The sequence below is a fragment of the Nesoenas mayeri genome (assembly GCF_963082525.1).
Source record: "Nesoenas mayeri genome assembly, chromosome: Z".
Taxonomy (NCBI): Eukaryota; Metazoa; Chordata; class Aves; order Columbiformes; family Columbidae; genus Nesoenas; species Nesoenas mayeri.
Genome location: NC_137542.1, coordinates 23,445,001 through 23,517,089, shown reverse-complemented (window position 1 = coordinate 23,517,089; position 72,089 = coordinate 23,445,001). Strand labels below are relative to the sequence as shown.

The window sequence follows — 72,089 nt, the reverse complement described above, 5'->3', positions numbered from 1 at the left end:
AAAAAACCATTGTGTAATTTGTAAGAAGCTAAAGCTCTCTTTCTAGACCCTGAACTGTGTTTCAAAAAGAGTCAGTTATTTCAATCACTGTTTAAGTTAATGTAACAGTTAGTATGTAACAGTCTCAACAGAGCATTACATTTCTATCCAAGGAGGTAAAGTGCCTAGCCCAGCATATCCCAGCAAAACTAAACATACATCACTGTAATTCTCTTTATCTTGGAATAATTACTCAGTTTTCCACAACTGGTCTAAGTCTTATCTTGACCCACTGCCCCATCCTAACAGATGGGATAAGGGATGAGTATAACTCTAAATGTGACAAACGCCCTGTCCCAACAGATGAGATCAGGTGTGAGTTAACTCTGGGTATTTCTGCACAGTTCTGCAAAGTGAATGACAAACACTCACTCCAGAGGTCAAATTCAATTATGAATTTACTAAAAGCACTTGTTGGAATAAAAATTACAGCTATTAGTGACTTTGCAAAAGTATGTTATAATATCACAAAATTTACCGATACATTGACAGCAAAAGCCCTTCTAAAAAACAGTGGATCAGCAATGATTAGTAACTATAATGCAAAACTTCACAAGACATTGGCAGCAGAACTTACAGTGATATTACTTTTATATGTTCAAGAAAAATGAAAAGAGAGAAGGAAAACTAAGGTATCAGAGAGAGAGAGAGAGTAAGGTATCACCACTCTACAGGTGTTTGGTCCAGCGATGTCCTATGGAGGGAGGGTGGTCATGTTGAAGACTTCGGTCACGCTGCGCAGCATATACATGCCACAATTGATGCCACACACAGGGTCATTTTATAACCCTGTTCATTTACATGTGGGTGGTTAATCTCCTCTCTCTGTTCACTCTTCGTGCTGATTAGGAAGACTCTTCTGGAAATGGGTCTGGGGTCTTCAAACCAGGGGAAAGTTCACCATACTGACCAGAAGTGAGTTGTTTTGCCTGTCAGGGGTAGCTGTTGGTTTGTGGTTTCTTCTGATAACTGGTTGTCCAACGGATGGTTCACCTCTCTCATTCCAGTTAAGCCATGAGGCCTTCACAGCAACGCTGTTAATTACCTTTATTTTACAAGATGGCTGCCTCCGTGGCTATCTAGCTCTTACGCCAATCACAAAAAAGATAAGACAAAGTGTCTGCCTCCACAGCCATCTATCTTTTCCTCCCAAAGTAACAAAACCTAGATGTTTAAGGCATGACATGGTCCTTCGTTCTGCTAAGGATGGGGGCGAATGCTTCAAGGTTGTCACACCCGTGTCAATATCCAGGGCAAGCATGTCTAACTGTTGCAAACTAATAACCAAAAAAAGTCTAGGAGGAGGGAAGGGTGTTGGCTGTTCTTCCACCAGCCCTCTTCAGGGGCTCCAATTCTCTCTCACGTGACAGGTGCAAAAAGTAGAAGAGACTTCTAGTGAAATCATACAAATTCAAAGTGTTTGCAACCCACTTATAGCAAAAGATTTATCATTAACAATGTTTGTTATTGACATTTCTCCCTAAAAGTGCTAAAGGAAGAAACTGTCAGTGTTTTTTGTTTTCTTCTAATGCACAAATCCTGGCTGGATTAAATCTCACTGAAATCAGTGGAGTAAGTATCACCCTTTATGTAAGATAGCTTGAGGAAATCCCTGAGATTTTTAGTGGAAATTATGTGTTGAAGCCACCTCAGATTCTGAGAAGCAGCCCACATGCCCACCAAAAGCAACCAAAGTGTTTCTCAGGAACAGCAAGCTCTGCTGAGTATTACTTTGGGCAGCAGTATACATGTGTGTGCATAGCAGTGAGCACAAGAGCTCAGGATTTGAAGCTGAAAGCTGCCTGTGTCTTGACCTGAGTTAAGGGATCCACAGAGATACCTGGGGCAGCACACAAGGGAGAACAGCGTATAGTGAAAACAGCATACAGGAAAAATCAGGCTACCTGCTGCCACCAGGGCAGAGGTGAGTGGTGTGGAGCAGTAGCCATTGCCAGTGAAAGTTGTTTTCTGGTCACAGGAGGAACAAGCAAGCTTACCTCTGCAGGGCTTGGCCTCTGTTCACCCTGTTTCTTAGCTTTATTACCTCTGTCTTCTGTTATTCAGTGGCAAAATCAGCCTGTTTCTCACTCCTTATCCTCATACAGCAAAAGACAATTTTCCTCACCTGCGTTCACAGCTCTGAATATAACTCATTTCAGCTGCAGCCTTAGTAAACACAGCAGTATCTCAGAAACATCTTTGTAAAAGGGCTTTTGGAAGTGCTTATTTAGAAGACTTTTGGCACTATTAAGAAAAAAAAAAAAAATTACTCTGTTGTTCAAGGAAGCAGGAAGTATTACACTATAGTAAGCCAACTAAATTGAATGTAAGATTATTGTGCTAGTTTCTTCTCCAAACTAGATTAACCTGAAGACCAATTTGTGTTGTTTTGTTTGCTAGTTTCTCATGTCAAATAGATTAGAAATGCAATAAAAATCTGCCACTTCTCTTAAAAAACTCATTGTATCTCATTGAGTGTCTTCTTAAACTACAAGACCTCTCACAAGAAATTACCAATATCAGCATGTAAAAGTCACTTTCACATGTCCATTTTATTTTTGGACACTCTTCATGGCCTGACTAAGCTGACAGCAAAATCAAGGTAAGGTCTTTCAGTTGGTTGCTGTAAATCCATTATTTTTTTAAACTTGCTTCACAGCATCCTAAAGCATTCTTATGCAAAGAAGGGAAGATAAAGACTGATGACATGCACATAGCAGACTAAAATTAAATTAATTCTGTGCTTTCCCACTGTGTCTTTCTCTCCTCCCACCACTGATCTGGGGAGCTTGTAGGAAAGATACTCTGCTATGCATTTGCAGAGTGCTAACACAGTGCAAAGGTCTTTTAATGATAAACTATGTAATGACAAACTTTGCAATCCAGCTTTGAGAATGAGTGTGAGCACCATTGTTGCCAAGTTCCCTTGTCACCTGACACCCTGATGCAGATAAGTGTCTTCGAAAGGGAATTCAGAGGGCACACATGGTCTTAACCTTGGTGTACATTATGCCAGCATCATGAATCAATATTCTCAATAGTGATCCTCTTAGCACATGTCCAGTTTGTGCTTTGATTTAGAGTGTTGGAGCAGAATATTGTCGTGGAAGTACAGTGCTCTCAGTTAACAAACACAAATTTTCTCTGCCTTTCACTTTCCTGAAGCTGTTTTCTCTTTTTCTATAGACCATCTCCATTGAGCAAGGCATTTGGCTGATATCTTTCGGTAGTTCTGGTACCTCAGCTGGCATCTATTTTCTACTCCTATGCCCCGTTAACATGCAGTACAGGTGCCGAAGACTGATGGGACAGACTGAGAGATTCATCTTGGAGCACTAGAGTACAATGGAACAGGTGAAACAAAGCAGTAATGGCTACCTCAAAATACATGTTTAAAGTTTATAATATTTTTAAATTAGGTATATTCTTCTGAAAATATCAAATGCACTTCCTAGTCCTTCAAGCACAGAGCGACAGATTGCAAGCTGCTGGAAGCTTGTGGCAGAGCAAGCTTATAAACTCAACCTATAAAACTTTTGAAAGTGGTTACAATCTCCAGGTTCCTTGCAGAAGTCAGTTGCCAGACACTCGTAAAGTATTTCCAGACACCTTGTCAGTTCTATCACCACCTCCCAGAAAGCAACCAGGACCCCAAAACACACTGGGCATTGCTCCCGGCTTTTGCGCCTCTTACATGGCAGAGAACCCATTCCTGCAGGACGAGGGGTTTGGCGATGGGGGCGGCTGATGGTTTTAAGGCAGGGAAGCACCCCGCACACCTCTCGGCCGTGTCCTCGCTGCTAGCGGGCATCTCCTGCCCGCCGTCGTCGGGGGAAGGGGGCGGCCCGGCCTGCCGCCCTCCCTCTGCCGAAACCACTCCCTGAAGAGAAAGTCACCAGGGGGTGGGGAAATGGTGACAGCTCCAGGAAGCCGCCGGCGGTACCGGGAGACACAGAGGGGGGACAGCCCGCTGGGTGGCAGCTCCCAGCCGCCTCCGTCACCACGAAGCGAGCCCCGCCGACGGCCGCCAGCCCACTCGCCGCCGCCATGGGCTCCCCGCAGCGCCTGCCGCTCGCCCACGTCTTCAGGGGGACCTTCGTGCACTCCAGCCCCGCCGCGCCCATGGAGATCCTCCACCGACACCTCCTTGGGGTGGACGAGAGCGGGACGGTGAGAACGGGAGGCGAGCGAAGGGGCGTTGCGGGGGTGGCCAGCCCAGGCGGCCAGGGGAGGCTTGGGGAGATGTTAGTGCCACCGTTCCGGTGCGATGGTCTCCACCTGTTGCGCTCACCCCCGGTGTCCCGCTGGCTCGGGGTGAAAATGACGCCTTTGGGTCCCGAGTGCCAGTCCGGGGGTGGTGAGGGACAGAGTCGCCTCCGCTGGTCTGTAGAGAGAAAGTGGAAAATTTTCTCACTCGAAGTACTCGGTGTCTGTCGGCAAAAGAGCCGCGAGGGAGGGATTTCGTGCTTGCAGGAGCTGGAGATAACTGGCATGACACGTTATCTCCTTGGGACGGGTCTTCAGGTAGCTTAACCCTGTTTTTGAAATGTGTTGAATATTTGCAAAACAGCAGCATGCTAGACCAGGGATTCTTTCAGATTATCTCAGGTTTATTTCAGTTTCACAATCAGTTTTTTCATTCTCTAACTATGAGAATTATTGTAAGCAGTTGCAGTGCATTTCCTGCACTCATGCACAGCCGTCTGAGTGAGGCTTTTTTTTCCTCTCAAGACAAGAAAAACCATGGCAATACCCATAAAGAGTTAAGAAGATGATGACGTTGGGCACATTAGTGGTACAAGCCGAGCTGAAAACAAGCATAGCATTTACTGATAATGCAGGATCGATTCTGGCAGGGAAGCTTATCATTCCCTTAACAATATCACAGGTGAAACTCAGTTTCACAGTGCCCGTTGTGTAGGTAGACTGCTAGTTTCATATAGACTCAATGACATATATAGGCACCCTATATACCACAGAAAAAGGTCATTTTCTTTCTTGAGGCTAAGTAACAGACTTCAGTGTGTCAGGCTTCAGTAGCATTTGAAATCTCTGCCAAGCACACTTTGAGCCCTTACAGTCTTTGTTTTCTCTGTTTGTAGGGCTCCATGAAGGCCTGTTTCAAGACAGCCCTCCTATAGCTCGTGAGAAGCCTGCTGCAAGGCGTAGCAAAGGCTATGAGAAGCTGTGTTTTTGATGCATGGGAGGGGAATAATAACTTACAAAACTATGTTTTGGCTGATGTCAACTAAAAACAATAGAGCTATATAAAAAAGGGGTTTGTTTGTGTAAATCAGGTGCAGGAGGCAGAGACTCATACTTCACTGTCAGCAAGTTTGCTGATGACACCAAGCTGGGAGAAGTGGCTGAGACCCCAGAAGTCTGTGCTGCCATCCAGCAGGACCTGGGCAGGCTGGAGAGTTGGGCAGGGAAAAAAATAATGAAATATAACAAAGGCAAGTGTAGAGTCTTGCATCTGGGCAAGAACAACCCCAGGTTCCAGTAGAAGTTGGGGAATGACCTATTAGAGAGCAGCGCAGGGGGAAGGGACTTGGAGGACCTGATGGGCAGCAGGGTGACTATGAGCCAGCACTGTGCCCTTGTGGCCAAGGAGGCCAATGGCATCCTGGGGTGTATTACAAGGGGGGTGGTTAGTAGGTCAAGAGAGGTTATCTTCCCCATCTACTCTGCCCCGGTAAGACCCCATCTGGAATATTGTGTCCAGTTCTGGGCCCCTCAGTTCAAGAAGGACAGGGAACTGGTGGAGAGAGTCCAGTGCAGGGCAACAAAGATGATTAAAGGAGTGGAGCATCTCCTTTATGAGGAAAGGCTGAGGGAGTTGGGTCACTTTAGTTTGGAGAAGAGGAGACTGAGGGGTGACCTTATTAATGTTTTTAAATATGTAAAGGGTGAGTGTCACGAAGATGGAGCCAGGCTCTTGTCGGTGACAACCAATGATAGGACAAGGGGCAATGGATACAAACTGGAACACAAGAGGTTCCACTTAAATATGAGAAGAAACTTCTTCAGAGTGAGGGTCACAGAGCACTGGAACAGGCTGCCCAGGGGCGTTGTGTAGTCTCCTGCTCTGGAGACATTCAAAACCCACCTGGACACATTCCTGTGTAACCTCATCTAGGTGTTCCTGCTCCAGTGGAGGGACTGGACTAGATGATCTTCCAATTCCTAACATTCTGTGATTCATCCCACCCTTTCTAATGACATTTTCCAGAAAAAAATCCCTACTCAGCATCCCTAGGAAATTAAGACCTTTACATTTTTTTCTTGAAAAATAGGTACTTTAGTAAAGTATACCTAGGGACTTGTGCTCTTAGTCACTCTCTTCACTTCTCCTAGTGAACAAGGATTCACTGGCTATTGTTTTCTTTGTGTAAATGTGTAAATTGGCACAATCCCATGCAGCTGTTAAAAAAAAAAAATCCAGTAAACACTTCTACCCAAAAATGAAATTCCCACTGACTACAGGAAAAAAGCCTTTGATTTTAGTGTGGTTTTTTTTTTTTAATATTAATAGAAATTCTTAGCATTTTACTATTACAGGGTCTGATACAGTGAGTTTTGGTACCCTTTATCCTAAGAACTTCCACTGGAATCACTGAAGACCTGACTTTTTGAGAAGGACATGGTGAAAATAGCTTCCTGTATTGTCCAAATTTACTCTTTATCACTCCCCAAAAAGCAAGTTTAGCTAAATAGTTATAATTCTTCTGTGTGATGTTGCTGACACCATGATGGGAAAATCTTGCATGTTCTGTGATGGAGTGAATAGATCGGCTTTTGTGAACAGCCAGGTCCTGTTCTCCGGTCCGAGTCCTGCCTGTCCTCCAAAGGATGGGAGCATGCAACCAGCTCCACAGAAACACGTGGGGATACTTGGCTGCTAAAGGCTTACAGACTAAGTGTTAGCTATCTCTGTTTTGCCTGTAGATGAAAAGGGAGCTTTAGCAACGAAAACACTGCTGTCACGTATGTAAACCCCAGTTATCGTTAAGGGAGAAAATAAGGACTCTGTTTAACTGAGTGGTTTGCAGAGCAGCGTGGGGCTGCTCTTGAGGAATGGCAAATAGAGTAGTATTACTCAGGGTAAAGAAAACAGGTGCAAAATATGAGTTATCATTGAAATGTTGGTGTAACTGACTTCAGTGAGCAGAATGTTAAATAAATAGAGCAAGTGTTCGTATTAGGCTAAAAGCTCCTGTTGAAGGCATGAAAAGCACAAGACTTGTGGAATAAGAGTTAACATTGGTAAGTACTGCCAAACTTGGGTATTTGGTTTAAGCCAGCTGGTATAAAAAGTGGCTTGTATTAGCTATACAAGGAAGAAGATACCGAGACAGTAATATCCATCTGGAGTTTGTTAATTAGCCTTTCTCAGCTGGTTGGGCTATTCGTTCAGGAGCTGAGTGTTGTAAGTGCTCGTGTCTCTCATCTACCCTCACATTCCAGTTTTGGGATCCAGGCAAGAAACAGACATCATGTCTTTAATTGCAAAACTCAGTTAAGCATTGTGGGAACAGGGAGGGAAGAGAAACAGGTAGGACGGAAAGACGGATGGACTTATGTTCATATATTAATTTCATAGCCAGAAACAAGGTAACATAGGAACTGTTGGATCAGAAAAAACAAAAACCAAAACCAACAAAACCAAACAACTGTGTTTCTTCAGCCAGTATCACTCACCTTCCCTCTCTTAACAGGAAAAATATTTTCACCATGGTGCTTGAGGGCTGTCAGAGCTTACTGCATCAGGGCTGATACATAGAGTACCAGCTATGCATTGATGGAGGAGCTTTGGGCATCTTTTGGAATAAAAAAGGCATCAGCTAGACACCAAGGTAGAGATGTCTCAGCTCCTCATCTTTGAATCCTTCAGTTCCATCACATGTGTGACACATCAGAACTAACTGAAGTGTTTGGGCACTGAGTTAGCAGCCATTGATCCTGCTCTTTGTGATATACCTTTCCCAAGCCCTGGTTATTGTCCCTTCTTTACAAGCTGAAGGTCTTAGTCTACCCAGTACACTTCCCTTGACTCTGTAGTGACTCTACAGTAGAGTTTTTTCTTGCATTTGCAGTGTTAAGATCTGGAACTAATTTAATGGGCAGGTGACCGGTGCACCAGGTTGGTAACCTTGAATGTGCAAGCAAATACTCAAGCAAATATCCAAGCCTGGGACCTCAAAGACCTTAAAGCATGCAGTGTTAGAAAAGTGGCCAAACTAATTTCATCCTAAAGCAAGTGGGAACATCTCTTGAGTCACCAAGGAATTCTGTTGAGACGTTTGTTTGAGAAGAGTATAGATATCTTACTCATTCATCCATAACCATGAGGTTCACCAAGGCTAAGTTCAGGGTCCTGCACTTGAGTCGCAACAACCCCAGGCAGCGCTACAGGCTCAGGGAACAGTGGCTGGAAAGTGCCTGGAAGAAAAGGACCTGGGGGTGTTCATTGACAGCCAGCTGAATATGAGCCAGCAGTGTGCCCAAATGGCCAAAAAGGCCAACAGCATCCTGGCTTGTATCAGGCCATCAGGAAAGAAGTGATTGTGCCACCATACTCAGCATTGGTGAGGCCTCATCTTGAATCCTGTGTTTGGTTTTGAGCCCTCACTACAAGAAAGACATTGAGGTGCTGGAGAGAGTTGAGAGGAGGTGACAAAGCTGGTGAGGGGCCTGGAGCACAAGTCTGATGAGGAGCGGCTGAGGGAATTGGGGCTGTTTATTCTGGAGAAAAAGAGGCTGAGGGGAGACCTTATCGCTGTCTATAACTACCTGAAAGGAGATTGCAGCATGGAGGGTGTTGGTCTCTTCTCCCAAGTAGCAAGTGACAGGACAAGAGGAAATGGCCTCAAGTTGCACCAAGGGAGATTTAGATTAGATACTAGGAAAAATTTCTTCCCAGAAAGGGTTGTGAAGCACTAGAACAGACTTCTCAGGGAAGTGGTTGAGTCACCATCCCTGAAGGTGTTTAAAAGACATATAGATGAGGTTCTTAGGGACTTGGTTTAGTGCTAGAGTTAGGTTATGGTTGTACCTGGTGATCTTAAGGGTCCCTTCCAACCAAAATGATTCTATGATTCTATGACAACAATTGACCAGGTGTCAGGTTTAGCATTGGTTTTGTTTGTCCAGCTCCCTTTAAACATATTTTCATCTTTCTTCCATGAATGGAATTTTGTTGATCTACACCCTAAGAGTATATAATAGCCACTTCTTTACCATGGCAACGCCTGTTTCCAGAATTTGCCATCTGGTGTTTCTTGTTTCTCTCTCTCTTTTTACTTTTTTTTTTTTTTTTTCCTCAGCAGCTCTAACATTACTCATTCTGCATCCATTTTGACTTCAGCATCTAAATGACACTTTTTTAATTGCTCATCAGAAATTTCAGTAGGTCTGTATTCTAAGCCCGCTGCAGATATATAGGTAATTAAGCTGGCTGAGGAGTCCAAATATTCCTCTTTAGAGGGAGAGAGATGGTGCTTTTTGTGAAGTATTAAGGGACATTATTCTTGCAATTTTTGCTAGTGTAGTATTTATCTATTTGTCGTGATTTTAATATCTTTTTTTTCCTGACTAAAATTTTAAAACATCTGCTTTTTAAACAATGTTAAATCATACAAGCCATAGGTGCCTTTAAAGGCTAGGCAGCCAAAATCTTCTTGTCTACAGTTTAGCAGTCTTTGCTTATTTTTCTCCATAGAAAAAATAGAAAAAGCAAGAGGTGATGCCATACACACAAAAAACCAGGCGTGCAAATGACTGCTAAACAGTGCTCTTTTGGTCCTCTTGATCTCCCTCCTAAGTTCTTTCCTATTGCCTTTTTACAGCTATTTGATCTTGTCTTTACATGTTTTTTTAATTGCTGCCTTAGAAACTGCTGTCATGAGGGTGATACAGGCCCTCAGCGTGGGAATCTTCACAGGAGGAGAAGGACACTGATAGCAACAAGATTACTCCCTTGAATTTAGAGGAATAAGCTTTTATACCAAAGGGGTTAGAAGACCGTGAGGTGGTTTCTGGCAGAAGCTGTGGTTAGTCAAGAGCTGCTCAAAGCCCAGGACAGACAGACTGGGGCGATGGCAGGGTCCCTCTGCTCTGTCAGGTGTCATGGAAACTTCCATCCTGGAGCTTGCAGCAGGCACTGCAGTTCCTAGACTCTCCCCATGCTCCTTGTTTCTTGAAGAGTTGTCATGCCTAGTATTGCCAGACCAGAGAATTAAAGAGTTGAGAATTCAGCTGCCAAGAGTCATGTTGTAGATTAAAATACCATGAAATTTAAAAATTAACAGAAATTGTGCTAAAATTTGGCTTGGCAGCAGAAACTCAGCAGCAATAGAGTCGATGTCATCTAGGATTCAAATGGAGAGTTAGGCTCCATATTGCAGGTTTTTTTCCCCAACAAACAAAGACCTTAGGCAAGCTTTTAGTCTTTTCTGGAAACTGAAAAGATGTTCTGCATTTTTTCTCTCAATTTCTTTCTTCTTCCCAGGCACTTAAAAAATACAAAGAAACCAAAACCCCAACAATTAATGACATGAGCAGAAAATCAGAAAATACTTAGCTCAGTGCCAGTCAGTCCTAGGCAAAGCAATTAATTTAACCCCTCCGGTTTTGCATACTGTAATTGCATTCCCATAAGGCCATTGCACACCTCCACAATGAATGACCTTACTGCTGGCATGGTGGCATGTTACAGAAATTGTAGTGAACACTAGAGCCTGTGAGGTTCTGCCTGTGTATTACTTGAGATGACTTGTTTTCTTAGAAGCAATGAGATGGGTGTGGTAATTCACAGAACTGTGACTAGGTATTTCAAAATCATGCTTGATAATCAGGAAGAACAAGTATTAATATTTCAATGCAAACCTCTCACCTTTGTCAAATTCTTTTAAGATATGACTTGTTTTGCCTTTATGTAAAACTGATGAGAGAGACAGATTTAAAGTACCTAACTATGATTTCTTTCTTTTAGATTGTGTTTTTGGAACAAACTGATCAGCAAGAGCAACTGGCTAAGAAGTGGGGATTCAAAACGTCTGACATAAGAGAACTGAGTAACAAGTATGTGTTTTGTTTAGGTTACTTTCAGCAAATACAGTTTATTCTCCAAGTGAAGTAATGTGAGTTTCAGTGAATGGATTTAAGCAGGGACCACATTAAATCCAGTCTCATGGGCAAAACTTCCTTTCAGCTCTGTGAGAGCTCTTAACCCAAGAGCTACCTGCATACTGGATTTGGAGGGTGCATGATCTGTGTGCTTTTTGCATTCCTTGGTTTGGGACTGCGGCAATGGCTGAATTGTGCTGGCTGATTTACACTGCACAGAACAATATGCTGTACTTGGCTTTCATACATGACCTCTTCTGTACCTGCAGAAGTAAATGACGTTCTTTCTTGAGATTGCATTTTATATTTTATATTTATATTTTGTCAGCAGTGGGCCTAACTAGCTCAAAACGCTGGAATAAGTAACGTAGGTAACACTAACACTGCAATTTAATTGCTTGGGCTTTGACATGCTCCCTAATAAAACTTATAAAATTAGAAGATTTAGACCTTCTAAACACAGAACCTTGGATTTCTAAAGGTACTACAGGTAGAGCATTTCTTTTGTTTTCAGCTAGTGAAATCCCCCACCTTCCTGGTGAAGTAGTTTTGGATTGCACCTACTATGCTTTGCATGCAGTAGCACAACTGTAAATGATTTGTGGCTTAGAATCTAGTGCTGCAGCATGGTTTTAGCACTCATTTGTTAAAAAGTCTGTGTGCTTTGTTGGAAGGCTAATCATATGAGTCATAAGAGTTTTTCTTCACTTGAAATAGCCTGGGGAAAATGGAAGGTTCTGGGAATATTGATCAGATTGAGAAAGATCTTTCAGTATTTCTAGCATGTAGGAAAACAGGACGAAGGGGAATAATGAAGAGGTGAAATCACTGTTCATTCAGTAGTGAGGGAGAATGGAAGAGGAGTGAGAGAAATTTTATACTGCATGGAGTTCCAGCACAAACTAAAATAATTATACAACTTCTCGGTGCTGTGGATATATTAATCCCTGTTATTGCATGAACACTGTATGACATCAAACAATATTACAGTTCCATCATAACAATGCCTTTCTTGTCAAGATATCAAGCAGGTTTTTTTTTTAACCAGTGTCTGTGTCTGCATTTATAGACACAATGACTGTTCTTACATTAGCCTTTCAAATTAATTGATTGCATATATACATACACACATATAAAATGTAGAGGAAAACTGGGATGTAGAAAGTTGCAGCTTTGTACATCTAATGGACTGACAGCTAGAGGCATTCCAAATATTTCCATGCTAGGAAGCAGTACTGTGCCCGAATCTTCTCATTTTCAGGTGGGTTCTACACTGAAGTAATTTTAGTTATTACAAAGTTGGTTTGGCTTTATTTGTTGGTATTTAGTCTGGGTAAATATCCAAGATAGTTGGATTTTTCAGGCTCCTATATTGTTCTTTTCTCAGTTAGCTATTTATGTCTGTGTAAAAGTTATCATTCAGCTGCTTCATATTGTAAAAGGAGTATGAGTAGAAGTATAGTAGGAGTTGACAGGCTGATGCTGAAAGAGGAAAGTTAATATGTGCTTGCTGTTTGCTCTGGTGGATTTTACTCAAACATATGGCTTAAAGCAAAACTACTTACTGTAGAAAAAAATGTGACATCTTAAACTATTATAATTTTCTTTTTTTTACCTAGTGAATTCTTCATGCCAGGAATGGTTGATACACACATTCATGCCCCTCAGTATTCATTTACTGGTACGAGAGTAGATCTACCTCTTTTGCAGTGGTTGACTACCTACACTTTCCCAACAGAAGCCAAATACAAAGACAGTGATTTTGCAGAAGAAGTGTACACCAGAGTTGTTGTAAGTACTGCAAATGTCATTTAACTACTTGATGACATTCATATTTGTGAAATACATGTATGTTTTCAGAAGGTCAGCAGAAGTAGTAAAGCATGTTTTAAACTAATGAAAACCAGATAAAACTAACGGTACAGCCACAGTTCTAATTGCCAGCTGAGATTGTCCCCTTCTAGTTCCAGCCTTGTTCTGTTGTTGCTGGTAAGACAATTCGATCTCATGGTTAACAACCCACTTGTTTATCATCTTTTTTAATATCCGAGTATGATGACCAACATTTAAGAGTACTCTCAGAGCTAGTATAGTCAGCAGGTACTGACAGCCTCAATGAAGAAATAATCAAGCATAATTAAAAACAAAAAAAAAAAAAGAAAAAACATCAGAAGATGTTTGCTTTATTGCACAAACAGTCTGTGTTATGAAAATATCTTCTGCAAAGACTGCATGAAAAAGAAAATGCTTCTCACAGACAACAAATCTGGGGTGTTTTGCAGTAATTAAGGAAGACATTTCTACAGCTGATGTTCTTGTAGCAGGAATATCTTTCACTGCAGGGTCTTTGCATGAAATGTGACAATGGTGTTGTGGCAGAGAGAGAGGCTGTGTTTGACCTAGACTGGTTCTGTAAAATATTAAGCCTTTAAAGTCAAATTCCACTTGATGAACAATAAGCAGCTAGGTCATCTTGCAGAGTAATTATTCTGTCCTATAACTGAAATGCATCCTTTAATATGTGGACTGAAATATCTTAAACAGATTAAATGATTTGACCAGCATAAGTTGCCTTGCATTTGTCTGATACTGTGACAACGTGTTATCAAAATAATAACATAGTGACTCTGAAATAAATAGTTCTGCTGTCCTTGTGACACAAATTAGAAAAAAAAATACTTTCTGCCATCTGTCATAACAAAAACATGTAGGAGCAGTTTGGTCATAAAATCTAGTGACAGGCACGCATAACTTCAGCTACATAAAACATAAAGATGATCTCACCCTCTAGCTGTGTGCCTCAACATACTGTCTCCATCAGTTTAGATTGGGTGACAACAGCACAGATATAGTTCTCCTTGTGCAAGGTGTTTAATAGCATCAACTGGAAAAGAACTGCCAGTGAGAGACAGAAGTTTGTTGTGGGAGCATCAACACAATTGTTAGGCTGTATGTATCAAACAGGACAAGGTCAGGAGAACATCTTCAGCCTCAAATGCTACAGAATACCCATTCCTCTTCAGTGTTTGGTGCAGCTGATAATCTTCAACTGTTAGAAACAGGACTAAATTTGCAGGGAACAGATATTGTTTCATATGCATCTTTAAACTTTTGGAATTGTAATGAAATCATAATGATTTTCTTCAAAAGGAAATTCTGTTTCCAATAAACACTTTCTGCACTTGGTAAAAGAAAGAAAGTAGGTGAAATTTGCCAGTTTTTACCTGGAACCTTGTCTGGTCTTTCAAATTTCAGGCAAGCCAGTTCTTCATGCTGATGTTTTGGGAACAAAATGTTTTTAGATTTCATTTATCAATGATGTTAGGAATCCAGAAATAGAGAATTTGGTGTTTTAAAAGCTAAGAAAGACAAAGCTAGTTTGTCTCAGTAATGACGTTGTTTTTGAGACTAATTTTAGGAACGCTTAAAGACATTTTCTTAATTATTGGCTTCAATTTGAATACAGTATGAAAAAAACAGAGCTTGGCTTCATGTTTGTCAAATAATTAGCTCTAGACATTTCCAAAAGTTGCATTGGATATCTTACCTTCTGTCTCATTAAAACAAAAAAATCTTGAACTACATTGTAGCCAAAATCCAAAAATGTACTTTAAACTTGTATGTTGCATGGTTAGTCAACATAGTATGCATTAGTACCAAGATCAAGTGAAGCTATAAATTTTGTCATAACTTGAAGTAACTTTAAATGGTTCTTCATTTGATGTTATGTCCTTCAAAAGTAATACGAACAGGTATGCACCACCCTCTCCTTTCGGATGGTATAATTAAATAAATAATTTAATTGCACTCTGAGCAGTTGTTCTCAGTTTCCTTTTACCTTAGAGTTTTTTACTTTCTATTCAGGGATAGCAAAGGTTTTTTATACATGAAAGCCTGGCTGTTTTTCCCAGCCACATCAGGTGGACAAATGAAACTCACTACTTTTTTGCAAAAGCCTTGCTTTGCTAGCATTAGATAAGCAGTGCTTCACTGTGAAAATTGGAGAACCTTTCAAAACTAGGAAATAACATAAATATATATGTATTTCTAAATATAATTCAAGTTAGACACAAGTCAGAATTTATTTCCAGTTTGAGTGAAGGAAATATAGACTGATTTCTGTGGCTTTATCCATTGTTAAAATCCTGTATGAATTTAGAAAAGGAAATTTTAAATTTTTAACACTCAGACTTAAAAAAGCTATTATGAAATTAAAAACCTATATTTTTCCTTCCCACTTTACTATACACTTTCACAATAACTAAATGTACTCGCAGTTTGAAATCAGACTGCCTGTTCTGCACTTTGGCAGCTTAGCTATTTTTTTTCCAGACAGTAAAAACTGGTTTCTTTTTACAGAGACGAACCCTAAAGAATGGCACGACTACAGCTTGCTACTTTGCAACAATTTACACAGATACTTCTCTTCTTCTGGCTGAAATTATAGGTAAGACTAACAGAGTCTTGAAGGATGTTGTGGAGACGGTGTTAGTTGAAGGAAACAGAGCCTGGAAGTGTTATGCTAGGTAGGGTTCTGTCTTTCTATTAATCTGGTTTTTGATTCGTTGTATCTGTTGTACTATGTCCCCAGAATCCACCCTAGTTATACTTGTTCCCTTACCCACCTCTTTCCTACAGTTATGTTCTGCTAGTCTCTTCATTCCCAAATCAGCTACTGGATGAGCCTGAATTAGGTCTGCTGAAGTTATCCTCCATCTGCAGGTCTCTGCTTTTTCCAGCTTTTTGCTGTTTGAGGATTAAAGGGCTGAATGACAAGAGGTGCGGTCGGTACATTAATTTCGTCATGTTCTGAAGTTTCAGTTGAGAACCAACATCAAAAATCTCCACACACTCCCTCCAAAATCCGAACAGTGGGGCTTGCGTCAGTATCTTATCCCTCCTTTCTGTTCACCATTACAAGAGCCTGCTGTTGGAAAGCGATGTGATTCTGGCAGGATTTCTCAAGGCTCAGCCAGCTCCTAAAGCACAGTAATTTAATGGGGATCTCAGTTTCCATTAAAAATTCCCTAGGCTTTCTGATTTTGTAGGAAAACCCAAAACTTTGAAGCCATTGTGTTTAACATCTCAGACAGTAAAAAAATGCAAAAGATGTCTTATGAGGAAACACATTTAAAAGCTTAGGATTTAATATTATCTACATTCCTTTTAAGACTTACACACGAGTTCTGAGTCCTAGCAACAATAAATCTCAATAAATATTTCTCTAGAAATAGCTCTGGTAATTTTCTCCATCCAACATGAGAAGCATTTTGGAACCTGATTACTTTCTCTTAAGGAGAGGCAGTTTGCTGAGATCGTTATACTTTTTCTCAGCTCAGGGTAATAATCTACTACAGTTACTGTACTTTGATACTTGTGTTTCTTGTGCTCTACCTCACAGCAGTCTTCTTCATGTGCTACCATGTGAATTCTGGTTATGGTTAAACTACAGTAATCTAGTCCTCAATTATAACTTTTATAAAGTTGGGTACTAATGTGGAAGAGAAGAACTCATATTCTAATGTTGGGTTTTGTTTGTTTGTTTGTTTTTTCTCTTTCCCTTTTAGCCTTGAAAGTCACATCAGTGGTTCCAAATTAAAGCTAAGAAAAGAGCATAAATTCCGGCCATCTGAAGTGAAGCTGGCTGGGGTGTAAATTGCTATTTTGATTTCAGTACAGGCTTTGATAGCAGTTTTTGATAACCATTGATTCTGAGTTTTATATTCTTATGCATCTCAACAGATAAATTTGGTCAACGAGCATTTGTTGGAAAAGTCTGCATGGATATGAATGACAGTGTGCCACAATACAAAGAGATTACTGCTGAGTCTGTCCACGAGACAGAAAGGTAAGGTGATTAAGTTGAGGGCGCAACCTTTAGAAAGAAGACTTTTTCATACATCTGAAAAGTGAATGTGAAACTAACTAAGAACTTACAGGTGTAAATTTATTAAGAATAGGTTTTTTTTCTTCCAACAATATTGTTTCCTACATTTATGGCAATTTCTGTGTACCCAGTTTCTGCACAGCCCAAGCATTTTCTCTCTAGCTCTGGCAAGGAAAGGAAGAAGCTGCAGCACTAGGGCTTGGAGAGGATATGTGTATGTTGTTGTCTGTTTTCTGCTTTCTCTTTTCCCTTCACAGCTCTGCCTGTGGAGGTGATGTGACCTGTCAGGGTGGTGTGACAATTGTTTCCTTCACCACTATTAACTTCTGAGCTAGTTCCTTCCCCCATTTAGGATAAAGCTTTATTCAAGTTGTAGGAGTCAGCTTTCATATACCCCATTTCAAACATACTGTGGTTCTCCTCTGCTACAGCATAGCACTGGTGAAGTCACTCCAACTTGCAGCTGAGTGAAGGAGAATCAATCACGGCAATGTACTTGATGGAGGGGACTCAAGGGGAGAGCATGTCAGGCTGCTGTCTTAGCTTTCCCTTGTCTTCTGCATCCATGCTCAGAAAGTGCTTAAGCAGACATACAGCTTTTCTCATGGGATTGTTTATTTACTTGTATAAATGTTTCAAATATCATGCCAAAAAATACCAAAGAGTAATATAAACATTTTATGGAACTTGCATGAAGTTGCTACCTTATTTTTGCAAATCATGCTAGAAGAATGCCAGTAAAAGTTAGAAATGATCAGGGACTCTAATGATGTTTATGTTTACATGTATTTTTAAAACATGTAGTGTAAGTTGTTTGTTCTCTACTACCATCTGTTTTCCTTCACATAAATCCCCAGTTTTCATAACACAGGGTGAGTTCTGCTGAATGGGCCTGAATGTGCCAGAACTTCCAGTTCCGATATTTTTCAAAGCTTTAGAACTATCTAAATATCTTTATTTTAAATACCTATCTTGTGCCTCCAACTCCTGTTTCATGTGATTGTGTTAATAACAAATGTGTGCCTGCTTTGGATAAGAGCTGTGTGCTTGTCAGCATGGATCAGGAACACTTACCTCATCAGGCCTGAATCTCAGCCATACAATAGCAGAGGGATGAAAAAGCTCTTATTTTAAGAATGCAATAATTTTTTTAAACAAACAAACAAAAACCAACTCTCCCCAACCACAACAAAACTAAGAAAGGTGTCACACTGTCAGAAAATGTATTACACTGATTTCAGTTCTTTACAGTTAACCTATGGAAGTAGTTATGTTGTGTGCATGGAAAGAATATAAAATTTCCAAGTGCTTCATATATTAAGTCTAAATTCCAGTTAAGAATTTGAATCTACCCTTCTTCTGCAAAGAAAATGGAACAAAAAGTTAGTAAACTGAAATCTAGACTATGTTGTATGCTACTAATAGTTGTAGTCACCTGGAAAGAAGAGGACTTGTGCTCAGATCTGTTCTGCTACAGAAGACAGTAGTTTGAACCTGAGCTTCTTTCCTTATGGAGAAGTACATAAGCCAAAAAGGCATAAGCTGTTTTGAGCAAGGTATTTCAGTTTTGAAACAGTGCTGACGCTGTTCAAAGGATGTGACAAAGAAAGAAAACAGCTATCTGGAGGTTTTGGATTATCGCCTGAGAGTTATACTTGTGTAACAGTTTCTGCTCCAGTGAATATTTTATTATATCAGGTGAATCAATAAGAGGGGAGACAGACAGATGACACCTAATTTACATTGCATTATGTCTCGCAAAGGTAGATAATGGTGAGCTCAAACTCCTTTGGTCATTGCAGAAGTTCAGCTTAGATCTCTCACTTCCAGGTGATGATCTAGCACCAGCTTCCGTGTTGTGAATCTAGCCTCCAGCATTATTTTATTTTCCATCTGAAGATGGAAATTTGATGAAATTTTGATGAAATCTGATTTGATGTTTCTTGCGACCAAAACAATGGCTTTTTCTGAATATAAACTGTGACACAAAAATTCACAGAGGTCCTGTCCAGAACCCATCTCACACTGGCTTTCAGAAATTCTTTGCAGGAAATGTGCATATGAGTTTTCAAAGAATTTCTTCCTTGCAAAGTCAGAAGTAGTTTTATTTGCTTACCTGCATTATTCATATTGAATGCTTGAGGTTTTTTATAGAGTTCCCTGAGGTAGTTTCTTTTATTAAACAAAGTAAGTAAATCTATACTGTATTTTCCATGAGGTAGACAATCTATACACTAACATGAATACAAGCATTTCCAGGAAATCAAGGGTCCTTTGATTGAATGAGGTATGCAACTACTGTAAGTGATGTATGAAATACTGCAGTATCTTTTAAAAATAGGACTTTAAATAATAGATTATATTTAATGCTGTAATTTGAATTAATGGATGGACAAATACAAGCTTTTTTTTTCCTCTAATGTTGCAGCTGTAGTTTAAAATGATGTTTTCAATGAAGCTAATGTAATATGTATTGGGTTTTCAGGGAGAACTCCAAGCAATTACTGTGGGTGTAACATTAATTATTGCAAATGAAAAAAAATCTGCATATTCAGGGTCAAATTCACAACTAGCATAGATTTGTGTAACTATCCCAACTCCATTGTGTTGCTTTTTAAAAATTTCATCTGAGAATCTGGCCCAACTTTCTGTGAAAAGCTATGCTTAATAGAGTATCTAAGTAAATATTTTCTGTATTTTTCATAATTCCTAACACAGATGACAAATTTATAACATATTTTTTCTATGCTTTTTCAGGTTTGTTAAAGAACTACTGGAAAAGAAAGTAAGTAGAGTTCTCCTTTGTATTCACTTCTGTATTCAGAAAATGCTGTGTTAATATATGAAATAGTTAGTCCGGCTGACAAACTCTGTTGGCTTAGTGACAAATGAATAAATATACATCTTTCTGTGTAGCAGCCAGATACCATCAGTCTGAAAAATGTTCTGTTGGCCATGTTGTTGAGAAATGGTCTTGGAGCAGACTAAGTTCAGTTTTGTGTGATCATGGCACAGCAGAATGATGTTCTGTGTGTGTTCTCTATTGACTTTAAAATATTTGGCTTCCTAGAAATGACAGTTTTCTGTGAAAGACAAGTGGAAGTCGGTCAATCACTCTCTGGTATATAAATGGACCAGTAAAAGAAGTCCTCACCAGCATAAATGAGTGCTTTTACAGTACAATTACTCATCCATTACCAAATTATTATTTTTGGTCAGCACATGTCTTCAAGTGCATTTGTAAAGAAATTCAGGTTTACATTCCTGAGGAAAAATTAAGATTTACGCTCCAATATGATGAGCAGGGCTGCTTTTCTTATCACCATTTTATTTCCAATGGCTTTATTTTTTTGACATTTGTATCTCAAAATATTCAAAAAGCAGATGCCTAGAATTTAATACCTAAATCACATGTATTAGTAGAGTAAATTGGCTAATCTGCAGAAGTCCTGACCTCCTTGTATCTGCGAGATGGTATAAGTGACTGCAAACCAAGTTATTGTATACTGTCTTCCAGTGATGCCACATGCACAGATATTGCCTGTGACTGAAAGCAGAGTTTAAATGCCCTACTCTATTTTTTAATAAAAATTCAATCCAGAGGAGCAAGGTGTAAAGTAAACATCTGTAGCTCTAGTCTTGGTGTCTTCCCTGCTGTTTCCTACTGTATAGGATATCTAGCGATACTACTGATACTTCTATCCAGGGAATACAGGGACAGCTTGTTGCTGTCATGAGTGGAGAAGATTAACAAGAAAAAGGCTTTGGTTTTACAGAACTCTGCAGTTTTGCATCATTATATATTTGATATTCACATAAGTGGGACTTGGAAAAGGTCTGGTCATTAATGTGACTTATTTCTCCTAATGCATATTGGACTATCAGCAAATATGAAAAAGCATCTAGTGCTTCTCCTGAAGTCTAGTAAACTCAGTAACTTGATGAAAGAGTTCTAATGAAAATAACTTATTTACTAAGATTCATTAAAGCTGTTTTCAGAAAAAAACCTGATTATTTGTGTGGTGAAATTTCTAATAAAAATGAGGAAATGACTATACGGCTTAATTTGTGTTGACAAAGATGGAGTAAGCAAGAAGCAATGGAGAGAAGATGTAATGGTTGAGTAAATGCTTTTCTTAATTATGCTTGCTGATATATAGATGGAGAAGCCCAATCATGTCTTTTTAATATTTTCAGTATCCAAGAGTACAACCTGTAATAACCCCCCGCTTTGGTCCTTCCTGCACAGAAGATTTGCTGTGTGCACTTGGTGATTTAGCACAGGCTCATGATCTCCTTGTGCAGGTAAGCTCTGAGAGCTCTGTATACAAGTTCAATAGTTTGGATAGACAGCATACAGACCAGTAGTTTTCATAATTTCAGCAAAACACTTAATCCACATTCATACCTGGGAGCCTATCTTTTAAATTCCTCTGAAATTATTAATGGCACTCTGCAAGAGCACTGTGACCTGCCAGGAAATGAGAAGGCTCATAGCTGGAAGGAAGCGCAATTCAACAAGCCCCAGCGCATGGTCACTAGGAGACCAACACGCAGTATTGTAGGTTAGAGCAGCCCTTGGATTGCTAAAAGTTGCTTTCCCTAGCCCAAGGCTGTTACATCTGTCTCTGCTTTCTGCTGCTTCTGTACAGAGCAGATTTCAGTTGTTAAAAGAATTACTCATCTTCGTCTCTTATTTACCATTGTTAACATAGCTGTAGGATTTCCAGTGTCATGACGTGTGTATTTAAAGCAGAAATATTTTAAAGCTTACAGGTCTGTTGAAAATTCAAGGTGTTACCTTTTTGGTTACACAGTTCTAAACATATACTGTTTAAAGCTATCCTACATTAGGAATACGTTGCCATTAAGAAGTGGACATTTTGAAAAGATATTCTCTAGTGGGAGTATGGGAGGAGCCATATTTTATTTGAGACCAGCCCATCTGAGGATAAAGGTAGCAACCACCTGTATGTTGCCCTGATCCCAGAGTCTACTCTGTGGTAGGCTGGTTCTCTCTTCTACCTCACATTCATATGTGTTATTTATTATTTTAATGTTTGCCAGACACCAAATGCACCATTATGTCACCAAGCTAATGGGATGGACCATCTAAGCCAACCATCTCATACCACTTTTAAAGGAACAAATGAAGCTATTCTTTTGTGTCCCAGAGACTTCTCTGATGAAAAGAGAAACCCTAGGACTAGATCTAACTATAGGCTTTCATAAATGCTAGTTTCTATCTTTATATGTTTAACACCAATAGGTTGCTCAAAATGTTGTGATGTCAGTTTGAATCCTATTTAAAGCACTTATTGCTATATATTTTCTTATTGCAGAGTCACATAAGTGAGAATGAAGAAGAAGTCAAACTTGTGGAGAACATGTTTCCTGCCTACCAAAATTACACTGAATTGTATGATAAAAACAAGCTGCTTACTAGCAAGGTAACTGCATAAAAACCTCCATAGCCTAGCTTAGATTTATCCCTGTAGAGAACTTGATGGTTATCTTTAGTTATGTGAAAAGTTTGCATTATTTTGTCAAGGTCAGTGACATCTGGATGAAAGCAAATAGGTTTTTTATTCTCTGTTGCACAGGTGTTGGTCAAGTTATTGGAACTTTAAAGAAGCCAAACTTTTCCTAAGCATTGAGAGGAAATGAGTGATAAAAGTATTTTATGCTCCATGATCCATTTTCCAAGGGTTCCAAAGAGAATTGAGGCAGTGGGATCAGAAGGAGGCTAGGTAAAGCTGCTGTTTTAGGAGCTGGTAATTCTTTGGCAGTAATCCAGTGTTCTTACACACTGTTTTTGCCTCAAGATTTGTTCTATGGTGTTATGGTAGGATCAACTTCATTTTTTGGCAGTTTCCTCCAGAAAAGCTGCTTGTCCTGTTTTGTTCTTTGTGTGAACCTCACATACAGACAGGTACACTTTAATGTTCCAGCTCTCCAAAAGCACTCTCATCTCATCAGCTGATTTTACCAAGTATTGAGAGGCATAGTTGCCTGAAGAGATGAAGTTCATTAAAGCTTTTTGCGGATGTGTTAAATACAAGATATTCTGATACCAGCCCACACACCAAGTACAGGTTGGAGCAACAGGCCACAATTTGTTAGGTAGTCGTGATCCCATGCAAGGGTGAATATGAACAGCCTAACTACAGTCAGAATGCTTAAACATCAGTCAAACTGATTTGAAATTTTAGGAGAAAGTTTTCAGAGGCACAAGGGGCAGCTGGGAACTCCTTGGGAATTAGCTACTGAACTCCCATTTCTGCCTTTGAAAATGTTCCCCCAGTAAATTACTTATTTACAGTCATTTTTACCTGATAAATCAATATAGACTACTTAGCTATGCACACAGTATTAGCTTTTGTTGTCTTGCACAGTCCTATGTGCTCTGATTTGTTGTATCAGTGTACTAGAGAGAATACTAGTGCTCCAAAAACATTAGCCTTAATTCTATCAGACTTTTATATGCACAGCACTGAAAATGGTCACTGAAAATCAGTGTTACTGCTGCCTTTTGCTCCCAGGATCCTTGTTATTTGAGGCAGCATTCTACTAAAGACAAGCATAACAAAACAGAGGACATTCCCCTCTCCCCAGCCACCAAAACTAAGACACCGTATTATTTTTTTTTTTAATGTTTTGAAAGTAAGATTTTCAGACATGTGGCTGAAATATTTCCTTCTTTTTTTTTTTTAAAAAAGCACATATCAGCAGAGATATGGTTCAACAGGTACCATATGCATGTCCTTGACTTAAGATGTGGCTATTCTCACTGCAGTTTTAGTTGCATTTGAAATTTATGAGTAGAGATTGCAATGGTACAGTGCTAATAGGAGATGCTCAGTGAAAACAGTCCCTGTGCTTTTCTCACTTTTATCAGCACATTGCAAGGCCTAACAGAGCTCTTGTTCTTCTCTTTGAATGGACATTTGGCATATGGAATAATTCAAAGTAGATTTGTCTGGAGTTATTTGGTTTATGTCCAGTTAAATAATAGTATTCTATACTTCTATGTTTTGCCTATACTGCTTGTGAACTCACTTTTGAAGTCAGCTGTGTAGGTCAAGAAAGGTCAGTAGTCAGTTGCATAACAATTAGATTATTTAAATTAAAGCATATTCCAGATGATATATATCTATCTGGTGCAGACCTCAGGAGAGACAATGGGAAAAATGGCAAGAATACATACATCTTCCATTGTATTTGGTGTACTCCTAGTCCCAGTACTTAATCTCTGTGTTAGCTACAAAGTACAAATCATAAGGCTACAGAGCTAAGGCAACTGGGGAATTCTTGCTTTTGTTCCTTGCAGCTCTCAGGTCACAGCAGTCACTACAAGAGTCAACAGCCTATCTTCTTAAAATAATAAATGAAGAAAGTTAATGAGAGATTCTCCCCTGTTGATTTCAAGAGCTTCATTCAAGAAGTTCATTAATTTCCCTTGATAGTAACAGGTGTCCTTTTGGCTATTAAAAGCAGTGCAGCAAAAATCACAGGCACTGAAGTAAATGCAATATCGAGTAAAATGGGTGATTCTGTTTTTCTTTAGACGGTGATGGCTCATGCTTGTTATCTTTCTGAAGAAGAGCTGAAACTTTTTAGTCTTCGTGGAGCTGCTATTTCACATTGCCCCAATTCTAATTTTTCGTAAGTTAAAAAAATAAAAAACAAGGAAAAAAAAAAAGCATACAATTAAATAAAGCTGCTATTCACATAGTACCTGAGTCTAGCCTACAGTTACAGGGCGATTTATATGATTCCCCATTCTGCCAGAAGTGACACATCAAATTCAGCATGACCATTCATGCTTCACTTTTGTGTGGTATGCTCTGGACTAATTTGTGATATTTCAGCATAGTCATATACTTGTATTTATATATAAATATGTATAAATTTATTTTTTTAAACTTTATTTCTTTTGACTTTTTTATCAATGACATATTCAGGCCATCTCACATCCCCCCAAATATACATATGTTTTTGGGAAATGGCAATGGGCTATACAGTCTTCTTTCTATTAAGCAGAAATACAATACTGTATGGTATCCAGCCAGTATGCTGTGCTAAATGTTAACAGTCAGTTTTTTCCTTTAACATAAACAATATCTTGTTTGTGATGACTTACTGGAGCTCCTTAAATGACCTCCCATCTCCTGGAATATACTTTAGAAAAAATTTGGATTTTTTCAGAGGAATACTGAGAGCTCATTTTCAACAAATAACTATAAAATTGTGTTTTATTAACTAAAAAAAAAAAAAAAAGGCCTTTATTTTTAGTAATCAAACCCCATCTTTCAGATGTATGAACACAAATTCTCCATCTCAGTTTAATAAGCCAGATCTGTTGCACTCATTCTGAGAGCATTTGTCATGAAACGGTTCTGCAGTGCCTCTCTTCCTGAGCTTCCTCTGCGTGTATCACACATAACACATGTATTATTCCAATCCAGGTTGCGCACTGGCGTCTTAAATGTGAAAAAGGTCCTGAAACACAATGTGAAGCTTGGCCTTGGCACAGGTTAGTAGTTTGCTGTAAAAATGATTTCTTTTGGAAACCATTGGGAGATTAAAAAATATTTCTACTTGTTCATATTTAAAAGTCAGCATGTCTCCAACTTACAGACCTGTTTTGTGGTTGGGTTTTTGTTTGTTTGTTTGTTTGTTTGTTTGGTTTGCTTGTTTTTTTGTTCTTTAATTACTTCTAGAGTACTGAATTCTAGAGTACTGAAATCTATAACTGGTCCAAACGTGTTTGGAAAAAAACCCAAGAATAAATGAAGAAAGTTTTGTTACTGTTGTAAAAGTAATCAGGTCTTGAACAACAGGTTTTCAGGTTTCTGTTATTCTGAGTTGTGTTCTATTTACCTGACTTTGTATGTGAGAGCACCTTTATTAGGAATTATACATTGAGACTTTGCTTAGCTGTAAACTTTCCATGTTTACCCCATCTGCTACTTCATAACATTTAACTAAAGCTCATATAAATTTAACCCAGAGATTTATTCACAAAAGCTTGCTTCTAAGAATCTGATCCCTTCTAGATGTTGCTGGTGGATATTCAGCTTCTATGCTTGATGCCATCAGGAAAACAATGATAGCATCTAATAGCCTTGAGATCAATAAAGTGAATGAAACAGGACTAACTCTTGAAGAAGCTTTTCAACTAGCCACTCTAGGAGGAAGCCAAGGTAAGAAGACATTTATTTAGGATGTACACAGAGAGCTACAGCTCTTTTTAGATGTTATGTCTCCTTGTCTTTAAAAGGTGGCTGAATTCACAGATTTTCTAGTGCTAGAGTGAAGTCTAAAATGATATCTGCTGGGCAGAGATATCCTTCAGTTTGTCGTGCCCATACAAGGCTCATTAGAGAAGAGCATTCATATTGTTGTTGAGAGTTTAATAATAGAATATGAATGATTTTTCAGGGTTGTACATTTTCTTTGCAAAAATCCTCAGATTTATTTATCGATAGTGCTTGTATATTTATCTCATCAATTGGAAAGACAGCTTTCTCAGCAACCAACACCTAGAAGGAAAAGCTGTGCAATTACTATAAAATTGTACATCCTGTTTGTCATCAGTTTGTGATTTTGTTTCTGCTTTTTGAGCTCTCAGTGAGGCAGCTTTCTAGCGTCTTTCCAGCAAATCAAAACTTCATGCAGATCAGTCAGTCCTCAGTCAGAGAAAAGCATGAAGTTTAAATAGGATGTGCATTGTGGTTGTTTAAGACACAGTTCCATCTACAAAATGTAGTCATATGGTGTATCTGTTATTCACTGATGTGCTTTGTCATGAATGATATGAACATTCTGATTTGCACAATTAGCAAAATTTTAGTGGAACTTGCATTATTGAGTAGAGAGCAAATCCACACATAAGTAAAAAATTATTACTGCATCAATAAGCAGAAATGAACGCATTACCTGCTACGGTCTTTCCCATGTAACATTTTTGTGGTTGTCAGAAAACGCCTTTGGTAGTTATTAATGAAAGTTTGAAAGATGTAATTAAAATATCATCAAAAGGGTCTACTTGAGACTGTATTGGAATTTCTGGAGGGTGTTATGGGGAAACAGAGAAAACAGAAAATGGACAGGGGACAAAAACAGAGATTTTTTTTTTTCCCATAATATATACTGTTCTCATCAAGGGTGAAAATAAATTAGCTGAGATATGGAAAAGAAAACTTCTAAAAATCTTGAACTCATGTCTGGTTTCCCTTCCTGGCTACTCCTGCGCTTGTTTTATCGGGGTTCTTAGGTTTGCTTAGTAATGTATTTGTTTTATGTATTGATCTTGAGCTGTACGATCCTTACTGAGTCACTTTCAAGAATAAAATATAAATTACTTGTACAATCTTCCAGTAGCCTGGAGAAGTATGGTTTGCAGAAATTTAAATGAGCAATTCTTTGTTGCAATGATTTGGTTTGCTGAGACTCCTGAACACATATCACCCTCTTGTGTTTAATCTTAAAATTGCATTCTGCTCACAAGCCTGAAGGAATATGCGACTGATTTAGTTAAAACTGGTAGGCAGTCAAAAAAATTTCCCCATTTAGAGGAGTTTAAACATCTTTAATGTATTGTGAAGTTATGTTCGAATTGTTTTTTGGATTTCTTTCACCATTCACAGAGGCACTTCAGAAATTCACCAAGATATACATGTTTTTAGGGAGAAGTTGTTCAAGAACTCAGATGGTAACCTATTCACTGTTCAATTTGCTTTCGTGTTTTCCCTTGTAATCATATAAAGTCTTGTATTTTTTGTTATGAACATCTCAAGTAAGTTTTCAGGTGCTTCCACATGGTGGAAAGAGGCTTGTGTTGAAGACCTGTTTGTGAGCTTATTTTCTTAATCAGCTCTAGGACTAGACGACGTGATTGGAAACTTTGAGGTCGGGAAAGAATTTGATGCACTGCTAATCAACACAAAGGCTTCAGACAGCCCTTTTGACTTGTTCTCTGCTGATAATTTTGAGGTAATCAGAACTGAATTAATGATCAAAAAATGTGGAAATGATGTGGAGAAGGTCTGTGATATAGGCAGAATAAGTCTCTTTAGAGTTACTCCAGTAACATGAATCAGGTGTACGACACCGCTGCTGTCTGTATTTCAACCAAAAGATTCAGGAGTAGGGATTTTTTCAGAATCTTGCTGTCCTCAGTGACAGTCCCGTATCTCCATGAGCAAAAATGCATGTTACACTTTTTTAATGCATGTTTTATTAGCCCAAGCAGGCAATTAGAGTTACCTATCTGAAGTGAGAAATGGCAGCCAAGAAAAAGCAATTTAGTTTTAATTAATACTTTGAGTTTAAGCTCAAAAATGACAGCCTGCTCCTAGATAAAGGCTGTACTCCTATTGCAAATTTAAGCAAAAACTCAAGACAGCTTTTCTGAGTTGAAAGCACAGTTTTCATGCAAACATATAAGCAGTATTGGCATTATACAATGGGCACACCTTCTCATACAAAAAACTTTTATGATTAAGAAAGGAAATGAACAACAGTTACTTGAATCTACTGATGTGACCAGACTCTATTGCCATCTCTATTCTGAATGTCACCATTTACTTAGAAATGTGGGCAAAAGTGGTGACATAATTGTTCCTTAATCTGTTTCAGCCTCAGTGATCTCGATTAGATTAAATTCATTAATTGTAAAATCTTTTTCCCTAATTCAAATAGTTCTGGGGGAAAAAAATCCAGTTTAAGTCTTAAATTTTAGCTATCAGTTCTTAGGACTTTAAAAATGTTTATTGTTTTGTCTCATTTTTCAATAACTAAATGAATTTGAGAACTCTAAAAAATAGGAAGGGGAAGCATTGTGTTTTATGCATATATTTGTTTATACTGTCAGACTTGTGCAGTATTTTCTTCCTGGTACATACAGCCTCCTTACTGAAAGTAATTCATGAGAAAACATGCAAATTAAATTTCAGTTTTACTGTTAGTAGGAATATTCAGGAAAAGTATTTTTATCAATTCTTTCAAGCTTCTTATAAGTGTAATCCGGGATAGTAGATACGGCTGGCTGAATTTGGTTCTCTCCCGTTTTTTTACAGGACGCTCTCCAGAAGTTCCTGTATCTAGGTATGTTCCGATTCTGATCCCACGTAAAATTATCTTCTTGTTTGAAACATCAAAAATTGTCAAAATTATTGTGGAGGCTAAGAATAAATGTATTTATAAATAATTAAATATATACTAATATAAATTAATTAAAATATTTATTTACATTTAATATAAAATTAAAGGTCTTTATTTGTTAATATTTATTTACATTAAATATATATTTATTTACATTTGTTTATAAATGCTGAGTAAGAATTAAGTGGTTTAACTTTCGTTCCTTGGTACACAGTTAAACAGTCAGTTTAACATGACCACATGCACCAAGTTTGTCCAGTGTATTGCCACACATAACTTTATCTACAATATGAGCTAAATTATAGAGTAAGTAACACTGATATGCTAACCACCAGCTCAGAACCAGTTCAGCCCAGAAGGACTTTTGCAGGCGATTTGCCGTTGTGTTTTTTTCATTCCCAAACAAACAAACAAAAAAAGTGGTCTTTAAGCCAAACAAAACCCAAAGCAAACAATCCAATCTCTCTAAGAGAATAGATATTCTTGGTAGGCCATCATCTGGACCAAAGCTGTGCTGCCCGTTATGTTGCTATGTCAATGTAACTGGTGTTCTGGCCACTTTTGGGTCACTCTGCCATTAGGCTTTTGCCTTTTTGAGAAGCTGTCTGAGGCAATCCAGCTTTACTGCTGCCTGGTACCTGAGTTAGTACAACTATGGCAGGTGCAACTATGTGCAACTATGAGTTTTCTGTGCAGATATATAATATTTTCAGGGTTTGGATGTACTAAGCATATAGAAATCCCATTACACCATTGCAGCAGTGGGATCCTGTGTTTATTTAGCCAAAAAAAACATGGGTAGTTTCAAAATCCACTGATCTTTTTGGAAGTCCTGACTATCTCTCTCCAAATAAACTCCCTCAGTCCTAGAAATGGTCCCTGCAAATGATGTATTCCAAAACTGATTTTTGTGAATTGCACAATTTTCTTTAATTACATCAGTGCATAGATTTATATGCAAATCTCTGTTTTGACTATGTTGTTTCAGGTGACGATCGGAATATTTCTGAAGTGTATGTGGCTGGAAAGCAAGTGGTTCCTTTTTCAAGTTCAGTATAAATTCATTTCCTTTTTGCAAATGCTCTGCTGATCTTTCTGCATCTGATTTGGAAAAGATTGGTTAAACACAGTGCCTGATCATCAGGAATGACACATAATTTTTGTTTCATGTTTCAAAATTTGCAAACATTGGAAATTTTCTTAGATATTTCTAAAATTACTTTACCAGAATTGTCACGGTTCTAGAGGAAATTAATATTTAAATTTATCTGTAAACATCATGTGTGTGCATTGATAAGGGATTTGGTAAATACCTTAGTTAAATAGGACGCCTGCTGTTCCTTTTAATAATAGTGTAGGAAGTATTACGAAGAGTAATGAGACTCTCATTGTCTGTAATGCATCTGAGTTTAAAGAAAGCCAGTGCTAGTAAATTGATTTTTGAAGATAATTAATAACAGGGCAGAATGCAATTTCCATAATATTATCACCAAGTATGGAACAATTCTTGACATTTTGAGGCATTTAGAACATTTTTCAGTTTTCTTTATGTGCTTTTTTAAAAGTAATTATCTCATTTAAAACATTTTTTTTTTAAGAGAAATTACAGAAGAAGTGTGTATTTATGAATAAATAAGGGTCCTTTTTATCAAAGAGTTCAGATATGTTGTTCGCAGTCAGACAGAAGAGAACTGGTGGAAGAACCAAATAAAAAATGTGGCATTAGTCAGAGGGAGGTGGGCTGGGAGAGTGGAAAGGCTGCATCATTCCATGATGTTGACAGCTGAAACTGCATTTCTGCAGATTTTCCATCTAAGTCTAGATCTTCCACCAGTTCCCTACCCACTGCATTGAATTACCTTCAGCTGAACCACAGCTGAATGGATCTTGTGTTAAATCAGAAGCAGGCACTAAGATATCTCAGTGGGCTACTTGATGGCAAAAAAATGAAGAGGATTTTCTGGACTAGAGGCACTACTTCATCTAGGTCAGCCTCCTGCAGAACCTTCCCAAGCTTGTTGGCTCCTGACTGCTCAGACAGGATGATATGATGTCCCTTCTCCTTTCTCTAAGGGAAGTGAGTAGGTTTAAAAAAATCCAAGAGAAATGGGCTATTTCTGGCCAGTACCACCTTTGGCTTGAGGCGGAAATCCTTGCTGGAAAAAGCAGCTCAGCTTTAAAGTGATCTACTGTGTCTTTCAATGTGACAACCAAAATTCTAGCTCTGTACAATTCCAGGTAAAAAAATGTGCCCTTTTTGCTTTGAAAATCCGTGCAATTTCCATTCTTAAAAAGCCTATTTCCCTGCTTTTTAAGGTTGTAACACAACACAAAGGTTGTAAGCTTTAATTTCAGCATCAATTGAGACAACATTGTATTGAATTACTACAAACATGCATTGAATATGGTTTTAAGGCCTGCTTCAAACTCCTTTGATTTCACTAAGCTTTGTTTCACACTTCTATCACAGTGCCTGGTCATATAAAGGCACAGAACTTTCCTCTGTTCACAAAACAAGGGAGGTCACTGCACCAAAGTCTTACTTCTTGTCTCATTCTGAGAGTGTGCTTGGCCCAATGTTGCTGATAACTTTCTGATTTTAAGGGGATTTTCAGAGCTCACATACCATTATGGTTATGCATACATGAGCCAGTATAGCATCAAGTGGAAGTGTAAAGGCTAGCTTGGGCACTTAAAGCAGTACAGTCTTTTCAGTGTGTGTACATTTTTTTTGTTTCTATGTTTTTGTTTGTTTGTTTGTTTGTTTTTGTGTGGGTTTTGTTTCTTCGTTTCTTTCTTTCTTTCTTTTACTGGAGCTGAGTATCCCTGCTGAAGAGCAGAGGATATTTATTGGCTTGCAGACACCACTCATGGAGAGCCAGCTCAGGTGTCATCACAGGGCACTGTACTATGCTATATGTTTTTGGAAGTACAGCCTTTGTGTCCAATTGATTCCTAACGCTTTAGGAGTCAAGTCTTAATGATTAGGCTTTCCACATTCCATCAGGGTGTTTTCTTAAACATTTTGTTTTTCATGTGTCCCGGACTCCTACACAGTAGCACACTTGCTTGGCAAATAGAATCTTCAGCTCTTTAACTTGGTTTCCTGATTCAGGGAGTATATTTCCTCATGAATTTTGATGGGAATTTAACTGACCAAATTTCACTTTCCAAAACCAAAGATTTGTGAGACACATTTTAATCCTCCCAGTTACTGTTTGAAACTATTTTTAGAGATTTGCATGGTTTTCAGCTTTGGTTTTCCTACAAGAATGTTTTCTGGGGCAGAGAAAGATTACACAGCCTTGTGTGCAATATGTGTTTGTGCTCAGCTTCACTTCCGGAGCTATGAATTAAATCAATGCTTTTATTTTAGTGGTAGTCTTAACTGTCTCTGCCTTCATTGTTTCCCTACTATTTTGTAGTGTTGTTAAGAATGGGATTCAGCGTTTCTTCTTAATAGATTCACAGGGAAGGAGGTGTTGCTTATTTGCAAACTGGAAATTCAGAAAAACTTTAACAAGTCCAACACTATACTGCTGGCCCAGTTACAACGGGACTCCCTAGGATAACTGCTGCCAGTGAGCTTTGTGTCTGAGTGTTGGCCGCATCACGAATAATTTGGTTCTTCTTAAATTCAGGCATAAGGTAGGAACTCAGCCTTCTGATTTTACCTCTACTACTGTCTAGTGCTCAGACTTAAAAAAGGAGAGTCCACTTTAAGAACTTCAGCTGGCAGAGGAGCTCTGTCTGCAGGTAATGCTATGGGCTGCCCACACCACCCTGCAGTGCCTGAGACCCGGAGGACGGGGGATGACCAGGATGGATAGCGTTAGGCTAAACGCTGAGGTGCTCAGGGGGTAAATGAAAGAAGGCTAAACGCTGAGGTGCTCAGGGGGTAAATGAAAGAAGCCTGAATTTGGTGTGAGAGGAAGCCAGTGGAGGAATTAATATAACAAGTAAACCAGGAGGTACTTTAAACAGCAGCAACTGAAATAGAATTGAACAGAGAAAGACTGTAATGACAGAAAAAAAAGGTTGAAGTGGAATTCTCTGAGGTAGTCCCCAAAGTTTGTTCAGTGGAAAATGGCTTAGCCACAGAAATTTTAATGTTTCTAGGAGATACAGGGAATGTAGTAACCCAGCTTCTCTGAAGCAATTTTGGGAAAGTCACTGAGGATGGCACTGTTAAGTTTTGGTGCTTGTAACTCTGGTTATGTGTAGATTGCCAAGATAATTTTGTGCAGCATGGGAGGATCAGTAGATGAAAGCTGTTACTGCTGAGGCTCATACATCTGCACTATATGCAGCTTAAGACTACATATAGTCTGCTTGCTTGGATAAAAGACACTTCTGCATATGCAGTTTGAAGCAGGTCAAATAATTCGTTTGGATACTTAATGTCTCTTTGGGAGCCTGGAGGATATTTGGCATGCAGCTGGGCCTCCAGTGTAGTTTCCTCTAAAATAAACTTAATCCTTGCATACCAAAGCCACCCTGCATATTGAAGAAGGAAGGATGATTGAGAATTCAGTTCAGAACAGCACTATTGTCTCAAACCAAAATGTTAATGGAGGCCAGCACTTGCACTATTCCCCCTCCATGCTCATTGTCACAAAACTTAGTAGCTAAGACAAATTAAAGCAACCTCCTTTCCTCTTCTTTCCTCTTCCAAACAACAACAACAACAGGCAACCAAACACTAAGGAGAGATGAATAAGTGAAAGAAAAGAAAGGGATAATTTTCAGTCAGTGTAAACTGACACACTGCTCCTGACTTAAGATAAAACCTCTGGAGAAATGTGCATACAACTGTTTCCAGATGTCACTGCCAATTAGTTCTCTTGCCAGATTGTGGATGAGATCTTTGTTTCTTAATGTGTCTTTGGGTTCAATGTTAGCACACCATTCAGTCAAAGAAAATAAAATGGTATTTTGTGGAAATCTTGCTTATTGGGACAATATGCTTAATGTGCTCTATGTTCAGATGATAACATATTTATTATAAATGGAATGTATTTGAATTACTGTTATATGTTGATCTCATTGTGTCACTTTAGGTTTTGATTATTAATTAAATGCTAGTAAGTATCGCCTATGCATTATGCAGCATTATTTGAATTATTCATATGTGGCAAGTGGAATTCTGCACTTTAAAATACTGCCTTGGCCTCATGTTTATATTTATTCTGTGTTATTTGTGCAATCAAAAAGCTTCGAAGGGGATAAAATGTTTATTTGTTCATTATACTGAATATTTTCATTTTTGTAAGTGGAGTTTCTGTTAGAAACTAAGTAATGTTAAAATGACCCAGTTTAAATGTCTGTACTTGATTATACACTCTTGAATGAAAAAAATTATTATGGTTTTATGAAAGCAAACATGAATAGTAATGTTTTTATTTAAAAATGTTTACAGAGAAATAGATTTTTTAAAAAAATGTAATCATGATTATAGAATGCAGATTAGCAGAAGGTGATAATTCTTGCTAAACATCTACTGTTCTGCTGAGCAAAGGAGAATGAAACTGGTTTTGATTATACACTTTAAAAGAATCTGTGAGTCTTGGAAAAAAAAAAGCCCAAGTTCTTTCAAAGAATACCAGAGTCTTAGAAGGAGACGATATTATCAACATTATGCAGTCAAGCTGTTTAAAAATATTGTTTTAAACATTTCCAGGGACAATCCATAACAGATGTTAAGGTGGACAGCCTTTAAAGTACTGGATTTGTTTGAATAAATGGTGCTGCCTTATCTGCAGCCTTGTGTGTAGCAGTGATCAAGTAATCTCTAAAATGACAGTGTACAAGTAGGAGGCATCTTAAAAAAAGCCAAGGGATTTTGAAAATTTGAGAAGGAGCTGGGGAAAAAAATGAATTTGAAAAGAGGTTTGAAAAGGGTGGTACCAGAATACAAAATAATACAAAGTAGAAAGAAGCTAGGTCAGAGGAACTCATAAAAATAAGATAACATGTCAATTAAGTTTTAGGTGAGAAATGCTCAGAAAAGAAAATCTGCTTTCAGGCAGTGTTCTGTTAAATCACAGACCTCATTCCTTCTGAAAGTCACTGAGGCCCAACAACTGAGCAGATTTCCAATGCAGTTACTTACATGCTTAATAATATCGTAGCTAATCATAACATAATAATATAACACTTTTCAACCTCTCAACCTCTACTTCAGTATTTAAATCAAAATTACCTGTAACAACTCCATAAGAAATCTAACTCAAGGGCATGTTGTGCGTTATCTCCATGTGTCCTATGAAACATTTGGCACTGGCCAGGACAGAAACTGAACTAATCTAGCACCAGGGAAGAATCTCTGCTCCTGCATGCCCCAAATGTCATCCCCAGTCATGTGCCTGGTGGCACAATGATGACTAAGTCTGACAGGGGAAGACGAGCACCTGGTGTGATTACCGTAACTGAAAATAAGCTATATTACAAATCAGATTGTTTTGAAGTTAAGCACACTGGAGAGGACACAGTGTCTTTTAAATTACACAAGCATAGGACTAATAGTGACCTTCTAGGTATTAGGATCTTTGGCTTAAAGTTGGAGTTTTTTAAGCCCTTGTACTCTATGTGCAACAGCTTGTGCTTCTCTCAACAAGGAAGCCAGCAAATGACATCTGCACGGCTCACTATACAAAAACAACAGCAGCAAAAACCATTCTTGGGAAGCCAAAAGGACATCAGCAACATCAAAAACAATCTGTTTTGTGAAGTTAATAGAACTGTTAGTTTTTCTCAAAAGGTTGAGCAATACTTTTGGAGGGCAGTTTCCTGGAAATATCAGTGGAAATACTTTCTTGGAAAATGTCCCGAATCGGAGTGTGCTTTGACCGATGGGGTCCCCTGTGGCTTCTGCAGAGGCAGCCACTCCTGTAGAAGTGAATGCAATAGTCATGCCTAGACTCTCACTTCCTCCCCTAGTCAGGGTTTGGAATTGTGTATTTGCTTTAATTCTGGCTTTAGTTTGTGGTCACTCATACCCTTGTTTTTATTTGAAAATAACTATGCTGAATTAGTAGAGCTGGGAGAAGGATAAGGCTAAAAGGCAGTCTCAACACCTGCCTGCCTAACATTTCAACGCAAAAGATTTATCCCCTAAGGTAGATGTTGTTATATTTGCACAGTTCTTCAACTCGGTGACTTGGCTTAATGACTTGTGCCAGCTGGTAACAATTAAACCTAGGCAAGCCCCGGACGTAAACTGTGAGCAGCTGATAAAAACAGTGTGCCTAGGTGCATTTAGGTACAAAAACTCCCTGAAGATGAGTCTCCGGTAGAAGAGACCAGTGTTAGTGACAACTGAAGGCTTTGATCTCTTGTATTCTGTCTGGCCTTGTGGCTTCAGAGCTGGGTTGTGTGTTCCTTTAGCAGCTTTTGCTGATGAAGCTTTTAAAAAGCACTTGCATATACTCCTTGGCTGAAGGAGATTGCAGCCCTTGCTCCAAGACAAGCCTTCTTTCCTCAAAGGAGGGTTCACATCTCACTGGAGTAAGCTTTTCTGATCCTGGCCCTCGGTTTTATTTGTACGTCTCCTGTTGTGCATAGGCTCTGGTTCGTTTGTGAAAAATGCTTAACTGGAGTTAACATTGTTGAATTTATCCTTCCTGTTGTACTCGTGTAGTTTCAAGGAAGAACGATGTATTAGGAAAAATGGCATATGTGATAGCCGCTGTTCTCCTTGGATTTGATCATGTTAAATGGGAACTCATGTACTGTTGAAACAAAATAAAGAGGCCTTGTGTTTACAGCAACCCTCAGCTCTTTCTGTGTTTGACTCTGGAGGAGAGAAAGAAAGGTGGCAAGCTGATTACTGAAGATTTACGGGGAAGATCATGGTACACAGCCTAGTGCTGGAGATGCACAGAACTTGTTCCCTGGGGAGCTCCAGCACACCTATAAGAGGGATTTGCAAACTCTGCTTAGTATGCGTAACGTTGTTTTAGGGTATTTTTTTTCCAGATTCAAAAGTCCTACAGCTTTTGATGTATCTTTATTACCAGATTTGCTGGCTTGATAAATCAAAGCCAGTGCTTCAGTAAACTTTTTATTATTTTGTGCTTAAGTAGATAATCCTGAAATGCTTTCTTCTTGTGCTTGGCAACAAGCACACAGAGTCACATCTCCTTTAATATGTTTGGGTTTTGTTTTTTTTTTTCACTTTCTTACTTTTCAAAGCTTAGGCATAAAAATGTATCCAGTCTAAGCAGCTCTGAAAATAATCAGAAGTGGATTTCCTTAAAACAAAAATTCCCATAGGACAATGACTAATTACACACCGAGGAGTTGTATGCTGAAGTTTTGAGAATTGTGTGGAAGTTGTCACCAACTTATGCAAAATTATATGCATAAGAAATAAAGCTGTTCTATATTTTCATCAATCGCCTTATCAGCAGAAATAATGCAAACTACAGAGAAAAGTGAAGAAAATCTTCTTTATAGACTAGTGTTCCTAATAGAAGGGACCATTTAGGCTTTCACCATAGGAATTCTGTTATTTAACATTTTATTTTGGAAAATAGCAGTAAGAAATGCTTTTGCAACATTTTTCTAGAGTACTATGTTGAGACTACCATGTTTAGAGCAACATAAATCTGTTAGGGAACAGACTGCCTTAGATTATTAAATTACTTGGTATACTGCTTCATGTAGAACTTGCTTAGAAACTACTTATATGGAATTCACTTCGCATAAGGAAGTTTGCTTAGCATAACTTCTGCAAGCTGTGAACCTTTGAAACTTTCTGCTTTGTTAAATAAAAAAAGGCCTCAGAGTCTTCAAGCTATAGAAAGGGAGCTACGTCCCTGGAGATAAGTAAAGGAACAGAGCTGCATACAACAAGACAAAAGAGAAGAATGCTTTGGCTGTTGCAAAGAACATGTTTTTCTCCAGGTGCGGGTGCAAAATGGCAGCTGGAGGTCAGGACTTTGACTGATGGCCTACCTGGTGCAAATTAAGAAATCCAATGAAAAATGGGGACATCCCAAACTCTGATTTTGCAGTTGGCCTGGAGTGACATGTGGAGGGTGGTAGCTTGGACTATGGGGATATAATTGTTAAAGTTTTTTGCTGTCAAGGGTCCCTCTTCAGGAGGCACCCAGCCCAAGCGCTCTACTCTTTACCTTGCAAGCAAATTATTTATTTTAGAATATTTTTTGGAATCCATGCCTGAGTCTCTGCTGTGGTAAACCTAGCAAAGAGGAACTTCCCTAACAAACCCCAGATATGAGCACAATTGTTACAGTACAGAGGATTTGTGAGCTGGTTAGAAAATCTTGGATCCTTTGAGCATGTTGCCAGTAAATCTCAGGCTACAATTACCTGTTTCACTACAATGAGTTGATGCAGGCACAGTGTACATAAGTGAAAACAGAATTTGCAAACTTAAAAAACAGCGCCATTGAATAGTCATGAGCACGTTACCAGAGTAATTTTCATCATTGGGAAGAATAGAAAGACTCTTGATTTGGGATCAGATACCGAATCATTCATAACTGAGCTTAACAGGTTTATAGTTCATGCGCTAAGAGAATAGTTAAAATGGAAAATGAAAGTTGCTTGTCCTGTGCTTGTACTCTGTAATTAGCTGTCTTCCTTCCAGAGTAATGTTTGTGACTGCATTCTCACACTAATTCCAACTGAAACCGTCCTTTAGAAATTAACCTTAAAAAATGGCCAGAAATGCCATGAAATCCAGGTGAAATATGAGTGGTGCCTCTTCCTTTAATACTATATCCTAGAATTACCATTTCAAAATATAAAAGGCATTTGCTTCTTAGAACCTGGAAGTATTAAAACAGAAGCTAAAGTTTAATCTCAGCCCCCACTTAAGCAAATCTCAACCTTCCAGCACACTGGTGGAGGTTCATAGCTGTAGGAAACTCAACTCCTCCGATAATTCTTACAGAATATCTGCTTCAGCTAGCTCTGGGTAGCACTAATTCTCATTGTATTAACTCAGTGTTGCAAAAATTGTTCACTGAGATTTTATTTTTGAGGAGTCACCATTGTTATATTTTTATGGCTTGTGAAACAGCAAAGGATTGCCAGTGCTGAGCATTCCTCCCTCCCCTCGCTGAGGGGCTGCATATGTTGGGGGCATTTCCAGCATTGTTATACGAAGATTCACAGGCTCTGAGGGATAATTGAGGGAAAAGAGGAGAGTTTGAACTGTGTGCTGAAGATGCTGTTATAGAAAGAGTGGTTTGCAGCCTAAAACTATAAAGGAACGAGCTGTTGCAATCCTCAGCTCTGACTCCTCCAGGCTCTGAGACAAGGGTGGCTGTGGCATCCCTCAAGTCTGTGCCTTCATCAAATATCCATCCGTGGCACTGGAAGTGTCAGTGAAGGCCAGGACACACACAGAGCAGGTCTAAGTGACTGGAGTTAGAATTGTTCCAGACAGGGTAGGTCAGAGCAGTGTAACACCATCCACATGCTACGTGCTCGTTCTCTTGTTACTACAGGGGCTTGTTCCCTCAAGCGCAATGCTGTGCTGAACTCTTGGCTAACAGCCCAGGAGGTCACTTGGATACCCCATTGCCCAGCCAGCCTGCACAAGCAGCCCAAACTCTCACCAGAGGCCTGTTGAAGAGCAGGGAGCTGAGCTCAATTTCCTGGATTTGTGCCTCCACCAGCAGCGTATCCTCAACTCCATGCCATCTCAAGCATTTTCACCCCACCACCATCTCAGATTGCCAAGATCATTAATAAAATTAAATTTGAATTGCTATACTTGCACTTCTTATAGAAAAGCCATCTTGAGGCAGTTCATCACAGAATCACAGAATGTCAGGGATTGGAAGGGACCTCAAAAGTTAATCTAGTCCAATTCCCCTGCCAGAGCAGGAACACCCAGATGAGGTTACACAGGAACATGTCCAGGTGGGTTTTGAATGTCTCCAGAGTAGGAGAATCCACAACCTCCCTGGGCAGCCTGTTCCAGTGCTCTGTCACCCTCACTCTGAAGAAGTTTTTCTCAAATTTAAGTGGAACCTCTTGTTTTCCAGTTTGAACCCATTACCCCTTGTCCTATCATTGGTTGTCACCGAGAAGCGCCTGGCTCCATCCTCGTGACACTCACCCTTTACATATTTGTAAACATTAATGAGGTCACCCCTCAGTCTCCTCTTCTCCAAGCTACAGAGACCCAGCTCCCTCAGCCTTTCCTCATAAAGGAGATGCTCCACTTCCTTAATCATCTTTGTGGCTCTGAGGTGGACTCTCTCCAGCAGTTCCCTGTCCTTCTTGAACTGTTCATGGGCACAGACAGCTCTTGGCTGCACCTCTGCCTGGTTTGGGAGCTGCTGCCGCCTTGCAGCAGCTGCCACATCTGGCTGTAGGTGCTGATGTAGGACTGAGACAAAGTGAGGCAGTGTGAGGTGGGACATGGCATGAGCAACCTTCATAAACCCCTTCACTTCAGTTTTTTTCTCTCTTTGAAAAGGACAGTGGTTGATAATATTCCCTGTGCTTTGTAAAACCCTTTGAAAAGTTGCAGGGGAAATGGAAGAAAATAGGAGAGAAAAAGGAAAGCAAGAGCAAAAGAAATTATTGAAGTGTCCAGGGTTCGGCTGGGATAGAGTTAATTTTCACAGGAACCTGGGAGGGGACACAGCCAGGACAGCTGACTCAAACTAGCCAAAGGGACATTTGATACTGTATGACATCAGGCTCAGTATATAAACTAGGGGGAGCTGACCAGGGGAGCCCTTTACTGTCCTGTTGAACTGTTTTTATCCCAAGCCACAAGTTTTACCTTTTTTTCTGATTCTCCTCCCCATCCCACCAGGGGTGGGAGGAGTGAGTAAGTGGCCACATGGTACCTAGTTGCCAGCTAGGGCTAAACCTCTACAGAATAGAAGGGCAGGACACAAAAAAAAATGGAAGAAACAAACCTTTCTTTTCCTTTGGCTTTTCCTTACTGTATTTCCAAGGCTGTACCTTATAGAGGCGTTTTGGACTACTGGGAGCAGCCCAGGCTGTAAGTGGATCGTAGCACCCACCTGTGCTGCTCTCTCCCTATTCCTGCACAGCCCCTCTGCCTCTTCTTTTAGAACATGTTTTCTCAAGGCTGGGCTGCAGCACACCTACAGTCTTCCTATCCCTAGGCAAGTCACAGTCCTTTGATAATGTTCGCCTCACACCGTTATGTGCCATCACATTTTGTGAGCATCTCTACACCTCCAAAGGAAAGTGCTTCATCTAGAGAAGCAATTGCTTGCGAGCAACAGACAGCTCTAAATGCTCACTGCCATTTCATGCTCTTGCCTCCAGTAACATATAAACCTTCCATTAAAAATGTCTGACCCATACAGACAACTGGAGTAATAGCTGAAATCCAGAGTGGGCAAAGGTATGAGAGTCTTGGGTGCTACTCTTTCTGACAGTTGTAGTACTTCTTTGAACAGTCCTCCAGCCTTCGTGCAGTGTTCAGATCTGCACTGGAGAAGAGGGCACAGCTTGCCCAAAGAAATTCTCCGTTCTTTATCACTTAGGCCATGAAATTGCATTGAAATTAAAGCCAGTACTACAACAACAATAAAACCCACAGTAATGTGGACCCTCTAGGATCTGTGCAGTTACCTGATGGTTATTGTCCAAAGGGCAGATGCTACATGGGCTGTAATGCTGAAGGCTATAGCTTGGGAAAGCACAAAATGTGTACTGAACCCATGAATGTGCCAGTCACCAACATCATCACAGACATGCGGCTGCTTTGTGGCTGATCTCCCCTATGGTACACGTGGCTATAGACTCCGAGATGACCCTTTTTATGACTTTCTGGGTCTTCCTTGCAAAAATGGTATTTAATTTAAAGTGCCTGGTATTGGTTTGGTAACGTTCTCCCACAAAGAGTGAGGTGCTGGGTGAGAAGAAAATAGGTTCAATTTTAAGGTGATGAGAGAGAAAACACGTAGTAAGACCTATGGGATGGGAGAAGGAATGGTAAAACACATTTCTACCTTCTGCCTCCTCCTGTTCTCCACCTGTACACATCTCAAGTGCAGTTCACCTTTAATGCAGCCTCAAAGAATTTTATTCTAGATTATTTTTCCCTTGAAAGACTGCTTAATGATGGCCTGTGATCTCAAGAAGTTCTTTACAGGGTCACAGCAGCATGAGGCTGATAGCAATAATACCCTCCCAAATTAGCCTCTTTCCAAAAAGTTAATGTAGTGGATTTCTAAGAAGAAAACCAAGAATGAACTTCAATGCAAGCTGCAAAGAGCAGGGAAATACGACCAGGCAGAAGATCTCCTTTGACAAGGTGTCTCCAGTGCGCTGGTGCCTGCTCAGCCTCCTGCCCCCTGCACTGGCTGCGCTCCTGTGCATCTGCCCCCCAGGGTGGCCAGGAGTGGGGCCTGGCACCTCCCAAATAACAGCCCTGTGCCCTCTGCAGGGGTGGACGGCTTTGTCCCTCCATAAAGGTGAAGCTTAAGGAAGAAAACCAAGCCCAGTACAAATCCTAGTTTTCCTTGTAGGAAGAAAGGTCAGCCAGCTTTTCTGGTCCTTTTATTTGCTGCAACTGTGGTGTCCAAGAAGGGCTGTTTTTATAGTAATCTTCTGGCATTTGTGCTCACTTTTAACCCCAAACAAGAAAGAAAAAGTCAAAGAAGAATGGATCACAATAAAAATTATTTTATATATGCTTTCAGAAGCATTTTAAATCCCTACTTGAGTAAAGACCACCTGTTGTTAATGCTGGCAGGGGCGCTTTTGTCTCTAGTGAGGATGGTAAAGTATGATGAAAGATGAAAGTATTTAGGCACAACTGGCTGCACAGAAAGAGTGAGACCTAAAATACAGTAAAAAACAAAAAAACAAACAAACAAACAAAACCTTTGGGAAACACAGGAAAGTAAATGGTGTTATCTCATTATCACATCACATCATTAAAATGATGGGCGATCTCAGGTATGGAGGCAGCAGGTAAACCACCAGGACAGTGGTGTCCAGGGTAACCTTCCCACACCTTGCCTGGGCACAGGCTGGCCTGGAGATCACCTGAAACAGCTGAGTGAATGTGCAGAGGGAGCACACTCCAGGGAGATGACACCGCAGAGATTCATCAGTTCCCCACCAAACACGTGGCCACGTATCCTGGTTACCTTTAAATACAAACAGAAAAGGTGAGAAATTATTTTTCCTCACAAGCAGCAACATCAGCTCAGCTTTTCCCTGCAAAAAGAGCCAGGCAGGCAAGTGCCCTGCTTGCAACATTCAGCATAGAGCTGCTTGTAAAATTTAATGTGAAACCTTTTCTGGAGGAAAAATATCTTTCGGCAAAAGTGCTATTTCTAATATTTCATCAGTTCCTGTGGAATTTAACCATCATTTAGGTAAAATATTCTTTGATAACAATTTTCACAATTGTCAATAGGTACTCAGCATGCACCTCGAGTGAAATTGTTCATATCCCTGAGTAACCAAGTGAGGTCAGTGCTCAGTTGAGAGATTGGAGAGCAGTGGTTTTCTATACCCCTGTGTCAGTCAGCAATCAGTTTTCTAGGTTGCTGAAAAACAGCTGCACCTAAAATTAGTTCATGAAGTGTCAGTTCTAGGGTATCCACTAAATCCAGCTTAGGCTGTCAACAGCAGAAAGTTGCTGCAAGCTAATGGTTGTTTAGTGGCCTCTGCTAACTGAAATGCAACTAAATGTAAAGAAAAAACATAAAGAAAGAAGAGACAAATTAACATTTCACCCATTGCAAATAGAATTGATTTTATCCTGGCAAATACTATCTGTAAATCCTGCTGAGCATATTAGGCTCAGCTCTCTCTCCTACAGAATACCTCTTCTGTGAATTCAGAAGAGCTCAGCAGTCACACTGATGACCTCAGCCCTTCCATCTCCAGACTGAAAAAAACACACCCCTTTATAATTTATTTAAAACAATTGTTCTGGGGGAAAAAAAACAACAAAAAACCACAAACCAATCAACCAACCAACCAAAAACACAGAACAACACAAAACCCAAACCAAAACGAAACAACTACAGCAAAGGGGAGTGGGCTCAGGAACCCCAGAGCTGTTAACAGTGTTACTTTTTTCATGTGGATAGTGGATATGTCCTCAATGTCACACCAGACACTGCTCACCACATCCCTCCTGCAGTGGTATCTGTGCTCTTCGATATGTGAGGGTGTAAAAGGGTCTGAGCTGGGTTAGACCAAAGGTTTGTCAAGCACAACTGTCCTGTTTCTAGTGAGCCTGATAAATGTGGACATGAAGGACAGCTGGACACAGCAAGAGCCTTCCCTTGTAGCCTTCCCTGCTTCCAGCCAAAAAGTCAAGTTTAAGGTAACATTACAATAGGGCAGTTTGGTTTAGCTCCTTAGTTTGTCTAATCCCTTTCTGAAGCATTTACATTTTTGCTTTCTGTAACATCTGGTGACTGTGAGTTGTCACTATGTGTTGTGACAGTGACCTGTTCACTATGTGTTGGCTGGCACAACCTTTTCTTCTGTTTGCTCTAAACTGGCTGCCTAAACATATCCCTGCTTCCCAGGCTGCGGGCTACAGTGAATAATATAGCGTCCCCTTTTCCATTAGCATCACTGTCCTTAAAATTTGTTTTAAGGAAAAGGAGGAATATTTTGTGCTTCTTAAAATTTTGACTCGCATTTATCAAAAGGGTGTTTTCATGTATTTATTCTGCAATTTTGATTTGACGGAAAACTTAGGGCTGGACAGCAAATTACACATGAAGTAGACGGGGCTGGTTTCACAGAAAGCGTGGAGTAACAGCCAGTCCTATCCAGACCCCAAACAAAACAGACCATTTCATAGATTCAGAAGGTGCAGGACGTTTTGTACATGATGTGCAAGGCCAAACAGCTTGGGATTTGCCTGCTGCTACAGGAACGTCTGGTCTCTCCATGTCAAGGCTGATGATAGACACATTGAGTTGGGCATTGCTGAAGGACGGCCTCAGATTCAGGGCTGGCCAGACGTTAGAAGAAATATTGTGCAGCTGATGTCTGTATCTTGATCCAAGACTGACTAACAGTATGTCAGTGGTTTCTAGCAGTAACGGTGTGCTAGAGCATGGAAAGGGGAGAGAGGCAAGAGGATGATATTTCCTTCCTCTCCACAAGCCCTTACTTACACAAAGCCTCATTCTTAAAAGAGATCCTTTCCAACAGAAAAGGGATACAAAAAGTACAATGGTTAGTTTACCCTCCTAGTAAGAACAGGAGAGGAACAGGCACCACAGCTGACAGCGGTGTTACCCTTCACAACTCCTTCCAGAGATGTTTTGCAAGGTCCTGCTGATGTCCAGTCTGTGACCACTACCAAAACTTAATGTTCTGCGTCCAGTTTAAAAATCTGCATCAAGCTACAGACAGACATAATTGAGCTCCAGCCCCAGTAAACTCAAAGTTAAAATAGCTTGAATGCAAATAGATGCACAAAGTACAAAATATCCCTCTGGGTCATTATTCCTAGTCACTTCTGTTATTCACATGAGCGCTCAGAACAATTACATTTTGTTTTCTAAGTTGTCACCCAAGTACAATTAGGTAAATAAAGTGGTGATGAATGTGAGAAAGGTGGATGAACTACATTATATTAATATATAGCAAGGATAAGCATTTGTGACCTGTTGTCTGAATGTAAGATTACTGTGGAACCCCTACATTCTCACAGACGGAAAGACCATGAAAATTTCAGCTGGCCACCTCTTGTGGAAGCAGGTTACAAAACCAAGGCCTTAGACATTACCAAGAATTACTTTGTAATAACCACAGCAGACCTTTAATATGACTTATCCTTTTACACTGGAGGGCAAGAAAATCAGCATGGCCCCATTGCTTTTTCTGTCTTTGGCAGAGCCCAGGAAAAACCAGCTTGATGCTGCTGCTTCTCTGCCAACAGAGGGGATATATTAATGAGCGTCTCCCTTGGCCTAGAGGATTCACTCACCACCTCTGCCCCTCTCTGGAGGAAAAAAAGCCACCACTGCCTGCGTGCAAAGGTCTAAGCAAATTGTTCTGATTAGCAGTGAAAGGTTGCATCATATTGCTCCCCTCTGTAATGTTTGTATTGCTTTGGGAGAATTTAACCTTTCTGTAGGCATAATTTTACCAACTACTTGCAGCCTCAACAGTATGGGAAGATGCATGTAAAGGGGACTTTTGCCTGTTCAGCAACGAACGCTACACCCTAGCTACTAATATTACCTAAATAATTGCTTTGGGTGGTTCTGTTATTTAGCCAGGCTTCTGAAGTGTTAATTGCATATGTGATATTAGTGCTAAAAGCACTGAACTGTCTTTTGCATTTGCTGAGATGGTGACACACTTAGTTCACTAGATCTCTACATATTTAACTTCAAAATATAGGGGCTGAGCTAATGGATTACAAAGAAGAATTGAATAAGCTGATTCCTTCCCTGCCCACACAAATGCATACTAATAATCAGACAAAACTATGTATGAGCATGATTTATGTGGTGGCTCTCACTGGCACACACAGCTCCTTCACTCTCCTCTGCATTTCCCTTGTGCTGTGCAGGGGATCATCACCTTTAGGGAACTGTGGCCTTTTGAATGCTAAAATAGCAGTTGAACATGACACCAGAGGTTGAAATATTTGTGCACTGGATTTTGAGACCCATGTTTTAACATTTTATTATATCATTATAAAAATAGAACAAATGCTTTATTTATTACTGCTTGCATGTCAGATCACCTACACATGATATGAAACTCCTGGTTGCAAACCTCTACAAAACCATGAGACAGGAAAAAAAAAAAGAAGCACTCACATGTTTCTCTGCCAAGAAAAAGAGAAATACAGTTTGCACAGGCAGCCAGGAAAACCTTCATTGTAAAAGTCTTTCAAGTCAGGTCAGTTATGGGAAAAATTTATGAAAAGGGCCTATAAAAGACAATTGCATATTGCAGAAATTCTACCTTTATTGCTTTTAGAGGAAAAACTTCACTTTCAAAATAAAAAAAGGGACCTGACACACAACACTCCCTTGCTGGAACAATCCACATGGCAGTTTGCCAGGCTTTGTGGGGGCTTTGGTGGCACATGTGTGACTTGTTTCTGAGCACAGGTAAAAGCATCATCAGCATCCCTTGGGGAAATTCAATCTTCCTTGGCACTTGCAGTGAGCATGAGAGTATGAGACTGCTTGTGCTGGAGCAATGCCGGTGGAGGGGATGCTATCCTGCACCTATGCAGGCTCAGCTCCTCCTGGCCAACTCCAAGCATTTTCTCCACCTTCTAGCCACTTGCCCCAGCATTCTGGGGACCAGCAGAGGCAGCATGACGGGCATAAATCCTCACCTCCTTCTCATTGCATCTGGCAGGGGATGGGTTGGTATGGGCAAGGTCTGGCAGCTGACCACATCCACACACTGCTAAAATTCCACATCTAGCAGTGGTGTTGGGGCATAGACAGCCCTTAGGGCACTGTGAGTAATGCTGCCTTTTGGATGGCCCTTTTGGGTACTTTTAGTTCCTCTGAGATTTGGTGCTCAGCAGTCAGATTTCATGGTGCTGGAGTTTGGCACTATGAGTGCAGATAAAATAAACAGGCAAGCCTGAAATATTTCATTTGCCCTGTAATGTTGTTCAAGACCTAGATGATGTGCCTGATTAATTCTTTAACTAAGCAAAAGGGGTTAGCTTTGTCCTTAGCTTGTAGCCTGGGGAAAGCGGAATCTTAACGACACCAGTTAGTTTCTATTAGTTGCATTTCCTTCTAAATGCAATTTCCTTATATTGAAATTCCTTGTATATAAACAGGGGGGGAGGAAAAGAAATGTTATTATTCAGATGCTGAGTCACTGAAGGGAGAGGCTTGCTGTGGCTGGAGGAGGCATTGCTGGGGCATGGCAGGATGGGGTGAGGGTGGCATCTCAGAAAGTACAATTAGGGCTCCCACAGGCCTGCCAGCCAGACCAGGACTGCTGGAGGGGCATGGCCAGCCCAAACCAGGCTGTTGAGTGGAATGGCAGCTGGGACCCCCCACTCACATGGGGATGGCAATGGCAGGGCTCAGACGACAACTGGGACACCTTGCCAGGCTGTCCTGGCCACCCTGCCTCTCCAGCAGGTTTTGTGAAGTGCCAGGACGTGCCCAGCAATCACTTTTGGATGTTATCAGTGGGGAGCCGAGGCACAGGGAAGACTGTGGTTAGCCACAGGTTATTTTAAGCTGAGTCAGACTACTGGGCTGATTGAGTTACTACTTCTGTGGGCTGAGAACAGCTCTTCCCTTGAAGTAGGAAACAAAAAAGCTATACATTATGCTTGTGGTTGCAACCCTGCATACACAAAAGGTTTTTAAAAAAGCAAAAGTGTGCATCTGATCCCTGAAAAACACAAGGCTTCACTTCTCTACTCACATCACTCAGATAACTCAGCTGGGAGAATAAAGGGCAGGGATTTTCTGATCCAGCTCTCATCTAGAATAGAGCTGTGCACCAAGGAGGTGTGTTTGAACAACAGAATTTTTAAAAAACACAGTGACGAGGTCTGGGAAAACACAGGATTTCATACAATCCCTTTTCCTATACTCCACCTAACTTAATTGTATTTGGTTAAAAAAGTAAACAGAAATCAGCAACTTAACCGATGCTAGTAAAACAACCCTAAAAGAGGCTTAGTTAGGAGAAAAAAAAAAAGAAAAAAGAAAAAGAGGAAGTTACCCTGACTGCTTAGGACTTGCAGTCAATAGTGATATGCTTGCATAAGCTTTTTTTAAAAATAGCCCTCTATTTGTAGCCCGAACTAGCATACTCCTTATACTTAGAAGCAAGCTGTGCGTGTATTAACTTTCTTTCTCCAGTACTGATAATCTCTGCAAAGATACATTATTGGCATAACTTTTTACCCTAGTTAAAAAATAACATTCTGCCCTTCCGCCCCCAGCTTTTCAAATTATATGAAATGCTTTAAGAAAGTCATGGAGAGGTTTTCTTCAGACTGTTGAAATGCTACCAGGAGGAAGGCAGAATGAAATGAAAGAGGAAAGCAAAGGCCAGCCAATGTTGCTGCACGAACTAGTTACCAAGTTAGGGTGTTTACTGAGGTTTGGAGCAGAAGTGTAAGAGAGTAAGGGGACTGCTGCTTTTATGGTTCAGCGTGGGTATGACAGTTGTTTCCTGAGCTGAAGTGCCAGCCACTGAAATTTGTAATAGCCTGATTGAGGACAAAGGGTGGTGGTGGGTGGATTTTGGGGCAGTGTTTGCTGTAAGGTAACAATAGGAATGGTTATGCTTAGGCTTCACCTGATTTTGCCCACTAGCAGAACCTGAAGGAAGTGCAACTTGTGTAGAGCCTGCTTGGCACCAACCAAAGGGCTGCTGCACCTCCCCTGACCCTCCCTGTGCTTGGGGACGGGGAGAAGTTGTTGCCACCCCAGAGCTTGGGGAAAGCAGGGATGCAGCAGAGGCACCCTTGAAGAAGCAAGGAGAACTGGGTCTGGAGCTGGGCAATGTCACTGCTGCTTCACACAGCCAGAGACAGTTTAGGACAGGGATGATGTGCTTCTCTTAATGATGGTCTAGTACCTGTCCAGCTGGATCTTAAAAGTGTACAATGTTGGGGAAGTCACCACTTCCCTGGGGAGATTATTTCAAAGGCTGATCGTTCTCATGACCAAAAATTTTCCTCTTGTGTCCAGTTAGAATCCATTACCCCTCATATTTTCTATATGGCTCCTTGTAAAAAGGGGGTCTCTATCTTCTTTGTAGCCACCCTTTAGATACTGGAACATGGTGATAAGGTCTCCCCTAAGCCTTCCTTTCTCAAGGCTGAACAAGTCCAGTTCTCTCAGCCTTTCCTCCTATGGCAGACTTCCCAGTCCTCTCATCATTTTTGTGGGTTTTTTTAACTTGAATCCTTTAGACAAAAGCAAATCAGGGAGCAGTTGCATATGCTAGAGGCGTGAAAAACTAGGGCTGTAGGAGAGTAAAGCAGCTGGTGGCAAGAGCCTGGTAATATGGCTATGGCTATGGCTTAGCTGGAGCTAGGACCACAGGGCTGTGTCCTTGCTGACCCCTTCCACACTTCATCCTTGGCTCTGTGTGTTGGGGAGAGCAACCTTCACCCACCTTTACTAAGGGCTCTGGGAAACAAAGAGGAAGAGAGCTGTAGAAGTCCTAATGTTATTATTTATAGATACAACCTTTGGTCTCCAGCAGTTATTTGTAGAGGAGCATTAAACGCTTCTATTTACTGAAGGCTCTCAGCACTGAGAAACGACTCTGTACTGACCTGTGATTCACCCTCACTAGATGACAAAACATTAAACACAACAACCTCTGCTAACTGAAACACTGAGTAAATTAACTTGTACCTCGAGGCTATTTCCTAACATAATATGATTTCCAAACTCTGACTTAGAAGACTTGCTGAGGATCCAGTGAACTGTTCCCAACGTTGATAATTTACTTATTGCCAGGTGTTCATATGTAAGAGACTAAATTACTAATATGAGCAAAAATATCACCTTAAATGAAACACGAAGACATTTCTGCAACCCACAGGTTAAGGGCTCAGACTCAGCCAGCAAACCTTAAAGCCATGATGGCAAATGCCAACCTTTGCATCACAGCTACATGCTTGAAGCTGCCAGCTGATTTGTTTTGTCATTGAGACTGAAACTGCAATTCCTCAGCAGCATGCGCAAATCTTGTGTGGTGGTCTCACTTGTCCCTGCCTCCTCTTCACACCAAGTCCACACCGCAGTGAACTTTCCATGAGCTGTTGTGGTGACTGAACTGGCAGAAAAGCATCCAACTCTTTGGTTCTACAAGGTCAGTTAGAAGTTGGGGTTCTACTAGAAATACACAAATCCATATGGATATTACCCATCAGGTGTGTGCAGTATAGCAACCAAAGGAACCAGCCCAGTCTGACCCTGAAGATTGTAACCAGACTGAGAGGATCAAGATTTTTCCAGGGTCATAAACCTACTTTCCCCTCATAAATCCCATGCTACTTAAAATACAACTAAGGAAAATCTCCTTTAGTGTAATCCTGTTTAAACCTAGTCTGACCTGGTCTCCCAGAAGCAAATGGTCCTGTGAACAAACCATTTCACAGGCTTCCTTGGGAACTCAAGGCGTATTTGTCACGTGCTCAACTTCTTGCTGACCTGCTAAACTTCGATCAAGTCTACAGTAGAAGTGTTGTCTGCTCAAGGAAAATACTCATCAGCAAATGAGGAAAGTTGGGTAGGTTTCAAACAATATAAATATAAATATACACTGTGGCAAAGACTAGATAAACAGGAATGAGGAACAGTGAATTAAATTGTTTTACTTTCCTCAGATCTGTGCTACAATCTTGGTAATATTACAAGTGAAGATTCACAGTAGGAGTTCATCCCATCTCACTACATTGCAAAATCACCAGTCAGGCAAAATATTGCAGATGGGCACAATGGGTCTCTGAAGATGAAAGGTCTGAGCTTTAGAGAGCATTTCTCCACCTACGTGTTCTTCATTCAGTAGCTCAGCAAACACCTTGTGCTTCTAACACCTCTCTCACAAAAGAGTACAGCAACAAGCTGGTAAACATCACAAACAAAATGCTTTCAGAAAACAAAATACATTAACTACATGTAAAGACCACTGTCGATGGAATCTGAAAACAAAAATCAACCAACAAAGAGGTCTAAATACACATATCTAAATATGCCTGGCTGACATTTAACGGCACCTTTCAGACACTGGATAAAGGGACTGAGATACCTATGTTTGCAGTGGGAAAATGAAGCTGAAAGAAATGTTCTGCTGGGAGCAAGGCCTCCCATTGAATCATAGCTTCAGTTTATCCTTTAGATCATGTTGTCTCCATTTGTATTGGTTTCATTATTGTACCACCAGAAAGAGCTATAGGAAGAACATGAAAACACCTGAACCAGGAAGAGCAGGTTAAAAGTGACTTGACGTAAAATGTGTCACAGCCCTATCAAAACCACCTCAAAACCCTTATATAACACCCAAAGCATCTTAAAATTGTGGATTTTTCCCTAACAGCACACTAAACCATGGTGAGGCTGACTGGCTGTGGGTATGGAGAAGAGTAAAACTAATTCAGACACAGCTGCATTTTGAAGTAGCTTAAGAAGTGGAGCAGCATGAAGATAAGGTGTCTTGAGTAAGTACACTTGGCTATCACAGTCAGTGACTCTAACTGCTTCCTTGGATTTAAACCTTTTTCATGAGCAAGACAGCCTTGGTTGTTAGTTTAGCAAAGATTGCAAACATCAAGCTTATGTTCAGTTGAATCATTTGAAATACGTAATGTTAACTGGAAGAAAAATGAAAAATATGAAGGAACTTTATACTTTAAGATTCCTTGATCCACACCCCCCATATGTATTAAAAAAAAAATAGGCGCAACAAAAGGAAAAAACAAAGAACTTGCTCTGTAGTCACAGTAGCGTAATTGAGAAAAGTCACCTGTGTGTGGATTCAAAATAGCACCACGCTGCAATGGTAGTAATTTAGCATTACAGGTATCCCAATGAGAACTTGGAAGGAGGGGGGGCTCTAGAAATGCCTTTACTTGGCATGGACAATGGGTAACCTCACTGTGAAATGCCTGTAGAGGGGGAGGTACTTCACCCTACAGACCTTTCAGGTGCCCATACAGTCAGTTAAGTGCAAGATTTAACCTGCCTTGGATCAGGACTAATCATACAATGTAGTCTACCCTGTATGCCTGTATTCTGTTGCAAGAGTAGATAAAATTATCATATTTATTCTTTATTTTCTCTCCATAATAAATAAACTTCAGTTTGTGATAACCAAACTTATTGCTCCTTAGGAATAAATGCTGTGAATTGTTTGAGGATACAGGGAGAAAAAAAGCTAGGACTACAAGAAGGCTTAGTAAATATACAGATACCTTACTTAGAGGCTTGAGCCAAAGTAGCATTCACACGAGAAAACCAGCTTCCAATACTACTACAATACTTGCCACAAGCTTGGTGGAAACAGACGCCAAAATGATATTGACATTAAAAAAAAATAAATCTGTCACCTACATCTTACCATCTAGTACAAAAGGCAAGGGTGAGACATGTCTTCTTCAGGAAGCTGTGACTTTTTTTTTTTTTTTTTTTAATAATAGTACAGATTTGTTATCTACACAAATAAGGAGTCAAGTCAGTGTCTTGGGTTGCCATTGTAGCTGTTGATCCTTGCATTTATTTCAGTCCTGCCATCTTTAACAGTTTTACACCTCTATTCTCATTTAATTTCAGTCACAGGCTGCTGATACTCTATTTTGCATCCCACATACCAAGACTTGCTTCTTCCACTGAACTGAATTCTTTATGAGTCAGAAATCTGGTCCTTGGTTCCATTTCATTGTGCTGATGTGTCCTTTCAAGCAGAATCAGTCTCTGTATTTTCTTCAGTCTAGCGAAAAGAAAACAAAACCAAGAACAAATGCTATTTCTTTTTTGGCCATGACTAAATTACTAGTACAATGGTCAATTTAAAGGCTGAAAAATGTTCTGCTGAAGTGTTTACAGTAGATTAAAGGGTAACTCAGGGCTGTGAAATGGCATTTAAAACTCTCTTCTGTTAGATATTGACTTCACAGTGGTGGTAACTAATCCTCACTGTACTCACACGGAGAACTTTTCTCCTAGGCTATGTTTTAACATTTCCACAAGTAGCCACTCTCATTTTTTCCAGCTTGGGTTTTCTAACTGCTCCCCTCAATTAACTGTTTGGGTTTGTCATGTATTAATTGCAATGGAATCCAGGTACTTTGGGGTGTACTGAAAGAGCCCTTTGTATCTTCTGAATCAGGGCACAGTCCATCAAATTTCCTAGGTGTTTAATTACAAAAAACATCAAGGGAGTCAGTAATAGGTCATTTGTGAGAAAAAGCATTTGCATTGTTTGGCTGGCTGCAAAACTAATAAAACAACCATTAAATCACACATCTATACAGAGAGCAAAGTTCCTTTGCTTACTGAAGCATTGCTATTTAACACACCTAGATACCTGAAACAAGCCAATTTCCTTACTGGAAATTTTCTCATTCAAGCACACCGTCAGGTGATGTTGTTGAGCTGCTTAGGAATGCTGAGAAACTGACATGTGTTTTGAGTCATTATATACACCAGGCACAAGTCAAAGCCTTATTAAGTATCCTTTGAGAGACTGACACTGAGACATGACAAATACAAGCGCCTAAGTTATGCCCTTACACTTGTGAATAACGACCTTCCAAAACACGTGTCCAAGTAACTCATGATCAGAAGCTCATTTCCAAAGGGCTAAGTACCAGGAAGGTAGTCAGAGCTTCTCAACTCCATGGCATCCTTATGCACCACATCCAGCAAAGCCATCTGGCAGCTCATCACCCTCACAGCAACAGGTTAGAAACAACACAGGAAGCTTGCCACTATGCTCCAAATTTCAGATTTAACAGTAACAGCTGTCAGTAAGTTTACTGAGAATCCTGCAGAACATAGTATTGCACAGCTGTAACACTATAGCTAGGCAAGCATTTCAGATTGAAGATTACGTTTTAGTCACCTAGCTGCTTTAATTTACTCATTTGTACGTTCCTTTTTGTGCCCTAAATAAAACATTTCCATAATGTGATAAACTTGTTTGGGACAGAGTAAGACGGTTCCCAGAACAGGGTGTTTTCTGTGTAAGTTATGAACACCTCAGTCTAACAGCCAAGTGGGACCAGTGTCATGTGAAGTGATCATCTTTCTTTCTTGGAAGATGGGTATATTATTCATAGGTGTTTGTCACTTTAAACTGAAAGAGCAAGTGACAGCAGTTTTATGAATGGCTTGTGTTTAGACACTATAGAAGACAGACTTTTTCTCAAAGCATTTTAGTACCACTCTGTTAAAATTGACTGTGACTGCCAGTCCCATGGGATTTAACTATTTCTTTTAGGAATACATACCAGTCTGCAAGTTGGGCAGTGGGGAGGAAGATCTGAAAGACTCTGCACCTACACGCTTTGCCAAGGAAGATGTACCAGTGTCTGCATCTAAGTTTAAATACTACTGCCTGCCCTCCATCCTTTGTTAGTACCTGCTCTTTATAAAGTATCTTCCCCTCCTCAGAGTGTTTGGCAAACCTCAGCAGAATTAGGGCTCCTGAAAGATTATAGGCACTATTTAAGTTATTAAAAGAACCAAGCTTGAGTACTTTTCAGTGTGAGCTCATTCCTTACTTAAGGACAATTTACATATGATAGTATTCATGATTTTACAGGACAATGAGGAATTTTTCATTCCATGCTTTCTGCCACAGGTCTACAACACATCTTCCCAAGTACAGCCTTTGTTCAGGTGAAAAAGCAGAGAAATTGAGACCATAATAAGCATTAACTACCAGTATCAGTACTATTACCTGTCCTAAAACATGACAGCATCAAAACTAGACCCCTTCTCCTCAAATTACAGTCACAGGGAGTTCTCAGGTCTGCACTCACAAAAAAAAGAAAAAAAAAAAAAATTAAAAACCCCAACCAACCAAAAAAACATTTATGCTGCAGTGGAGTGACTGAATTCACTTTAATACAATTATGATTTTGGTGCTTTAAAGCACTTCCATAACTAAGTCATAAAATTCATACTGGAAAATGAAGTCCCAGAGCATGCTTGTCTTCCACTATTGGTGGTATATACAGTGGCTGTAATAGTAACTTGTTATGAGTATCAGCTGACTGGTGGGATGCACAGTATCATTTCTGATATAAGCAATTTTTATGCATTATCCAGCAGTGAAGATGTCTTCCTCCAAAGGAACATGTGCTGTGTGCTCCATCCTTCTTCCCACGAAGAAGGACAAACATAGCATACTTCACATGTGTATTTGGATGCTGATCCTGCCTATAAATCTGCCCAGCTCTGCTGGTAAATATATGGACCGAATGGTGTAGTCAGTGTACTGTCTCTATTACAATGGATCTACTGGAAATAATTTTTTTAGGCAAACGAAAATAAGCTTTGAAGTTCATTGCCAATCTTTTCCTTCGCTCCCTTTAAGCACATGGTTGTTTGCTGGTATTTTTGGCAGGCCATCAAGCAGTTGTCTGTATTCCAGCTGCTCATGGAAGTCATCTTAAAAGACATTAGTATATCCTAACAAGAAATAAGGACATAGGCAGGCTTAAGCATAAAGATTATATCTATAAGAACTTAGTACTAACTTTGCACCTCAACCTCTACGTGGTCAGTTTCTGATGACAGCAATAACTAAAAGCAATGAACTATCACAAAAGGAAGTATTTCCTTCTGTACATTTTTATTATTTACATAATACAATATAGCATAGATGCTGGGTAGCATGATTATGTGCAATACATAAATACAAACTATCTGTACATGTTTGTATATCTAATAACTCAGAAGAAGAAAGTTAGAAGCAAAAACCTGTTGCTTTTAATAATGAAGTAAAAACTAAGAATGAATACTGCAACAAAAGTCAGAAGTTCAGGAGTAGTCCCTTGTGTACATACGTAATTATTTACAGATGAAAACAGGCATTACCACAACACTAGTCTAAACTGTACTTGTTTATATAAAAAACACAAGTCTCGTACATCACAAAAAACCCTTCCATTATAACACAGAAGTGATATTACCAGACAAGCATCAGTGAAGTATACTGCCTTTTCTAGAGTTGTTACTGTACAATGCTGTAGATAATGCAGCCCATGCAATACACCCAAGAACACTACAGTCCTATACCCAAGTACAATTAAAAATGGTAAAGCAGCCCTCCAAGAGTGGTTCCAGCTACCACTTAAGTCTACAGCAGCCACGTTGAATATGGTTTTCCATGCAGAATGATGCAACTGTTAACATTTAAAACTAGGGAAAAAAAACTCCTAATATTCTTTTCAACTCAGAGCACACAAAACCTAAGTAGTACATGAATAATAAACAGCTCTAATACTTCAGCAACTTAGTCAGACACATTGCTTGATAGAGCTGCTGTGGTATGTCTAAAAACATATGTGGCTTGTTTTTTTGTAAACCAATCTTAAAATATTGAGCTACACAACATTTTTATCTATGCAAGGGAAAGCGGACAACTCTATTGCAGGCTAATTCCTAAGTGCCTAGCAAGACATTTCCTTCAGGAATCTATTTTCATTATTTTAAAGTTAATGCAATCATCTTTTCCAAATAATTTTCTTATTGTATAAATCTGATTTTTTCCATTTTTCTCAGTGCAATTGATAAGTGACTGTCTTAAATATGGCATCAAAGGAGTCACATGGAAAAGATGAGGAGTAATGGGTACAAACTACTTCTGGAGAGATTCCAATTGGATACAAGAAGAAAATTTTTTACCATGAAAACAATTAGCCATTGGAATAATCTCCCCAGGGAAGCAGTGGATTCCCCAACACTGGACAATTTTAAGATTCAGCTGGAAAGGGTCATCGTGTCTAGACTGTGCTTTTGCTAGGAAAGGTTGGAACAGATGAACCTTGTGGTCCCTTCCAACCTGGTATTCCATGATCTTACTGGGCTGTTGGATCCCTCTACATAGCTTACATTCTGCTGGAAAACAATGGAGCATGGAAACTAAAATTAGAATGAGATTTTAACTGACAGAAGTACACTGCCAACCTTTTTGATGTATCCTTCTCCAAAACAGGCACATAACACTAGTCCATGATTATATACCTCAAACGTATCTCAAACAGCAGATCTGCTACAAACATACAGATAGCATATATCTGTTTGGCACTGTGAACTAGAGAGTCTGTCCTCTCTGCATGTGTGTATTCATGTGCAGGTTTCTGATCATCCAATTATATTCTGGGGAGGGCATATATATTTTCAAGGGCTGTATCAATCCAATTCTGCCTGTAACACACACCCAAACATTCTGAAATATCATGAAGACAGACAAGACTGAAAGTAAAACTTTGGAGAACAGAGGAAAACGGCCATGCACCTGCTCTTCCGTGTTTTCCTAGGACATATTCAAAACAGAACAAAGAGTCAGTCTTTTCACAGCAGGTTAATTTATATTCTCTGGACTTTTTCAGCCACCACAACTGGATTCTCTTTCCTGATTTTTTCTGCAGCTTCTGCTTTGTAATCATACGGGCAGTTATGCTTGTCAGAATAACGGTGAAGTCCACAAAATAAGTTTCCACATCGGCAGTCAATTCCTGTACACAGAAAAATAAGCAACATCACTAGGAAGCTTCATATTTAATTAAGTTGCAAATTAAGGTCTTAGTCACTACAAAGGGGGTATATGTTTGTCTTCTCTGACAGACAGAGTGAGAAAAACAAAGAGCTGTACTAAGTTGTTTGGATTCTGAAGAGGTAAGTAAGTTTAATGTCTACAGACATTTAATTGAGTTTAATCTAGCAAGAGGAAACATCATACAGATCTGTTCAAAACTGATGAAGTGTTTCATACCTGTAAGTCCAAGCTTCTTTCTGCACATGAAACATCTGTTCTTCTTTGGTTTGGGCAGTTCAGGAGTTCTCTCTTCACTCTGCGAAGTACTTGGCTGAGAAACTGATGGGCTTGGTTGAGTAACAACTGTTAAAGCAAGTAAAGGAAATAAAGGTTAAATTTCCTTTTCTTGAATTCACTAGCTATTCACTAGCATGTGTATTACTTAAGGATTAATTCCCCCTAGGACCCTGATGTTTGTTCTCTGAAGTACTACATAGAAATCCCTATTCCTGATTTACATTTTGTAGACTAGTCTAGGTACTCTATTCTTCCTTTTTGGCTCTATTCAAGACGAATTGGATTTTCCTCACAGTTCCACCAGCTAGGAAACGTAAGGCACTTATTTGTTACATCTACATAGGTGTATACTGTGGTTAAGGGCTTGAAAAGCACTGCAGAAGTTCTATGTACAAATTTAATATTAAAAAACCCCTCATATGATCAAGTAACATTTCATCTGAAACAGTAACAATATTGTCACAGCTAAGAGTTGCTGAACAGTGGGAATACAACTTTAGAGAATACAGCTAATAGGAACATATTTTAGAAGCAAATGAAATTCAGTAATAATGTGTTACTGTCACAGTACTGGGTTACTCTGCCACTATGCTTGTGAAGTCAAATGCCTAAACAGTTCACCAAGAGAGCAGCTACTGAGTCACTGATCCTGTGACACATCGAGAATACAATTACAAAACACACATAGTACAAAAGAGCCCTCATGTTTTTAATGCTTTTAGTAATTTAAAGAACAAAGTGCAGATTTACAATGACTATTTTGTATTTTTGTACCATATTCAGCTTTAGTGTTCAAACAGGTACAGTTAAAATAAATCATTTTTTACTTGCCTGTCATGAACACCTTCAGACAAACCTGAGTCACCTCTTAAGTTGCCTGAAGGATAAAAGTTTGTCCTTTTGCAAACCTGTTCATTTAGTTTTAAAAAGTATTCTTTCAATCAATCAATCAAATAAACTTTAATATCCTCCTTATATCCCAAATGAAACAGAGGAAAGCTGAGTGAGGTGTGTTTGTATACAACTTCAACACCTGCTCCTGGTACCACTTTCCTGAACACTGCCCAGCTGTATTATGACATCTATTGTTCTAAAATGGAACAAACTACAAAATGCATTATAGAATAAACTGAGTGACAAGCTCTCATAGGTAACAAGAAACCTTCAGTGCTCATCACCAAAAAAGATAATGTAGTAAAACAAGTTGCTAATATTTTCCTATATTTTACTTATATATTATGGCAACAGTCATAATGAACAAATAAGGCTACATACTATGTTTGTTTTGTCACCTTGCATAGTTTTTTCTTTTGTTTTAATTTGGGAAGTTCAATGTTAGTGCTATTTTGCCAAGTCTGAGGGATAAGAAAACTATTCTAATACAGCACTAGCACTACAATCGTTACTCCAAAAAGCACCATTACAGTAAACTGCTGCTGATTTTAGTTTTTTGAGAAAATTTCTTTGTTAATCAACATTTTCTAGATGAACAGGTATGATCCTCTGAACTTGTCCTTAAATCTCAAGGAAAACAGTGATCAGTATCAGGTAATCTATTCGATAGCCTGCAACCAAAAAACAGCTTGAAGACCAGCAACAGTGCACAAATAGTTTGCACAAATAGTGCAAACCTGTTGGATATCATCCAACCTGGTTAATGGCCACCAGCTATGGCCTTAAAAAAAATAGCATAAACACCCCCCTTTTTAGATATGTTATATTGCTTATTTGTTTAAAAATGAAATGTTAATCGTAAACCATGGGAGATGAAATAGAGGAACCAGAAATGCTTGCACACTTTGCTATCCAGGCAGAAGCTTCATCTGCAGCAGAACCAATTTATAAGTATGAGCCCTGGGAGCATGCATACTGTTTCAATCAGATGAAAAATAAAATGCAGAAGAAGCAGCAAATCAGTCATGACTTAAATCATTAAAGTCACTCAAAACATGCACTAAGAGAAAAAGTAGAGGAACAACCTCTATCACTGCCTAACATGTCAACAAGGAAGGAAAAGTAGAAATAGCAACTTCCCAGGAATCACCAAGGAAAAGAGATAGCCTAGTAAATCACTCTACCACAAAACAAAGACACTGAGAACAAATCCTTCTAAGGGAAAATGTTACCAGCTACTACAGGTATACTTACTTCCTTGCATAAAGAAATTGTGACAACTGACAGCCCAGGAACTGTAAAGTGAACCTAAGAATCTGTAGTGGCACATCTTGTGAAAGGGCTGCTACCATGACCCTTACCCCACAACTAAAACATGTTCCAAGAAAAAGCAGTACACAACATGCAGTAATGGGCACTAAAAAGTCCCCAGATATGATGGGACAAAGCTCCCTAAATCATAATTAAAATGTTCAATGTATTGCTCCCCATGAATAAAGGATTCTCTTATTCTTTTATGTCAGCAAAGTCTGATTATGAGATTTTATCATGTATATATACTTCTGAGTAGTGGCTAGGACAGGGACAAAGCTGCCTAACTGGTCTCTTACTTAAAGCACAGAACAAAGTCCTTTTTCATCAACCTGTGGCTCAGATGAAAAATACTGTAGATTGTAGTTGTTCTGCCATGACATCAGGAGCTAAAATAAATTCAGATACTATCCTGACAACGGCTTGTCACAGGCTTCCTTTAGCACAGAAGCCAAATCCAACTGGGCAAGTACAATTCCAGTGCTCCATATATTAAATTCATTTTATGCTGGAAGTTACAGAGGCAGAGTGCTCTCAATGATTGCTGTATGATCACCACGAATAACTGAACAAATGCTGAAGGTTGGAAAATAGTGGTTACTGTTACCTGTAGACCTGCTTCCTCAGTAACAGTGTTCAGATCAAGCAACCACCTCACTGCTAAAACAGGTTTTGTCACTTTAACTGAGTTTCCCTTGGCATGTACCCCTGTCCATCACCGTGGTCCTTTCCTTCTCAACCTTTGGTTCAAGATATTAACGGATCAAGTTTACTTTACTTGAATTTTACCAGACCAGTTCTATTACAAGGACAAAAAAGAAAAAACATAAAAGCAACAGATTTTCAGAACTGGGCTTTTATTAACTACTATTTTCATCTTAAATTATTAACTGTAGACATTGTAAGATGCATAACCACCATGCACAAAGATGACTATCACCAACCTGCTAATAAAGACTAACATAATCATAGTCTTGGAGATGTGCCTGAAAAAACCCTGCACAAATACAGGCATTGCATCATGAATTTGGGAAAATTTCCTTCACGTGTAGCCTGAAGATGCATCTTTACAAAAGTATGTGGGAACAGCAAGGCCACTGATGAGAGACATTAGGCACATGCAGCAGAAATGTCCTACAAGCTGGTCAGATGCCTAACTATCAAGTCACAGTGACTATGTGGGACCAGAACTTAAAATTCACTCTAAAACCCGCATTTTCAAAACTGACAGTAGTTTTCCTTACGTGAATTAGTACAGCTGCTGCAAAAGAGCACACCTACTGTAGGTATTTTCCCACTAAAAAGAAATGAATCCAATGTTTCTGCTGAACAAAACCTGAAGAAAATGACATAATCTTACTTTTTAATCCTCCCCATATCAGAAGTGACAAGAAAGGTCTACTAAAGTAATATCAAGAAGTTTTTAGAAGCTTCTCTAACTAAACAAAAATCAACCAAAATAAGATTCAAACAGCTTAAACTGCATGGCTGTCGTGGTACTTAGTAAATGGTAAGTATACCAGTGGAACAAAGTCTTGAAAGCACAAAAAAAGATTGACTTAAACATTCTGAATTGATTAAGCTAACTCCTGACTCCCATCATGGAAGAATGGGAAAAACTAAAACAAAGGAGAAAAAAGGTGAAGTCGAAAGGTACATCAGAAGACTGCACTTCTGCATTAGTGAACTAGAAAGCTTCACTATAGATTAGTGCAGTCCTTATACTGGGTGTTAACACAATGGACTCATATATAAAATTTTAGTCTGAAAAGACAGACAATACTTACGTATAATCAAGCTTCCTGAGCTTAAATACTTTATTTTTCAGGAACTACCCCAGTGTCCCTGATGAAAGGCAGCAGAATAAATTTCCATCATGTTTAATTTTATGTCAAAGAAAAGGAATAGAAATGTTCTGTAACTCATCTCCTACATGCCCAACTCTAACAGGTATATTGAATAGCTTTACTGTCAGATTAATACAATTTAAAGATATCCCACTTTCAGTATCCCACATAAATATGGTTTGTCACCATGCAGACTTGATGTCCATAGTATACCTCTGTTAAAATAATAATAGCACCCTATCACCAACGAGCACAGGACCAACAGCTGGGTCCCATCTTATTCTCCAAGCTGGACAGCTTCAAGGATCAGAAGAGATTACTTGTTCCATTTCAGAATTGCTTCAGTCAGGGGCATCTACTGAAGCTACAGCAGATATGGAAAACATGAAAACAAGCTATTTATTTTCAACACAAGACAGAGTTGTTATATCGGATAATTGTACCAACAGCCAGAAAGGAACTATCTACAGGTAGCAACATGATTAAAATATTATAGCCATGTGTCAAAAATACATCAGAATTAACAAGGCGCTCATTACAACAAGATCTAAGGAGCAACACGTAGTTACCACATTAAGCCTACCATCTCATAAGCTGTCTACTCAGCATCTTACAATATCTCCTGCAACACACTGTACACACACATAAAATGCACTAGTTCTATCTACAATATAAGCGAGGGTAACCCTCAGCAGGGTCTCAACCTGAGTGCAGGACAGCTGTAAAATAAGTCTAATCATATTAGCTTGGTAGAAAGTCAAGAGACAAGTGAGCCAACCAGCATTGCCTGCTGTCTTCTGAAGCTGCTTAATTCAGGAACAGAAGGGGTAAGCTACAACATAAATGGAATTATACAGTAAGTTAATAGTATTCAGATTTTAAAATACATAATTTACACAAGACTGTAATCAGTTCCATTTCTGGTTCACTTTCTTTATAAGTAGTGCTACTCTGCAGCTATGGCTTCACAAAATGACAGCTAATCACACTACTCCCTAAAACAGAGCTATTACTGGGTTTAAAAAAAAAACAACACAGAAAAACATGGAACAAAAACCCCACCCAAACCTCTGACACACACACTGATACTAATTATGTCTGGAAAGACTGCCAGACCTGACTGCACACTCATCATTCAGCAAGATAATTATTTACAAAAGCACAAGAAAATGCTAAAAACATTATATGCTTGAAATAATGATTGTTTAAACATACTTATTTCAAATAACATTTTAATTTTAGTGCTTACTATGTAACTCAAGTATCTTCCTTGTATGGGTCTTTCATTTCAACTTGAATACCTGCTAAAAAAACCTCTGCATTTCTTAAGGAGAGGCTCCACTATGCTTCACCAACTTGGTAATCTATTGCTCTGATAGCATAACACATGAAAAGGTGTTTACCTATAAAAAGTATTTTGTAAGTAATGCCCACTTTGGAATATGAGCTTGGACATAAAGGCTTTTAGATTTCTCTGGCTGATGAGCAGTTCAGATACAGAACTGCAAAAACATGCTATGATTCAATTATAAAATTGCAACAAACAAGTAAGATGAACTAAGAGACTAGAAGTTACAAGAAAACATAGCATATTAGACATGTGAATTACAACCAAACAGGTCAGTTACATCCATCATGCCTTTCTTCCTCCAAATGTTAAGACACAATTAGTTGTCTTAGCATCAGGTATGTTCTGAAGGAGAATCCAACAAGAAAAATAAGCCTATTAAGCTTCATTGTTTCATGCTTCTCAGGTTCACCACCTTCAAGTCATTTGCTTAAATTCCTACAGCAAACAAGTATAATTTTACGCTACAGACTGCTAAAAAAAAATAAAGTCAGTTGACCATTCTATTTTTCTATTTTTAATTTTCTGACTTGTAAGGGAAATATCCAGAATTTCATTTGCTAATGAAAATCTGGCAGAAGAGAATATGACTTAATACTGTTGAAGACACTAAAAGGAGAACAAGACACTTGGCTTGAAGGCTGCATTGTTTATTCATGATTTGTTACTATCTGAGAGATGGTTATGAAATTCAGTTTGCTAGGCTCTGTTTTCATTAACAATTCCATGACTGTAGCATTATCATAGAGAATTACACCTTACAGAAAGTATTAGGCTTTGCTGTTATGAGGCAATGTGATTTATTTACCATTGTTTCAGTTCATCCTTGAGAGAAGAGACCAACACATTGGATGGTGGTGGAAAAAGGAAGAGAAGAAAAATGCAACTAGATCAAGCATGACAGGAATTTTTATAAGTAGTCTAGGGCAACATCTCCTGCCTGCAAGACAGAGATCAATGTGCGACTGAATACAGCCAACACTTTGTGTATTTTAAATGTCCAGCAAAGCCTAGGAATACAGACACTAACCTATGCCAAATCATAACACTTAAAAGGGAACTCAAGCATTACAGGAACTGAGGCTGCCTCACAGATTTAGAGATATGTATTCAAAAAGTTGCACAAAGTTTTTTCCAGACATGTCTAAGTTTTCTGGTAGTTCATGTTCTCTGGTAGTTTTTCCAGTGATCTCTACTCAAGCTTGTGACAGCTTTTACTGGTTTCTACTTGTGATATTATTTACAGCAATACCTAAGTACCTTGAGCTGCTTTTGGATTTTTTCCCCGTACATTTTAATCAGAGTGCTGTGTGACACTACCTATCATACAGTGGACCCACAATACCTGAAAAGCAGGTAATATGTCAACAGTAACTGTAGATTGTCCTTTACACCTGGCAAAAGGACAAATTCCCACTGCCAGTTCTAATAAGAGTAAAGTCACATTACCATTTTATGTATTCCTCTTTCCTGCTTGCCACATTTCAGGTAGGAATTCATAACAAGGCAAGATGGGTTTATAAATACTGTAGCAAAGGCTAAATTCTTTCTCAGTTACATACAGAGAGCCTTTTCAGATTACATCAGTTATAGGAAGTCAATACTTGCAAAAATCTTCTCTCAGTCTACACATAACAAAAAACCCAATATATTGCGTAACTGTACTTTACATCACAGAATCTTGACTTAGCATGACCTATTGCAAATGGTAAAGTCCTCTGTACAAATACTGAGCAATTAAATATCAGGCGTTAGAGTAGTTTTGCTTACAAAGATATATCTAGAGAAAAATAATTTTCGTATAGGGCTGAGCAGCATCTTACACAATTTTCACCTCACTGCCTTCAAAACTGAAAAAAATTTATCTTCCGCATGAGTGAACAGACTTCCTACTAAACATCTTTTAGTGTTTCAAGACTGTTTCAGAACCATCAAATAAAAAAGCGTGGATATGTCTAAGTAGGAACAAGTATGTTGATACCCATTTGAACAAACTGATGTGAATTCAATCACTCACTAGTTGTAGCTAAGAAAGTTGCCCCTTCCTGCCTCCCTCCAAGAAATAGTTTACACTTCAAATTTTAACTACTACAGCTACAGCCTTCCAGTACAAGAATAAAGCTTTTAAATTCATACCCAGTAATTAAGGCTGCAAGTATACTACATCTGTGGAACAATGCTTTGGTTGTGTCTGATTATTCAGTTAGTTCAAGAACCCTAAACAGCTTTTGTTAGTATCTTTAACCCATGTATTCCTTTCCTCCACAGCCTCACTCCTCTGTAGAACTGAATTTATTAAGAACTCTGTTCTCTGAATACAACAAACCATTCTGACTGCCATAAGTCAGCAGGAATTGTACTGCTAGCTAATACACAGAAATCTCAACATTTTGACTTCAAAACTGAACACCTTGCCCAAACCCAAGTTTTGAGTGCCTTACTTTTTAAAACAAAGGTTTGGGAGACAAAACTTCCCTCCCACGTATCAATTGTTTGACTGACACTGAACATGCATCTTAAAACTCTACTGTGGCACTAGTCCGTTCTTCTTGACTCTGATGAGAGAGTATTCTTAAAGCATCCTGAACAATCATCTTAACAGTCCTTCAAGACCATCACCGTAACAGGAAATGCCTACTTTGAAAGTAAACAAACCGTTGGCTTCTATTAAGTCACCAGTTGTACCCAGTGTTACTCTGCAAAACACACCTGGCTCCATCTCTGTTTTCGGCGTTACTTTATCCTCTGTTGAAATGCTCATTTCTGTCATTTGCTGTGTGACAGGCAAAGCGGCAACAGGCACATTTCTGTTTAAGTACAGTGAAACACATAATTTACATTAGTTTTGCATTCAAAATAAAAGCTTAAACTGCCCAGATCCATTAATAAACTACCTGTACAATTTCTACTGATAGATGTTCCTGACCTCTGCTTCTACTATCTTCAAAACACATTTTATACTTTTAGTTTCGATAGAAGAAAACAGGCAAACCTGTAGCAGATATTTCTCCAGACAAATCAAAAACAATTTTTTAAATGTAGCAGTGCAACACCAAATATTTTAATTAGATTTCATTTACACAGATCTAAAAAGCACTGACTGGTAGACTGTCCTTTTTTCCTCTGCAGAAACTCACTATAACAGGGCAGAATTGCTGCAGGCCTTCAACTTGCTGCACACTCATAGGTCATTTAAACCTTGAAGAAATACCTTCATCTTACCTTGATTTTTCAGATGTGCTGCCAGCAGCACCTTCACAGTTGTTTAAGCTAGTGTCTGCTCTCTGTAGAGATGCAGTGTCTGAGGTAGGACTGTTGGAACCACTGGCTGTTCCTATGTAACAAGAATTTAACAAGTTAGTAATGAACAAATTACAAAATATATGTTAGTCAAATAGTCTCGTATACAGCTATGAACTATCTGCATACAGTCTTCTTGGCTACTGCAAATTACTTCTTACTTAAATACAGCCTATGCTGTTAGCAAACAATCAAAATCCAGAGACTGTATAAAAGCATGTTAATAGAACAAGCTAAGTGGAAAGCAAGTCATGGCTGAATGCCAAGTGGACCAGAACATACACAGCAATGTGTTTTTATCTTCACTGTGATTTACCGTAGTATTCTCTCTTATATTCATTGTTTTACTACTTAGTTTTCAGAAGTCCTCCTGAAAAATGTTTTGGGATTCCTTGTCATCTTCCATGTGTCTTATTTTAAAGGCATAATTAAAAAGAAAAAGAAACACACACCCTTACCCATTGGGCTAATTCTACCACCACTATTCTGCTGTCGCTGAAGATGCTCTTTGTAGCAAACAGAACACATTCCATTTGTCCTAGGATTTCCGTAAAATCCACATCCTGTACTACACAGCATAGGCCCTGGGGTCTGGTTTGTCTCCTGAGTCATCTCGATGCTGTAAATAAAACCAAGAACTGCATTAGGAGCTGGCATATCACCAAAATCAATTACATGGTTATAGAATTAAATATGTCTGCTCACCCAGGCCCCCAAAAGTGATATCAGCATTCTTAAAGAGTGTTATATGAATGTTAATATACCATTCAGTACTGCAATTGTATTGCTAGCTGACATAATTATGAACCCTTAAGGTAAGAAAAAGTGTCACCATATTGAAAAATAATGTACTTATCGGTTGCTGAGGTGCACATGCAGGTTATGACCAAATACAATTTGATAGCCAAAAATGCCCTTTATTACCAATCTCTGAGCACTAACAGGGGTATGCAGAACAAGCAAGACCCAGTTCACATCTACTAAACAGTTTTGTCAAATAACATAGCGTATTTTTTCCCCAACTCTGAGTAGAAGAGCCTCATTTTCAGTAATGTTGACCTTGGATCATTTTGATGCTAATTCCACTATTAGCAGTTCCTACTCTTACAGTACAGTACATTTGTCAAACAATAAAAATACCTAACGTATTGGCAGCAGTCATTTAATGTTTGTACTCCCATCTTTAGGAGTTTCCAAAACAAGGCAGTGAACACTGCTTAAATTGCTTTAAACCAGATACTGAGCAGCAACTGGCAACAACACATGTACAACAAGTCCTTCAACCAAGAATCTAAAGAGCATTTCTGAAACAAGTTTAGGTCAAGTCCCACTCTTCCAAGAGAAATGTAATTAACAACTTTAAACTGTTTAATATATTCTATTACAAGCCTACATATTAAAAACAAAACAAAAAGCCAGTTAAATAATTTGTCTTAATAAAGTTAGAGAAAGACTTCTGGGCCTCCGCAAGGCAAACAACACAAACTCTCTGCCATGAATTGCAAAAGTTAGGAATAAAAATACTTCACCTTCACTGCTGGTTAACCTCTGCAAAGCAAGGTTAGTAGAACAACTGAATAGCAACCAAATCCTTGATTCCCAAAGGTAGTAAAACTGGAACACAATAATCAAGCCATCTGCTACAAATAGAGAACATGTCAGAACACTGCACTTCTCCCAAAATTTAAATTTAGTAAAAGCACTGTACATGGCAGCTGTAGACATCTTAGCGTAATTTCTAGATTGCTGACTTCCTACTCTGGAACAGTCACAGTAAGAGAAATTTGACTGCTAATGCTTGTGAGAAGTCAAAAACGCTGAAAACTAATTTGCTATAGTGTATACAGAAATACTTATTTTAACTAAGAAAACCCACACTGCAAGTAGTAAACTTATGTTCCACTAGTATGACAACTGCAACTGGTAGCTTGCCTTTGTCTAGTTCAACCAAATTTCTGGGATCAAAGTAAACCCACAGCAGGAGAAAGTAAAGAAGCAACACTAATCTGTTTGCCTGATGATAGTCACGGGACCTCATTTTCCAGCTATAAATAGCTGCAGTATTTATGCTTTTATAACACCTTCCAGGTATAAATAGTTTCCCTTCAGGACTACAAAATAGTTTCACACTTATTCTGATACAGTTTTACCATCATACACACCAGTCAAGGGAGACACCAGAAATCACGACTCAACTACAGAAATCTAAAAAAATCTTGTCCTCTCTATTGTAGGCCCATGTCTACATAATGCAAATAAAGACTGAACTTCTGCCCTTTTATTAAGCAGGTAAGCTCAGAGCACTATCAAACTGCCACCACCCTCAACTGACTTGCTCCACTTCCAAATCAGCATGTTGCAAACAGGTTTCAGCACTTACTAAATCTAGCTTTAGGTGCTAATGCTAGTATTAACCTACTAGAAACGAGAGTCTCTTAGCTTATCGGTCAGCACGTTCCTCCGCTACGTGAAACGCATGCCCCCAGGTGAAAGGTCAAACTGTTGTTACCCAGTGCCGAAGAAGTCGCGCTTTTCCCGGCTCTGGAAGGTGCGCTGGGCGTCACCTGGGTTGCTTCTGAAACCAGCGGCCGCGCACTCACCCCGGCTGACCCTGATACCGCGAGAGCAGCCCCCGCAGCCGGGCGGGCCCGCCCGCCGCCGCGCGTCACGTGGGCGAATGCTGGCGCTTCCGCCTGTCAGCCGGCTGCGCGGGGCCGGGGCGCTCCGCCGGCCGCTGAAATCAGCCCCTATTTATATCGCCCGCGGCCCGCCGAGTCCCGGCTGGAGAAGGAGGCGGCGAAACCCGATTACCCTCTCCCTCCCAGGGCGAGCGGGGAGTGCGGATGATGAAATTCCATCTACAAAGTGCAGCATCACCAGCCCATCATCTCCCAACAGCGATTTTCGCCGGCAGCGCGCAAAGAGGACGGCTGCGTGCGACCGCGGGCCTGGCGGGCGGCCGCTGTTTCACAAATGCACCCCACAACCTTGCGGGTGGGTGGTTAAACCCAACCATCCCCCTTTAATGGGAGAAAAAAACCCCAAACAACAACCCATGAACCCCAAAAAAGATCCCGTTCTGCCACCAACACGAGCAGATCTTATCCTCAGGGATTCTCCTTCTTAGCCCTGGGACTTCCCGACAGCAAAAGCAGCCTTTTCAGCCAAAGAGTTATCTCCAACAGCACCTCACGCCGCTCACCCCCGCGGCTCCCAGCAAAACTCGGCAGGGAGTGTAAATCCCTACAGCGACCCGGGGCTCGCACCTAAGCTGCCCTTCCGCCCCCGAGGCGACGGCCGGGCCAGCCCGGCAGCGGCGGGCACGGCCCGGCTCCCTCCCGCAGGGCCCGCCGCTCCCGCCCGGCGAGCCCCCGCTTTAGCGTCACGAAGTAAATAAAGACCTCAACGCGCAGCGAAATCAACCATAAAACCCGGGAACTGCGTCAGCAATGGACTTGCTATCCCAAATACTTTCTTACCTCAACATCCTCCTCTCGAAGAGTTACCACAATTACACAACAGAAACACGACAACACAACAAAATGGGGCTTCACCGGGGCTACCTGGGGCACTGGCCCCTGCACGGCCGCGTTCGGGGGTAGCGGGGCGGAGGGATCGGTACGGTGGACAGGATGGGCGAGTCAAACAAAAGGGGAACGGCTGCCAAGAGCCCGCAGCGCGATACGTCGTAATGACCCCCGTGCCCTTCCCCCGCCTCGGACACCGAAACACAAAAGACCCGGAGGCTGCCGGGATGAGGGGCAGCGACGCTGGCCGGAGCTCCTCGGCGGGGCGGCGGCGCCGGGCCGCTCCTTGCAAACCCCTGAGTCACGCCGGGGCCGGCCGCCGCCAGGCCCCGCCGCCGGCCAGGAAAAGCTCACTACGTCGCCGCCGGCGCTGCCCCGCACCGGCCTGGCCCGCAGCCACCCTCCGTGCTGAGGGCCGGGTGGCAGGAGGCCGCCGGGAAAGGCGGAAGGCGGCAGGGTCGCCCGCGGGGAGGCCCGGTCATCCCCCGCTGACGTGAGGGCCCTGGAGAGACCAGCCCAGCCCACCGCTCTCCACCTACCTGTTCCCGGCGGGGTCCTGAAACCCCGCGGTGAGTGTCGGAGAAGTCGATGCCTGTGGCTCCGAGGGGCTGCCGGGAGCGCGGGGACGGCGGGCGCGGAGCTGGCGGCGCCGCCGCCGCCGCTTCCCTCCTTTGTTCCCGCAACGGCGGCGGCGCGAGGCTCGACGCGCAGTGCGCGGAGGGCGGGCGGCGGAAAGGCGCCGTTCCTGGTGACGTTATAGAGCTACGTCCGTGCCGGGAGGCAGGGAGACGTGTGCAGAGCGGACGCCCCGCCCCGCATGGGGGAGTGGCCGCGGCTGCAGGAGGCGGCAGGGGCCGCGGGGCGGGGCGGGGCGGCCGTCGGAGTGCGACTCTGCTCGGGAGAGCATCGGGGCGGGTGCACGGCGGCGGCTGGCGGAGTGGGCGCGCTTGCATTGGTCTTCGAGCGTGCTGTTTACGCGTGCCCTGGCTGGATCCCCTCGGTTCATGTCAGCTTACGATTTCTTACGGGTAAAGCGATGCTGAGTACACGAGAAGTAGGCGTTGGGCAACTTTTCAGGGGCTGTCAGACCCCACGAGTGGGCTGTTGTGACCGCCTGCTGAGGGGTGGTTCCTTTCTGCTAGATGACGGTG

General features: G+C 40.2%; 2 protein-coding genes across 5 annotated transcripts; one reads left to right on the top strand and one right to left on the bottom strand.

Annotated features, from left to right (window-relative positions):
• Positions 1–3,949: 3,949 nt before the first annotated feature.
• GDA (guanine deaminase) lies at positions 3,950–30,280 on the top strand (the record flags this gene model as incomplete). The annotated part of the gene is given in 15 exon segments (XM_080361938.1): positions 3,950–4,061; positions 4,064–4,209; positions 11,033–11,121; positions 12,786–12,957; positions 15,526–15,613; positions 16,909–17,014; positions 19,811–19,838; positions 21,251–21,358; positions 22,396–22,503; positions 24,621–24,718; positions 25,522–25,589; positions 26,113–26,259; positions 27,933–28,051; positions 29,137–29,164; positions 30,210–30,280. Coding segments are annotated over 15 exon segments (1,488 nt in total).
• Positions 30,281–43,022: 12,742 nt separating this feature from the next.
• Positions 43,023–71,702, bottom strand: ZFAND5 (zinc finger AN1-type containing 5). 4 transcript variants are annotated; one of them, XR_013923541.1, is made up of 8 exons: positions 71,478–71,702; positions 67,864–68,030; positions 67,334–67,445; positions 66,821–66,918; positions 58,652–58,777; positions 58,175–58,394; positions 53,517–53,635; positions 43,023–43,347 (listed from the first exon to the last, which is right to left on the bottom strand). XR_013923541.1 is itself a non-coding variant. In XM_080362759.1 (6 exons), the coding sequence occupies exons 2-6, from the start codon at positions 68,021–68,023 to the stop codon at positions 58,246–58,248; spliced, it is 645 nt and encodes a 214-aa protein (XP_080218885.1). In that variant the 5' UTR covers positions 68,024–68,030; positions 71,478–71,702; the 3' UTR covers positions 56,496–58,245. The 4 variants fall into 4 exon arrangements, 2 of the variants coding, with proteins under 2 accessions (XP_080218885.1, XP_080218886.1); XR_013923542.1 differs by lacking the exon at positions 43,023–43,347 and having other exon boundaries at positions 53,129–53,635; XM_080362759.1 differs by lacking the exons at positions 43,023–43,347; positions 53,517–53,635 and having other exon boundaries at positions 56,496–58,394.
• Positions 71,703–72,089: the final 387 nt, after the last annotated feature.

What these genes read in the sequence shown, in the direction of transcription:
- ZFAND5 (XM_080362759.1), bottom strand. Translation starts at nt 68,023, where the DNA reads ATGACTCAGGAGACAAACCAGACCCCAGGGCCTATGCTGTGTAGTACA. An exon ending in AATTAGCCCAATGGGTAAGG is followed by an intron (nt 67,446 to 67,863) that starts GTGTGTGTTTCT and finishes CTTGTTACATAG; the next exon opens with GAACAGCCAGTGGTTCCAAC. An exon ending in GAAAACAGAGATGGAGCCAG is followed by an intron (nt 58,778 to 66,820) that starts GTGTGTTTTGCA and finishes TTGCTTTAACAG; the next exon opens with TTGTTACTCAACCAAGCCCA.